At 44.0% G+C, this 60,000-nt stretch overlaps 1 protein-coding gene across 1 annotated transcript; it reads left to right on the top strand.

The window, feature by feature from the left end:
• The first annotated feature begins 17,150 nt into the window (after positions 1-17,150).
• On the top strand, positions 17,151-49,482 carry LOC130316826 (uncharacterized). Its single transcript, XM_056552819.1, has 2 exons — positions 17,151-17,168; positions 46,627-49,482. Exon 2 carries the CDS (start codon positions 46,765-46,767, stop codon positions 47,773-47,775), a length of 1,011 nt encoding a protein of 336 aa, XP_056408794.1. The 5' UTR covers positions 17,151-17,168; positions 46,627-46,764; the 3' UTR covers positions 47,776-49,482.
• Positions 49,483-60,000: the final 10,518 nt, after the last annotated feature.

Here is a 60,000-nt window from a genome sequence, read left to right on the forward strand (position 1 = left end):
CGTCCTTATGTCCCAACCTCATATCCCTTCCTCATATCCCAACCTCATATCCTGATCTCATATCCCATCCTCTTATCCTGTTCTTATAACCCGACCTCATATCACGTCCTCATATCCTGTCCTCATATCCCGACCTTATATCTCGTCCTCATATTGCAACCTCATATCCCGTCCTTATAACCCGACCTCATATCACGTCCTCATATCCTGTCCTCATATCCCGACCTTATATCTCGTCCTCATATTGCAACCTCATATCCCGTCCTTATTTCCCATACTCATATCCTGACCTCATATCCTGTCCTCTTATGCTATCCTCATATCCGATCCTCATATGCTGTACTCATATCCCGACCTTATATCCTGACCTTATGTCCCATCCCCATATCCTGACCTAATATCGTGTCCTCATATACTATTCTCATATCCCATCCTCATATTCTGACCTCATATCCTGTCGTCATTTCCTGTCCTCATATGCTATCCTCATATCCCATCCTCATATGCTTTACTCATATCCCGACCTTATATCCTGACCTTATATCCCGTCCTCATATCCCGACCTTAAATCTCATCCTCATATTCCAACCTCATATGCTGTATTCATATTCCGACCTCATATCCTGACCTCATATCCCATCCTCATATCCCGACCTCATATCCTGTCCTCATTTCCTGACCTCATATGCTATCCTCATATCCCATCCTCATTTGCTGTTCTCATATCCTGACCTCATATCCCGTCCTCATGTCTCAACCTAACATCCCGTCCTCATATACCGACCTTATATGCCGTCCTTTTATCCCGTCCTTACATCCCTTCCTCATATCGTCCTCATATCTCCACCTCATATCTTAACCTCCTATCCTTACCTCCTATCCCGACCTATGCTGACCTCGTATCCCGACCTCCTTTCTCGACCTCATATCCCATCCTCCTTTCCCGTGCATATATCACTACCTCCTATCCCGTCCTCCTATCTCCACCTCCTATCCTGTTCATGCCCTGTCCTCATAGCCCAACCCCATATCCCTTCCCCATATCTCGACCACATATTCCGTCCTCATATCCCGTCCTCATATCCCGTCCTCATATCCCATCCTCATATCCCATCCTCATATGCTATCCTCATATCACGTCCCCATATCCCGATCTCATATGCTATCCTCATATCCCGTCCTCATATCATAACCTCATATCCCATCCTCCTATCCAGTTCTTATATCTCGACCTCATATCCCCTCCTACTATCTCAACCTCATATCCCGTCCTCATATCCCGACCTCCTATCCCGTCCTCCTATTTCAACCTAATATCCTGTCCTCATATTCTGTCCTCATATCCTGTCCTCATAGCCTGTCCTCCTATTCCGACCTCATATCCCGTCCTCATATCCTGACCTCCTATCCTGTCCTCCTATCTTGACCTCATATTCTGTCCTCATATCCTGACCTCATATCCATCCTCATATCTCGACCTCCTATCCCGACCTCCTATCTCGACCTCCTATCCCATCCTCATATCCCTTCCTCATATCCCAACCTCATATCCCGTCCTCATATCCGTCCTCTTATCATGACCTAATATCCTGTCCTCACATCCCGACCTCACATCCTGTCCTCACATCTTGTCCTCATATCCCTACCTCATATCCCGACCTTATATCCCATCCTCTTATCCTGTCCTCATATCCCGACCTCACATCCCGTCCTCACATCTTGTCCTCATATCCCTACCCCATATCCCGGCCTTATATCCCATCCTCTTATCTGAACCTCATATGCTATTCTCATATCCCTTCCTCATATGCTGACCCCATATCCCGTCCTTATGTCCCAACCTCATATCCCTTCCTCATATCCCGACTTCATATCCTGTTCTCACATCCCGACCTCATATGCTATCCTCATATCCCATCCTCAAAACCTGTCCTCATATCTCAACCTCCAATCCCGTCCTCATATTCCATTCTCATATTCTGTCCTCATATCTCAACCTCATATGCCATCCTTATATCCTGTCCTCATATTCCCACCTCCTATCTTGACCTCATATCCCATCCTCATATCCCGACCTTATATCCCATCCTCATATCCTATCCTCACATCCCATCTTTATATCCCAACCTTATATACCGTCCTCATATCCCATCCTCATATCCTGTCCTCATATCCCGACCTTATGTCCCATCCTCAAATCCTGTCCTCAGATGGGACTGATTTTTGATGAAGATATTGTATGCTGAAAATAGAAGGGGACATGGCTTTGTGGGACTGGGCGTGATTTGCAAGCCAGACCAATGCACAAAAAGGGTAGATAATATAAGGAGTGGGGCTTAAAATGTGGGCTTGTCTATGTGAGATGGGGTGTGGCTTGCAAGCCGGATTGACACATTCACCAGGAGATGCAGAACTGAGCTTGTGGAGTAAGGTACTGGAAGTCCCATATACTTGCATGGGACTTGAAACAAAAACCCATCTTTTATATAAGGGTGTATGGTGTATGGTGTAAGGTTAATTTAACTATCATATCTTTTTATTTGACATATAAGTAATATGTGTATCAGGTATTATTGAAATATCTCCAGCTGCATGGAAGTTATGTGGGAACATACATTTCCCAATGATTTGCATGGGACTTTAAACAAAAACCCCGACCCTCACAAATGGGGGTAGTTAAGGGTTAAATTAACTATCCCATAGTTTAAGTTATCCTATAAAAGACATTTGACCAAGTATTATCAAAATATCTCCAGCCATTTGGAAAGTTATGCAGTAACATATATTTTCCATAGACTTGTATGGGACTTTAAACAAAAACCCTGACCCTGGTAAATGGGGTTGATTAAGGGTTAAATCATCTATCATATCTTTGTTGTTGACATATAAGTAACATGTATGCCAAGTTTCATGTTAATATCTTTTGCCTTTGCTTTGCATTTGCCCATTAGATTTAGGTGCCATGTATTGGTGTTGAGGTATGCCGTGAAGTTTTGGAATGATTCTATTGAACCTTCCCAGATGAAGAAAAGATCGTCAATGTATCTTTTATACAGGATGATGTTATTTCTCCACTGGTGTGTGCTGTAAATGAGTTGTTCTTCATAGGCTCCCATGTAGAGATTTGCAAAGGATGGGGCAAAACGTGTGCCCATTGCCGTGCCTGTGGTTTGTCTATATATCTTGCCTTCAAACTGGAAGTGGTTGTGTTCTAAAATGAATTTTATGCTGTCGGTAATTAAATTCCTTTGTTCCTGTGGCATTGTTTGGTCTTTTTCTAGGATGGATTTGATTACGTTTTTGATGAGGGATGTTTGAGTACAAAGCTGCCACATCCAGAGTTGCCCATTTGTAATTTGATTCCATTCTTGTTCACCAAGGATCTGAATAAGATTAGGGGTGTCTTTTAGATGTGAGATTGACAATGTATTTTTGTAAAAGGAGATCTACATATTGTGAAAGGTTACTTGTTACTGAGCCAATCCCAGAAATTATGGGTCGGCCGGGAGGATTCTTTTGATCCTTATGGACCTTTGGCAGATGGTAGAACGTGGGGTTTTTTGGGTTTTTGATTTTGAGATGTTCTTTTTCTTTTTTGTTGAGAACCCCACTTTGGAATGCTTCTTCTATCATGTGGGGACATCTTTCTTGGTATTGTTTGATGGGGTCTTCAGGGAGGGCAACATAATAGTCTGAGTCAGAAATTATTCTGAGTGCTTCTGCTATATATGTTGTTCGATCTTGAATGACTACTCCACCTCCCTTGTCAGCACTGCGTATGACTATTCTCCAGTTTTCTGCCAATTATTTTATGGCTGCTGCTTGATCTTGTGTTATGTTTCCTTTTCTTTTATATGTCTCCTTTTTGTTATTGTTTATATTCCGAAATTCGTCAGAGACCAATGTGAAAAATGTTTCCAGAAACGGACCCTTATGATGTGTAGGGTAAAACGTGGACTTGGGCTTTAGATCTGTGTGAATGGGAGGTGGGATCAAACAGATGGCAGTGTTGTTTTCTGAAGGAGGGACTGATGTTTGTTGAGTGATCATGGCAAAATGTCTGGTTAGTGTTAATTTTCTTATATATTTATTCAGATCCACAAAAAGTTTGAATTCATCTATTTTTCCGTTAGGGCAGAAGGAGAGTCCTATGCTTAGGACTTCTCGTTCTGCCTCTTTTAGGTTATGACTAGACAGATTGAATATTTCTAGTAATTTTTCTTGTTCTTTTTCGTGTTTCTGTTGCTGTTTCTTTCTCTTTCCTCGGCATCCTCGTTTTGTTCTTCTTCTGGTGTTTTTCTTTTCATTCGTGCCGGACTGTAGTAGTTCGTTATTAGTTTGGTTACCGGGTCGGCTCGTGCTTGGTGCGTCGGAGTGGGGGTCATTTGAGTGGGAAGTTCCAAAAAATGAGGTGATGACATATTCTCTAATATGTTATCTTCTTGTGGGTTGAAGTTCTGTTGTGAGCCTCCGTAGAATTCTCCTCTCGGAGTATCGTACACGGTAATGCATGATAGATTGAAGGGGGTGTCCGATGGGGTGGTGGGTTGGAATGCCATGTTCTCGTGTGGGGGTTCACTTGGCTCCGGTGATAAATGTAAGAAAGATGTAGGAGGGAGTGCTAGAGAGGTGCATTCTCTAGCTTGTTGTAACAGGGTTTCCAAATCCTTGTCACCTAGTGGTGTTGGATGGTCCAGCTCCTCTGTGGGATGCTTACATCTTCCAGTTTTGGTTAGGTTGGTTGTATGGTTATTCTCACATAATGTTTCTATGTTGTTTGATTCTTTTGGTTTCTTTGATTCCTTCCCTTGAGTTCCATTATATCCATCTTCGGATATATGTGAGGATAAGGGTGGAGGTATTCTTTTTGTGAGTTTTTTGGATAGAAGTGGGAATTCCCCCAAGGTATGGATGTTGCTCTTTGGTTTTCGGGGTATCTCTTTTTGTGGTATCCACATCCTTTCTTTCAAAAGGTTGTGTCCTTTCTCCTGGAGTTGTTTTTTTCTTGTTGTTTTGTGTGTTGGGGCCTTTTTTCCAATGGAATCGTGTGTAGAAAAAAGCCCTTCCGTTATTCGTTCTCGACGGCGAGGTTGGTTTCGGGGTTCTATCTTCTTCTGATTCTTTCTGATGTGCATCATTAGTCTCCTTGTGTACATCATTTTTCTTTTTCCAAAATGTCATGTTTTTTGATTCATAATCATTTTGGTCTCTTTCAAATTTGTTTGTCTTCCTCTCCAAGGTTTCTTTTTCAATGTTCAGGATTCGTATTGTGAGTAATCTATCCATTCTGATGAAATCACGTCCATTTTTGTATGGTTCAAGTTGTGAGATGCTTTCTTTTATTTTGATATCTAGATCTTTACACAGTTCTTCTCTTTTTTCACATAGTGTACTCATCATTTCCATTGAAAAACTGTGTATGAGGGTTTCCCATTTTTCTACAAAGAGGTCGTCATTTTTAAATGCTGCTTCCTGTCTTAGGCGCAGCCCTCTGGGGACTATATTGTTTTGTAGGTAGATTCTCATATATTTGAGGTCAAGGTGATGTTGGACCTCATTCTTCAATAATTTTTCCAAGTCCAAAAATGCGAATGGTAGGTCCAGTTTTGTGTTTGTCACCGTAGTATCATTTGTGGTTTGGTGCTCATCTGATTTTTTTCCTGAGATGGCCGTTGGGATGGATAGCTCCACTAGCCTATCTCTTTCATTTAACCTGTTAGCGCAGTAATCCATATTTCGGTGATGGATGTGGGCACTGTGGTTTTTTTAGGGAATAGTTGATTTCTGTGGATTTGTCTGAACGTTTGTATTATGTACTTGTTGTGGGTGAGTGTGGTTTATTTTGTTTGCATTTAGGTTTTTGCTTTTGTTTTTAGTGTGTAATTTTGGTCGACCTTAATACATCTATCCAAAGGGTGCGCTTGGCTCCCCAGCAGATGCATTATGTGTGTGGACGTGAGAGGTTTGCAACTAGTCACAGAGATTGCATGCAATTTGAGTACATTTGTCACAGTGTGCACGAATAATAATATCAATAATAAAAAAAAAAGTTGAAAACAAATGTAAAAGTTCATATGCTGGTAGAATAGTAGGTATAAGTCTTTGGTGCGCACAATAAATAAAGGGAATAGTGGAAGTTCATATGCTTCTTGAATAGTAGGTAGGAAATTAACTGCCACGTATGGATGCTCAATGTTTAGGGGACCTGCTCCCAAAGGTTTGCGTCTCGGATTGCAGACCGTGACGCTGGTGGGTAGGAAGTCTATTGGTCCATTCGGAATCCACTGGATCTGTGGTCCGATCAGGAAATGGTGGGGCTGTATAGAAAAATACAAAAACAGAGCTTCCTATTGGGCAGTATGTTTGTACAAGGTGGAAGAAATAGGTGGATATGAATGATGATCTCACCTTGCAAGGTTGTGTTGGCACACAACAACCTTTTACACATCTGGTAGATATGATCCCTTTGGATGTTGTTTGCGGTGCAGCTGTCCGGGTTGCTCGAGATGTGTGGCAGCACACTCGATAAGCTGGTAATTCACATATTAGAGAATATGTCATCACCTCATTTTTTGGAACTTCCCACACAAATGACCCCCACTCCGGCGCATCAAGCACGAGCCGACCCGGTAACCAAACTAATAACAAACTACTACAGTCCGGCACGAATGAAAAGAAAAACACCAGAAGAAGAACAAAACGAGGATGCCGAGGAAAAAGAAAGAAACAGCAACAGAAACACAAAAAAGAACAAGAAAAGGTACTAGAAATATTCAATCTGTCTAGTCATAACCTAAAAGAGGCAGAACGAGAAGTCCTAAGCAAAGGACTCTCCTTCTGCCCTAACGGAAAAATAGATGAATTCAAACTTTTTGTGGATCTGAATAAATATAGAAGAAAATTAACACTAACCAGACATTTTGCCATGATCACTCAACAAACACCAGTCCCTCCTTCAGAAAACAACACTGCCATCTGTTTGATCCCACCTCCCATTCACACAGATCTAAAGCCCAAGTCCACATTTTACCCTACACATCATAAGGGTCCGTTTCTGGAAAAAATTTTCACATTGGTCTCTGACGAATTTCGGAATATAAACAATAACAAAAAGGAGACATATAAAAGAAAAGGAAACATAACACAAGATCAAGCAGCAGCCATAAAATCATTGGCAGAAAACAGGAGAATAGTCATATGCAGTGCTGACAAGGGAGGTGGAGAAGTCATTCAAGATCGAACAACATATATAGCAGAAGCACTCAGAATCATTTCTGACTCAGACTATTATGTTGCCCTCCCTGAAGACCCCATCAAACAATACCAAGAAAGATGTCACCGCATGATAGAAGAAGCATTCCAAAGTGGGGTTCTCAACAAAAAAGAAAAAGAACATCTCAAAATCAAAAACCCAAAACCCCCCATGTTCTACCATCTGCCAAAGGTCCATAAGGATCAAAAGAATCGTCCCGGCCGACCCATAATTTCTGGGAATGGCTCAGTAACAAGTAACCTTTCACAATATGTAGATCTCCTTTTACAAAAATACGTTGTCAATCTCACATCACATTTAAAAGACACCCCTGATCTTATTCAGATCCTTGGTGAACAAGAATGGAAATCAAATTACAAATGGGCAACTCTGGATGTGGCAGCTTTCTACTCAAACATCCCTCATCAAAAAGGCATGGACGTAATCAAATCCATCCTAGAAAAAGATCAAACAATGCCACAGGAACAAAGGAATTTCATACCGACAGCATAAAATTCATTTTAGAACACAACCACTTCCAGTTTGAAGGCAAGATATATAGACAAACCACAGGCACGGCAATGGGCACACGTTTTGCCCCATCCTTTGCAAATCTCTACATGGGAGCCTATGAAGAACAACTCATTTACAGCACACACCAGTGGAGAAATAACATCATCCTGTATAAAAGATACATTGACGATCTTCTCTTCATCTGGGAAGGTTCGATAGAATCATTCCAAAACTTCACGGCATACCTCAACACCAATACATGGCACCTAAATCTAACGGGCAAATGCAATGCCACATCCATAGAATATTTGGACCTTGAGCTTACTTCTGAAAAATCAACAATCATCACAAAAACTTATTTCAAAAGCGTGGACTGTAACAGCCTTCTAGAATACAACAGCTGTCATTACCATAAATGGAAAAAAAACATTCCCTTTGGTCAATTTCATAGACTTCATAGAAATTGCACCAAACTTACAGATTTTGTATCACAGAGCAAAATTATAAAAAAAAAAGACTATTGGAAAAAGGCTATCCCAAAAAAATAATTCAAGCAGCCTATGAAAAAACATATACATCCACAAGGACAAGAACAATACAAGTACAACTTTATTACGGATTATACTGCGGACAAACAAAAAAATCAATAACATAATGGAAACACATTGGAAGATTCTATTGCAAGACCCCATTCTCAAAAAAGTACTTCCAAATAAACCAGGATTCACATACAGACGTGCAAAAACCATAAAAAACATGGTAGCTCCCAGTCGCCTTAGAGAAGAACAAACAGATGAAGAATACAACCATGGACCAAAATGGATGCTTCAGATGCGGAGTAAGAAACTGTAAATTATGTATAAACATCAACCACAATGCAAAAACGTTCAAAAGCAACCAAACAGGCGAAACATTCAAAATAAAATCTAGAATAGTCTGCAAATCAACCCATGTCATTAATTTAATAGAATGTGGCTGTGGCCTACAATACGTTGGACGAACCTCACAAACCCTAAGAAATCGTATGAGTGGACACCGTTTCAATGTCACACATAAATTTCCCCAACACAGCGTATCCAGACACGCAACTGAAAAACATAACAACAACTTCAAAGAATTCAGAATCACTGGAATCGAACAGATATCGGACAACTGCAATGATAGATTTGAAAGACTCTGTAGGAGAGAGTCATTTTGGATCTTCAAGATCAACACTTTAACCCCCTTGGGCCTTAATGAAAATATTGACAATATATAATAATTTATACACCCGGAATCCAACACTGGAAAATCTTCAGAAAACCACCAAATGGGAAATCATCCGAAAATCCCTAAATACCAACCATTCCACAACCCCAACACAATACCCAACCCACAACATACTGTCCTCCAATCCAAAACCCAACAAAATACAGCCTATCACCCATTTTTCACAGGCAGCCCATTGAACACCCCCATCCCACATACAAAGCGTACAGCATGTCATACACAACATAATACCAACTACACACACGTCTCTCGCAACCTACCCACAGGCCACTTCCCCCCCCTATTTTTAAGTGCTGCAGTACCATCATTGGAGATCACCGCTGCAGTCACATACAGCATGCCATCCACCAACAATCAATAACACCCATCTACAAGCCCATACATTCTAAAGCGCTGCAGTACCATCTTATGAAACCGCTGCTGTCACATCTATACACACCAGCGCTAACAAAACACCCCTCTCCACAAACTAAGCCATGACAGCACCAGAGCATCCTTTTGCCATCCCCATATCCATATATACCAAAACACACCTACCATACCACACACCTGGTAATAACCAGCACAGCAATCCCCGTCCGATCATCCAGCAATAAGAGACAACTGCATCAAGGACCGAAACCCTCTCTTCTACAAATTAAAATAAAAATAAATAAAAATAGTTACAAACATGGATACGAAATAACCAGCCATGGTACCCACCATCTAGCAGAAAAAAGCGCAACGGCCCGACAAATGACATCTCATGCAGCATCTCTGTCAATAGGACATCTCCACCACCTGGCATCAGACACGCATCATCCAACCATTGCTAAAAACAGAAGTAACACATCTGACATACTCGCATCACCGCATAACACTATACCTCCTCATACAACATGGAACATTTTCGCAATCCTTGCATTTAATGTATGGCCACATTTTACTGCTAAATAAAAGTAATTTTTTTTTTTTTTTACTTTATAAATGAAACACTCCTATGTCATCAGACAGCGCCACTACAACACACCAGAGCGCAGCCTTATGACACTCTTTTTACTCATCCAATTGTACTCTCTGGCGCCCATTTTAGAAACTATAAAAAGCCAGTGATAATGCTTTTATGTATGTATGCCATAATCATTGATAAAGAGGTGCAAGACCTCGAAACGCGTCTGATACGGCAATAAAGAACACTTTTACATAACTGAGACTCACCACATCTTTATTCCATCTACGGTTGGCGCCGAACATCCCGGGAACCTTTTTTCCAGACCCTGCAAAAAAAAATCTGTGCAAAGGAAAAGTTGACCAGCTGCCAATAGCAACCAATCAGATTAATTTAATTTTTCAGATTCAAATTCATTTTGCAGAGGCCTTGTTAAAAATAAAATAAGCAAGCTGATTGGTTGCTATGGGCAACTGGGCAACTTTTCCTCTGCACAGGTTTTGATAAATTGTGAGCTGCTGGAGGGGACTTTTTTTTTGTGCGAACTTGGCGAGTAGTATTGGTTGCCTAGTTTTGGTCACCCCAATGTGAAATCAGTCAAATGCATTCTACACCTCCCCCCTTTTTCTTTATACTCTTTCCCTACAATATCTTTCACCCCCCTGTTATTTGGGGAAATTGGAGAAGGGAGTGCTTACACACATTGGGGGACATGTATCAAAGATTTTAGCCCTGTTTTGTGTTTAATTTTTTTGCGCAAAGTTTTGCGTAAGCTGTTTTTCTGCGTCTTTTTTTGCCCACATTCTGGTGGAGCATTTCCTCCAGATGTGTACGTTTTGGTGTACCTTGGAGTGACATATTTAGTACACACAAATTTATTAACTGCGTACATTTCATTTACCCACAGAAATCTTGCTTGATGACCATATTTTTAACACAAATATAAGCCATCTTGGACTGCACTTAGCAAGATGCTCTAAATCATGCATTTAATTTTCCATTTGGATTGCGGAGATTACTATGCTTCTGTCGCCAGTCAGATTATCTCTGTGATTCTTAAAATCTTTTTCATGTACCTTTTTAAAAAAATGAAATGATTATAGACCACTTATGATCACCCCTTCACCCGCAGTCTAACCTGATTCAACTGGAAAATACATCAGGTTATAGTGCAGGTGAAATACTTCCGGCACAGTTCAGACTTCAAACTGTGTAAAATTCAAACTCCCCAGCTGCTCTTGATGAGTACAGGAGATTGCACCTGTGTAGTGTAGCCATGGTGACCACAGCTAAGAATATACCACTGTATGTGCAGGGGAAGCAGGGAGTGAGAATCGAAGATCCTCGGAAAAACGTGGTGCTCCAAAAGCGCTCCTTTACAAGGTAAGGATAACCATGGGTCTGGTGTTCGATAAAGCAATAGGTTCTTTATTCAGGCACAAAGATGCAGGGATAACGCGTTTCGAGGGGTGGAGACCCCCTCTTCGTCAGATCCAATACTGGGCTGGGATTGGCTCCCTTGCTTATTTATACATAGAAAAACCCGCAAAACATTTGTGGCGGGTGGTGTATCGGACAAATTCAAAATATATACATATAGAAAAGAACTTTTAAAATCAATCATATAACATTCATAAAAAAAGAGATTATGTCTCACAGAATGGATAGGAGAAAAAAATTTAGTAATCATAAGGGAGAGAAATTACAACAATTAAAAGACGGAAAGCTCCTTTAGGGAATTCCTAATCTTATATCTCTTGGTTCAAGAATAGGGAATGATGGCTGGATGCTACACTCTCCAGGATGGGAAAGGAAATGCAACAGACACCGGCAGGTGCCGTCACGGATGGGAGACCAACCGGGATTGAATAGCCGGAGGTCACAGATGCAGTCTTTTGTTAGGTGCCTGTGAGCAGATGATTTGGAATGCCCAGATAGGACAGATGTGATTTTCCGTCTTTGGTGCTTAATACAGGTAAAGACAGATAGGCTGAGTGGGGTTACAGCAGCATTTTGAGACACCAGATAGGCAAAACAGGGTGTGGAAAACTGGTGGGTCTTAAAAGCCAGATGTATGGTCACATAAATTTGATGTAAATATACAGTGTATCTCAGGAGACTAAAATAAATGCAAACTGACCCGATGGGTGGAATCAGACGATGTCCACCGCTACCTGAAATCCGGATCATTCGTATATTAAGAGTCTGTGGTAGAACTCTCGAAGAGAGAATATACTTATTGACTGGAATAAATGTATTGGTATTTCTTAAGATGAAATGACAGAATAGAGGTCGGTTCTGACCTACTATATTAATTGAAAAATTGTGAGAGAGGATGATGATTTTCAGTTTTACGAAGATTTTCAGCACATATAAAATCTTCTGATTAATATATTTGTCTATATTTGGACAGCGTATTTTTAATCATATTTATTGTATGGGACATATCTCTGGAAAAACACTTGTTAGTTCAAGCTACTCGTATTTTTTATGTCCAAGCTGTTCAGGTTAAGAACCAGTATTTTTCATAATGCGTTAATGGATTGGTGAAACCATTAGGTTGCAACAACCCCGGAATTGAGGGTGCCCCCCCATGGTGTGTAGGCTTAGTGGATTAGTTCCACGGCCTCATTCAGTCCTTGGGGCTGTAAAGATTCCAGCCTATACATCCAGAACATCTCTCTTTTCCCCAACTCCTCCAATCTGTTGGTACTATGGTTGGGAATAAAATCGATTGGAGTAATGGAGAATGGATTTTTCGTATCTTTGTGTTTCAGGGTGATGTGTCTTGATAGGCTATGTTTCATATAACCTTTTTTGATATTGCTTCTATGTTGGTTGGTCCTTAGATGCAACTTTTGTGAAGTTCGGCCAACATACTGCATCCCGCGGGGAGAGACAAGAAGATATCGCTGTTAGGTGTGAGTGTGTGTATGTAGCAGAGGCAGGTGTGTAAGTGTGTGTGTATGTAGCAGAGCTGAGTGTGTAAATGAGTGTATGTAACAGAGTTGAGTGTGTGAATGTGTATATGTAGCAGAGCTGAGTGTGTATATATAGCAGAGTTGAGTGTGTGAGTGTATGTATGTAGCAGAGTTGAGTGCGTGTGTGTATGTAGCAGAGTTTAGTGTGTGAATGTGTGTATGTAGCAGAGTTGAGTGTGTCAGTGTGTGTATGTAGCAGAGTTGAGTGTGTATATTTAATAGAGCTGAGTGTGTAAGTGTGTGAATGTAGTAGAGTTAAGTGTGTGTATGTAGCAGAGTTGAGTGTGTGTATGTAGCAGAAATGAGTGTGTAAGAGTGTGAATGTAGCAGAGCTGAGTTTGTGAATGTGTGTATGTAACAAAGCTGAGTGTGTGAATGTGTGTATGTAGCAGAGTTGAGTGTGTGAATGTGTGTATGTAGCAAAGCTGAGTATGTATGTGTAGTAGAGTTGAGTGTGTGAGTGTGTGTGTAGCAGGGCTGAGTGTGTATATGGAGCAGAGTTGAGTGTGAGTGTGTATGTAGAAGAGTTGAATGTGTAAATGTGTGTATGTAGCAGAGCTGAGTGTGTGTATATAGCAAAGTTGAATGTGTGTGTATGTAGCAGATTTTAATGTGTGAATGTGTGTATGTAGCAGAGTTGAGTGTGTAAGTGTGTGTATGTGGCAAAGTTGAGTGTGTGATTGTGTGTATGTGGCAGAACTGAGTGTATATGTGTGTGTATGTAGCAGAGCTAAGTGTGTGTGTGAGTGTGTGTATGTAGCAGAGCTGAGTGTGTAAGTGTGTGTATGTAGCAAAGTTGAGTGTGTGATTGTGTGTATGTAGCAGAGCTGAGTGTGTGAGTGTGTATATGTACCTGAGCTGAGTGTGTGCATGTAGCAGAGCTGAGTGTGTGATTGTGTGTATGTAGCAGAGCTGAGTATGTGAATGTGTGTATGTAGCAGTGCTGAGTGTGTGGTTGTGTGTATGTAGCAGAGTTGAGTGTGTGAGTGTGTATATTAAGCAGAGCTGAGTGTGTGATCAGGTGTATTTTGCAGAGCTGAGTGTGTGATCAGGTGTATGTAACAATGTTGAGTGTGTGTGTGGTCATGCTTACACATAATCACATTCAGCTCTGCTACATACCCATGTTGCACACTAATTTCTGCTAATAGGGTGCCTCCAGCTTTTGCAAAACTTCAACTCCCAGCATGCCAAGTATTGCAACACTTGGAGGCATTCTGGTTGGTAAACACTGATATAGAGTTAAGGGGACAGATTGTTCAGCAAAATAACATATTTTTTAAACCCAGACATTCTGGGGGAGATTCTTAAAAACTACTGTTATTATTCACACCTCCTGACATTTTCAAAGGTCTCTTTTGTTGCTTTGAAAATATGTGAAAATTCATTTTTGTGCCACTTTTGTTTGTTTTTTTGTATAAAATTTTCTTTTTTGCTGCAACCATTAGATTTTTTTTATGCCAAAATTGCCGAGTTTAGTGCCAAAATCAGCAATTTTTGTGCCAACTTTTACATCCAAGAAAATTCTGGTGGAAACATCTCACGAAATATTCCATGGTTACTAGTGCCCAGACAAGCAATAACTGTATAAATAAAACATTTCTGAGCTTAAATGTGTATATATAATTACTTTTTTCATAATTACTTACATAACACCTTTTCCCCAAAAAACAAAGAAAAAAGACCCAAAAACAATAAAACTACAACCATTTCTTTGATTTCTACACTATCAAAAAGCTGGTGTGAAATTTTTGATGTAAACTGGACTCTCACCCCTTTGAAAATATCATATTAAGCAGACAATATACGTGGACACACCCTCTTTTACAAAACTGACATGGACAGTGTAAACCGCAGCACAAAGCTCTTTGAAAATGTGGTCGATACTTTTTGCGCCAAAATAGATTTTTTTTTTACGCAAAATTCTTTGATAATCTTCCCCTCTGTGTACTTGATAAGGAATTATGATTTTACTTTTATGCGAAGTTTTGTTCGGCGCACACTGCTGCTCCAGCACTTCTAGCTATGAGCAGTGAGCAGTGTACCGTGTGAGGTAGAGAAGGATGCACGGTAGAGCGAGGGGGGCCTTTCTTTATTAGCACAAAATTTATCAAAGGACATGCACAACTTTAGTAAATCTTGAGCAAGAGTGTAAATTAGACAAGCAGTGTAAAAGGTAGAACTGTGTCTACAATAGACACCTAATGATATATGTCCCACATTGTCTTGGCTCAACAGGTGTCGTGTCAACTGTGTCCATCTATATATACCAGGCGAGTTCTACTACATAAATGGCATAAGTGACTGTTTGGATGACTTTTGACACGCTGAGAACCAGAGAGGCTATGAGGGCGGGAGGCATGGGTCCCTATACCCAGGCAGGGCGCGCCGTCCTTGGGCACAGGATTGGTGATGCAGACCCCCCGGTGGCGGGGAGTGGAAGAGTCGGGCGATTCAGAATACATCATAGGAGATATATATAAAAAAGAAGAGATTGCGCTCCTAGTGGAGAATCATAAGGTGGGTTGACGTGTGGGCGTGTCTTTTGCACCTTACCGTGTAGCGTTGTGCTGAGGGCACAACACCTTGATGAGCTTGTAGACTCGCTGGGGTTTGTAGTTGAAAATACGGGCGGCAGCCTGGGCGTCCTGCACTGTGACCTCCAGGCCGTGGTGTAGCTTTAGTATGAGGAGAACCGAAAAGATAGGACTTGCTTAGCCCTTGGCGCCTATTCCCCAAGTATCGATTCCAGCCGGTAGTAGTCCATAAAACAACTGGCCTTTATTGGTAATAAAAAGGAGGGTGCAACACATTGGTTTCGAACCCGGGCCGGGTTCTTCATCAGGCAGTGGTTGTTACAAGAGCACATTCCCGCTCGTTTAAATATACACTTGTGGACCGGCATAGAACTGCTGCCGGGTCACCATGTCATTGCAATTAACACATTTTGACAAAAAGTTTTTTTACACATAAGGAAATTAACAAACATGAAAAACTTAAAATATGTAAAGCAGAATTATAGATATGGTATAACACCTCTATATTGGTTAAATTAGAACTAATACCCTCGTCACTCCTAGGAGGCGCTGAGGTCTCCCTTAGAAGGTGCCCACTGCTGTTGGGCTGCGGTCAGGCTGCGAATATTAACAAGATGAGGAACTCTCCGCAGGTTGGTGCGCCAGGTTTGTGATATTCATATTAGGTATTGGAACCTTGTAACTTCTAGGAGGCGCTGAGGTCTCATGTACGAGTGCCCACTGTTGGCAGGCTGCAGACCCGTTTGTCGCCGCATGCGCTGTCCCTGCATGTTGGGGTATTTCTTTGGAGTTACCCCGTAGCACAAGCATAGAGTGGAACACGCCGAAACTGGTATGTAGATTAGTAGTTCGGTCCAGGCCACTGGAAACACCATTAAAGGAGAAAGTAATGGTGTCTTTGTAGGAGCGGTGTGGACTATCTTGATGCAGGTAAGCGGATGGTGAGGTATCCTCTGTTTGGGAGCAAGATAATTGTATCTTGGGTATGTTCCTTGGTTATAGGGGATGGGCATGCCGGTGTGTATATGGATATAACAATTATTAATTATTAATAATTATTTAATAATTATAGCGCTCCCAGCGTGTCTAACCGGACCGAAATTGTAGTCGCCGCGGGTATGAAGCATATGACGCGTGGTCTAATTGAAGGTTATTGGTAGTAGACACTTACTATACCCTGGTTGTCTAGCTAACTTGAGCCATTATATGGACATAAAGGATTATTGGAATTATGATAACGGATTATATAATAGTCTCGACTATTTCATTGAGACCCCTCAGGTTCACTGTGCTCAACTTGAAGATCCAAAAGACCTCTCGTTTTTTTAGGAGTTCAAATCGGTTGGAATTGTGATCAGGAATGTGATCAATGGGAGTGATTTTTATGGGATCCGCACTCTCCGGGTGTACAATTGAACAGTGCCTGGAGACTCCATGGAGCAGAAATTTTTTCTTTATATTTTGTCTATGTTTGTTCATCAAACAGTGCAGGGATTGGGTCGTCCTGCCTATATACTGCAGACCGCACATACAATCCAGTAGGTAGATGACATATTTCGATTGGCATGTCGGTCTGTATTTGAGTTGGAATTTTTCATCTGTTGAATGTGACTTAATCTCATTTACATTGTTTTTGATCTCCTTGCAGCATTTGCAACGGGTGGACCCACATCTGAAGCTTCCTACAGGTAAGGTCATGGTCCCTTTAGTCTGTTTGTGCTGTCGTATCTGGCTGGGGGCCAGCAGGTTCTTCAGAGTGGGGGCTCTGCGGAACGTGATTTGGGGGTGCTCGCTTTGGAGGATGTGCCAGTGTGTTCTCAATATTTGCTTCATCCGAGTAGCGGCGGTGGAGAATGTGGTTATAAAGTTAGTCTTTTGTTTGTTTAATTGTATCGCACAGTCAACTTTTTTCTTTTCTTTGTCCGGGACAAGACACTCTTTTTGTGTTCTGTGTTGTACTTTTCTCAGTGCTTCCTTTATGATTAGACCAGGGTATCTCTTTTCTTTGAATCTTTTTTCCAGGATTTTCGCCTGTGTTTTAAAGGTTCCATTGTCTGTGCAATTCTTTCTCACCCGTTTGAATTGACTGTAGGGGACATTTTTAAGCCATTGCTTGTGATGCCTACTTTCAAAATCCAGATAACTGTTTACATCAACAGTTTTGAAATAAGTTGATGTGATGAAGTTTTCAGAATTATGCCTAACACATAGGTCCAGGAAGTGGATTTCTCTATTACTTGTCTCCATTGTGAACCGGATTCCCCAGTTATTGTTGTTGAGTTCGTCAAGTAGTATGCCGGTGGTTTCTCCTGTCCCATTCCAGATGAAAAACAGATCATCTATATACCTGCCATATAGAATGATATGGGATGATAAGGCCGGGTTAGTAGTGATGTATTTTGACTCGAAGGCGCCCATAAACAGGTTTGCATAAGCCGGTGCGACCTTCGAGCCCATCGCGGTCCCTTTGCACTGTTGGTATGTTTTTTTATTGTAGGTAAAGAAATTGTTGGTTAGTATGAATTCCAATCCTTTAATGATGAACTGTTTCTGTTCAAGTGGCAGTGCATTATCATTTTCCAGATAACTGTAGGCGCTTTTCAGTCCTAGATCATGTGTGATATTAGTGTAGAGTGATGTCACATCGCAGGAGATAAGATGATAATCCAGTTTCCATGGTATTTTGATCAGTGTTTCAATGAGTTGAGTGGAGTCACGCAGATAGCTGGGTAGTTGAATGACATACTTCTGTAAGAACAGGTCTATGTAATGCGAGAGATTACTGTTAAGGGAGTTTGTGTTTGATATGATGGGGCAGCCAGGGGGGGTTATTGATTGTTTTATGAATTTTTGGTAAGAAGTAGAAGTATGGTTTATTGGCATTACTGGTTCTCAGATATTTTTCTTCATCCTTATTCAGGATGTTAAGCTGTGCTCCTTCTTTGATGAGTTGGTGCAAATTCCTAAATTCCTTTCCACCTGTGGGAAGGGATCTTGTTTTATGGACAGATATTATTCTGTATCCAATAGGATCCTATTTGCTTCCTTCTCGTAGTAGTCATAGTCGATGATGACCAGTCCTCTCCCTTAATCCGCACTGCGGATTACGATTGCTGGGTTTTTCTGTAGTTCTCTCATTGCTGTCCTTTCTTTCGCGGTGAGGTTAGATTTTTTTGACTCCATTTGTTTCAACATTTCTTTGGAAACAAGTTCATGAAATACCTCAATGCTGGGCCCTTTGCTTGTACCAGGTAGAATGCTGATGGTAGTTTGACTGGCTGATGTATCATCAGATCATTACTCAATTCCATATCTTTGTCCTCCTGTTTTTGGTGTGTACCATTTGTTTCTTTGATGGCAAAAAATCTCTGTAGTGTGAGCTTCCTGATAAACCTATTGAGGTCTAGGAAAATCTGGAATTCATCCCCTTTGTGTGACGGGCAAAATGAGAGCCCTTTCTCTAATAGGGTAATAGAAACTCTGAGTACCCCAAAATCATTATTTATACAAGCAAGCCATAACCTCTCGAAAAAATACCAAAACCTGAGCAAGGAGGTCCAGGACAGAATCAAACAACAGCGATGTAAACTACAAAGCACTCCACCCAGGTTTGACCTAGGAACACCTGCTAAACCAGAAACCGGGATAGTGAATCTGATAGATCTGGATCTCACTATCCATGAAGCAATAACGCCACCAGAACCTGCAATCATGGAACATCATAATTGTGAAACTGTACAGGGTAATGAAATTACAGTAGTTGACAACACTGACAATCAGAGCTCCCTGGCTCAATACCTCAGAGAAAGGAAGAACCAAACCGCAGATCGCACAGAAAAAGCGGGGCAAAGTGAGAAACCTAATCCCACAGGAATTCCTTTTTTAGAGGTAGGCCCCAGGAACAAACCATCCAACATACCAATGATGTTCCAAAAGAAGAAAAACAAAAGAAAGCTGGAAGATACAGAGGGAAACGAGGAGGAAAAAGAACAGGACGAAAGAAGAGCAAAGAAAGTAGTACCTCCAGCAACAGTGGAGGGACAATAAAAATCTTCAACCTCTCAAAACATTGCCTAAGCCCATATGAGACAACCCTATTGGAGAAAGGGCTCTCATTCTGCCCGTCACACAAAGGGAATGAATTCCAGATTTTCCTAGACCTCAATAGGTTTATCAGGAAGCTCACACTACAGAGATTTTTTGCCATCAAAGAAACAAATGGTACACACCAAAAACAGGAGGACAAAGATATGGAATTGAGTAATGATCTGATGATACATCAGTCAGTCAAACTACCATCAGCATTCTACCCGGTACAAGCAAAAGGGCCCAGCATTGAGGTATTTCATGAACTTGTTTCCAAAGAAATGTTGAAACAAATGGAGTCAAAAAAATCTGACCTCACCGCAAAAGAAAGGACAGCAATGAGAGAACTACAGAAAAACCCAGCAATCGTAATCCGCAGTGCGGATAAAGGGGAAGGACTGGTCATCCTCGACTATGACTACTACGAGAAGGAAGCAAATAGGATCCTATTGGATACAGAATACTATCTGTCCATAAAACAAGATCCCTTCCCACAGGTGGAAAGGAATTTAGGAATTTGCACCAACTCATCAAAGAAGGAGCACAGCTTAACATCCTGAATAAGGATGAAGAAAAATATCTGAGAACCAGTAATGCCAATAAACCATACTTCTACTTCTTACCAAAAATTCATAAAACAAACTCCCTTAACAGTAATCTCTCGCATTACATAGACCTGTTCTTACAGAAGTATGTCATTCAACTACCCAGCTATCTGCGTGACTCCACTCAACTCATTGAAACACTGATCAAAATACCATGGAAACCGGATTATCATCTTATCTCCTGCGATGTGACATCACTCTACACTAATATCACACATGATCTAGGACTGAAAAGCGCCTACAGTTATCTGGAAAATGATACTGCACTGCCACTTGAACAGAAACAGTTCATCATTAAAGGATTGGAATTCATACTAACCAACAATTTCTTTACCTACAATAAAAAAACATACCATCAGTGCAAAGGGACCGCGATGGGCTCGAAGGTCGCACCGGCTTATGCAAACCTGTTTATGGGCGCCTTCGAGTCAAAATACATCACTACTAACCCGGCCTTATCATCCCATATCATTCTATATGGCAGGTATATAGATGATCTGTTTTTCATCTGGAATGGGACAGGAGAAACCACCGACATACTACTTGACGAACTCAACAACAATAACTGGGGAATCCGGTTCACAATGGAGACAAGTAATAGAGAAATCCACTTCCTGGACCTATGTATTAGCCATAATTCTGAAAACTTCATCACATCAACTTATTTCAAAACTGTTGATGTAAACAGTTATCTGGATTTTGAAAGTGGGCATCACAAGCAATGGCTTAAAAATGTCCCCTACAGTCAATTCAAATGGGTGAGAAAGAATTGCACAGACAATGGAACCTTTAAAACACAGGCGAAAATTCTGGAAAAAAGATTCAAAGAAAAGAGATACCCTGGTCTAATCATAAAGGAAGCAATGAGAAAAGTACAACACAGAACACAAAAAGAGTGTCTTGTCCCGGACAAAGAAAAGAAAAAAGTTGACTGTGCGATACAATTAAACATACAAAAGACCAACTTTATAACCACATTCTCCACCGCCGCTACTCGGATGAAGCAGATATTGAGAACACACTGGCACATCCTCCAAAGCGACGTATACCTTAAAGGAAAAATTCCCGAGCACCCCCAAATCACATTCCGCAGAGCCCCCACTCTGAAGAACCTGCTGGCCCCCAGCCAGATACGACAGCACAAACAGACTAAAGGGACCATGAACTTACCTGTAGGAAGCTTCAGATGTGGGTCCACCCGTTGCAAATGCTGCAAGGAGATCAAAAACAATGTAAATGAGATTAAGTCACATTCAACAGATGAAAGATTCCAACTCAAATACAGACTGACATGCCAATCGAATTATGTCATCTACCTACTGGATTGTATGTGCGGTCTGCAGTATATAGGCAGGATGAACAAACATAGACAAAATATAAAGAAAAAATTTCTGCTCCATGGAGTCTCCAGGCACTGTGCAATTGCACACCCGGAGAGTGCGGATCCCATAAAAATCACTCCCATTGATTACATTCCTGATCACAATTCCAACCGATATGAACTCCTAAAAAAACGAAAGGTCTTTTGGATCTTCAAGTTGAGCACAGTGAACCCGAGGGGTCTCAATGAAATAGACGAGACTATTATATAATCAGTTATCATAATTCCAATAATCCTTTATGTCCATATAATGGCTCAAGCTAGCTAGACAACCAGGGTATAGTAAGTGTCTACTACCAATAACGTTCAATTAGACCACCCGTCATATGCTTCATACCCGCGGCGACTACAATTTCGGTCCGGTTAGACACGCTGGGAGCGCTATAATTATTAAAGAATTATTAATAATTAATAATTGTTATATTCAAATGCACACCGGCATGCCCATCCCCTATAACCAAGGAACATACCCAAGATACAATTATCTTGATCCCAAACAGAGGATACCTCACCATCCGCTTACCTGCATCAAGATAGTCCACACCTCTCCCACAAAGAAACCATTACGTTCTCCTTTAATGGTGTTTCCAGCGGCCTGGACCGAACTACTAATCTACATACCAGTTTCGGCGTGTTCCACTCTATGCTTGTGCTACGGGGTAACTCCAAAGAAATACCCCCAACATTCAGGGACAGCGCATGCGGCGACAAACGGGTCCGCAGCCTGCCAACAGTGGGCACTCGTACATGAGACCTCAGCGCCTCCTAGAAGTTACAAGGTTCCAATACCTAATATGAATATCACAAACCTGGCGCACCAACCTGCGGAGAGTTCCTCATCTTGTTAATATTCGCAGCCTGACCGCAGCCCAACAGCAGTGGGCACCTTCTAAGGGAGACCTCAGCTCCTTCTAGGAGTGACGAGGGTATAAGTGCTAATTTAACCAATATAAAGGTGTTATACCATATCTATAATTCTGCTTTACATATTTTAAGTTTTTCATGTTTGTTAATTTCCTTATGTGTAAAAAAGCTTTTTTGCCAAAATGTGATAATTGCAATGACCCGGTGACCCGGCAGCAGTTCTATGCCGGTCCACAGGTGTATATTTAAACGAGCGGGAATGTGCTCTTGTAACAACCACTGCCTGATGAAGAACCCGGCCCGGGTTTGAAACTAATGTGTTGCACCCTTCTTTTTTACCAATAAAGGCCAGTTGTTTTATGGACTACTACCGGCTGGAATCGATACTTGGGGAATAGGCGCCAGGGGCTAAGCAAGTCCTATCTTTTCGGTTCTCCTCATACTAAAGAATACATCATAGGGCGGTCTGCCGAGGAGGTTCGTCCCCAGGGAAGCCTGCACTCTCACAGGGTACGCCAGGAAGGAGTGCGGGCTCCCCTGGGGACGAACCTTCCGGTTTCTCCCTTGGTATTTTCCAGAGGGATTGGGCTGGTTCACGTACCCAACCCTGGGCTGGGCGGTCCCCGGGCAAAGCCTCCGTAACGGTCTCCTGACAGGCTTCCATGCCTGTAGACTTTGACACGCAGAGAACAAGAGAGGCTAGAAGGGCGGGAGGTGCGGGTCCCTGTACCCAGGAAGGGCGCGCCGTTCTTAGGCACAGGATCAGTGACTTGGACCGCCCTCGGCAGCGGAGAGCAGAAGCATCGGGGGAGTAAGAATACATCGGCGGGCGGTCCATCGAGGAGGTGCATCACCAGGGGAGCCCGTACTCAGCCGCTCTCTCAGGGTAGGCCAGGGCCGAGCGCGGGCTCCCCTGGAGACGAACCTTCCGGTTTCTCCCTTGGTATTTTCCAGGGGGAATGGGCTGGTTCATGTACCCGACCAGGGGCAGGGCGGTCCCTGGGCGAAGCCTCTCTAACAGTCCCCTGACAGGCTTCCATGCCTATAGACCTTTGACACGTAGAGAACCAGAGAGGCTATAAGGGCGGGAGGTGCGGGTCCCTGTACCCAGGCCGGGCGCGCCGTCCTTGGGCATAGGATCGGTGACGCGAGCACCCAGCAGCGGGGAGCAGAAGCGTCAGGCGAGTCAACAAACATCTGCGTGCGGTCCACTGAGGCGCCTCGGCCCTCCAGAGGCAAAATGAAAAATGACAAAGTCCAGGTTGTCGGCCAGCAGGAGGAGATGTGAGTTCCTATGCCCAGGATGGTCAACCTAACATAGCAAGGCCCCTGGAAGGATCTTCCATGCCTGTAGACTTTTGACATGCAGAGAACAAGAGAGGCTATAAGGGCGGGAGACGCGGGTCCCTGTACCCAGACAGGGCATGCCGTCATTGGGCACAGGATCGGTGATGCGGACACCCCAGCGTCGGGGAGCAGAAGCGTCGCCCGAGTCGGCAAACATTGGTGGGCGGTCCGCCGAGGAAGTCCATCACCAGGGGAGCCAGTACTCAGCCGCTCTCTCAGGGTACGCCAGGGCCGAGCACGAGCTCCCCTGGGGACGAACCTTCCAGTTTCTACCTTGTTATTTTCCAGGGGGATTGAGCTGTTTCATGTACCCAACCCGCCAACCCGGAGCTGGGCGGTCCCCGGGCAAAGCCTCCGTAACGATCCCCTGACAGGCTTCCATGTCTGTAGACCTTTGACACACAGAGAACCAGAGAGGTTATAAGGGCGGGAGGCGTGGGTCCCTGTACCCACGCAGGGTGCGCCGTCCTTGGGCACAGGATCGGTGATGTGGACCCCCGGCAGCGGGGAGCGGAAGCATCGGGCGAGTAAGAATAAATCGGCGTGTGGTCCACCGAGGAGGTTCATCCCCAGGGGAGCCTGTACTCAGCCACTCTCTCAGCGTACACGAGGGCCGAGCGCGGGCTCCCCTGGGGACGAACTTTCCGGTTTCTCCCTTGGTATTTTCCAGGAGGAATGGGCTGGTTCATGTACCCGACCCGTGGCTGGGCGGTCCCCGGGCGAAGCCTCTGAAACAGTCCCCTGACAGGCTTCCATGCCTGTAGACCTTTGACACTTAGAGAACCAGTGCAGCTATAAGGGCGGGAGGTGCGGGTCCCTGTACCCAGGCAGGGCGCGCCGTCCTTGGGCACAGGATCGGTGACGCAGACACCCCGGCAGCGGACAACAAATATCGGCGGGCGGTCTGCCGAGGAGGTTCATCCCCAGGGGAGCCCGTACTCAGCCGCTTTCTCAGGGTACGCCAGGGCTGAGTGCGGGCTTCCCTGGGGACGAACCTTCAGGTTTCTCCCTTGGTATTTTCCAGGGGGAATGGGCTGGTTCACGTACCCAACCCTGGGCTGGGCGGTCCCCGGGTGAAGCCTCCGGAACAGTCCCTGACAGGCTTCCATGCCTGTAGACCTTTGACACACAGAGAACCAGAGAGGTTATAAGGGCGGGAGGCGTGGGTCCCTGTACCCACGCAGGGTGCGCCGTCCTTGGGCACAGGATCGGTGATGTGGACCCCCGGGGAGCGGAAGCATCGGGCGAGTAAGAATACATCGTCGGGCGGTCCACCGAGGAGGTTCGTCAACAGGGGAGCCGTACTCAGCTGCTCTCTCAAGGTATGCCAGGGCCGAGCGCGGGCTCCCCTGGGGATGAACCTTCAGGTTTCTCCCTTGGAATTTTCCAGGGGGAATGGGCAGGTTTACGTACACGACCCAGGGCTGGGCGGTCCCCGGACGAAGCCTCCGGAACGGTCCCCTGACAGGCTTCCATGCCTGTAGACCTTTGACAGACAGAGAACCAGAGAGGCTATAAGGGCGGGAGGCACGGATCCATGTACCCAGGAAGGGCGCGCCGTCCTTAGGCACAGGATCAGTGACATGGACCCCCCCGGCAGTGGAGAGCAGAAGCATCGGGGGAGTAAGAATACATCGGCGGGCGGTCCATTGAGGAGGTTCGTTCCCAGGGGAGCCCAAACTCAGCCGCTCTCTCAAGGTAGGCCAGGGCCGAGCGCTGGCTCTCCTGGGGACGGACTTTCTGGTTTCTCCCTTGGTATTTTCCAGGGGGATTGGGCTAGTTCATGTACCCGACCATGGGCCGGGCGGTCCCCGGGCGAAGCTTCTGAAACAGTTCCCTGACAGGCTTCCATGCCTGTAGACCTTTGACACGTAGAAAACCAGATAGGCTATAAGCGCGGGAGGCGCGGGTCCCTGCACCTAGGCAGGGTGCGCCGTCCTTGGGCACAGGATCGGTGACGTGGACCGCCCGGCCGCCGGGAGCGGAAGCATCGGGCGAGTAAGAAAACATTGTTGGGCGGTACGCTGAGGAGGTTCCTCCCCAGGGGAGCCCGTACTCAACCGCTCTCTCAGGGTATGCCAGGGCCTAGCGTGGGCTCCCCTGGGGACAAACTTTCCAGTTTCTCCCTTGGTATTTTCCAGGGGGATTGGGCTGGTTCATGTACCCGACACGGGGCTGGGCGGTCCCCGGGCGAAGCCTCTGAAACAATCCCCTGACAGGCTTCCATGCCTGGTGCGCCTTCCTTGGGCACAGGATCGGTGATGTGGACCCCCGACAGCGGGGAGCGAAAGCATCGGGCGAGTAAGAATACATCGGCGTGCGGTCCACCGAGGAGGTTCGTCCCCAAGGGAGCCCGTACTCAGCCGCTCTCTCAGGGTACGCGAGGGCCGAGAGTGTGCCCCCTGGGGACGAACTTTCCGGTTTCTCCCTTGGTATTTTTCACGGGGATTGGACTGGTTCATGTACCCGACCCCGGGCTGGGCGGTCCCCGGGCGAAGCCTCTGAAACAGTCCACTGACAGGCTTCCATGCCTGTAGACCTTTGACACGTATAGAATCAGTGAGGCTATAAGGGCGGGAGGCGCGGGTCCCTGTGCCAAGGCAGGGCGCGCCGTCCTTGGGCATAGGAGCGGTGACACGGACATCCCGGCAGCAGGGAGCAGAAGCGTCGGGTGAGTCAACAAACACCGGCGTGCGGTCCGCTGAGGCGCCTCGGTCCTCCAGAGGCGAAATTAAATATTACAAAGTCAAGGTTGTTGGCCAGGGGGAGATGCGAGTCCCTATGCCCAGGATGGTCAACCGAACATGGCAAGGTCTCTGGAAGGATCTTCCATGCCTGTAGACTTTTGACACGCAGAGAACAAGAGAGGCTATAAGGGCGGGTCCCTGTACCCAGACAGGGCGCGCCGTCCTTGGGCACAAGATCGGAGATGCGGACCCCTCAGCATCCGGGAGCAGAAGCCTTCCGGTTTCTCCCTTGGTATTTTCCAGGGGGAATAGGCTGGTTCATGTACCCGACCCGGGGCCGGGCGGTCCCCTGGCGAAGCCTCTTAAACAGTCCCCTGACAGGCTTCCATGCCTAGAGACCTTTGACACGCAGAGAACCATAGAGGCTATAAGGGTGGGAGGCGCAGGTCCCTTTACCCAGGCAGGGCACACCGTCCTTGGGCACAGGATCGGTGACGCGGACACCCCGGCAGCGGTCAACAAACATCGGTGTGCGGTCCGCTGAGGCGCCTCGGCTCCCCCGGAGGGTAAATGAAAAATGACAAAGTCTAGGTTGTCGGCCAGGGGGAGATGCGAGTCTCTATGCCCAGGATGGTCAACCGAACATGGCAAGGCTTCTGGAAGGTTCTTCCATGCATGTAGACTTTTGACATGCAGAGAACCAGAGAGGCTTTAAGGGCGGGAGGTGCGGGTTCCTGCACCCAGGAAGGGCGCAATGTCCTTGGGCACAGGATCAGTGATGCGGACCCCCCCCCCCCCCGGCCGCGAGGAGCAGAAGCGTCGGGCGAGTAAGAATACATCAGAGGGCGGTCTGCTGAGGAGGTTCGCCCCCCAGGGGGGCCCACACTCGGCCTCTCTCACATGGTACGCTAGGGCCGAGCGCTAGCTCCCCCGGTGAAGAACCTTCCGGTTTCTCCCTTGGTTTTTTCCAGGGTAGGCCAGGGCCGAGCGCGGGCTCTCCTGCGAACGGACTTTCCGGTTTCTCCCTTGGTATTTTCCAGGTAGATTGGGCTGGTTCATGTACCCCACCCGGGGTTGGGCGGTCCCCGGGCGAAGCCTCTGAAACAGTCCCCTGACAGGCTTCCATGCCTGTAGACCTTTAACACGTATAGCACCAGAGAGGATATACGGGCGTGAGGCGCGGGTCCCTGTACCCAGGCAGGGCACTTCGTCCTTGGGCACAGGATCGGTGACGCGGACATCCCAGCAGGAGGAAGCAGAAGCATCGGGCGAGTCAACAAACATCGGCGTGCGGTCCGCTGAGGCACCTCGGCCCTCCAGAGGCGAAATGAAAAATTACGAAGTCCAGATTGTCGGCCAGGGGGAGATGCGAGTCCCTATGCCCAGGATGGTCAACCGGACATGGCAAGGCCTCTGGAAGGATCTTCCATGCCTGTAGACTTTTGGCATGCAGATAACAAGAGAGGCTATAAGGGCGGGAGGCACGGGTCCCTGTATCCAGGCAGGGCGCGCAGTCCTTGGGCACAGGATCAGTAACGTGGACCACCTGGCGGTGGGGAGCAGAAGCGTTGGGCAAATCAACAAACATCGGCGGGCGGTCCGATGAGGCGCCCCGGCCCTACAGAGGAGAAATGAAATATTTCAAAGTCCAGGATGTCGGCCAGGACGAGGTGCGTGTCCCTATGCCCAGGAGGGTCAACCGGACACGTAAAGCCCTTTGGAAGGGTTTTCCATGCCTGTAACTTTTGACATGCAGAGAACCAGAGAAGCTATAAGTGCGGGAGGTGTAAGTCCCTGTACCCAGGAAGGGCACGCCGTCCTTGGGCACAGGATCGGTGATGCGGACCCCTGGCAGCGGGGAGCAGAAGTGTCGGCGAGTCGGCAAACATCGGCGGGCGGTCCGCTGAGGCGCCCCGGGCCTCCGGAGGCGAAATTAAAAAACGATCATGGGCAAGACTTCTGGAAGGGTCTTCCATGCCTGTAGACTTTTGAAATGTAGAGAACCAGAGACGCTATAAGGGCGGGAGGCGCGGGTCCCTGTATCAAGGCAGGGCGTGCCGTCCTTGGGCACAGGATTGGTGACGCGGACCCCCCGGCGGCGGTTGCAAAAGCGTCGGGCGAGTCGGCAAACATTGGTGGGGCGATTTGGCTAGGCGCCCCGGACCTCTGGAGGAGAAATTAAAAATATCAAAGTCCCGGTTGTTGGCCAGGTGGATGTACGGGTCCCTTTGCCCAGGAGGATCACTTGAGGTGACTCACTGTAACAAACCACCTCCTCATATATTCTCCCTACTACTGTGGGGACACACTGTAACAAACCTGTTTCTCATGTAATCTCCTTACTACTTGAGTGACAAACTGTAAGGAACTCATGTAATCTCCTTACTACTGGGGTGACACACTTTAACAAACCCCATCCTCATGTTATTAATTTATTGCTGGGGTGACATACTGTAACAAACCTCCTCCTCATGTAATCTTCTTACTACTGGGGTGACACACAGTAACAAACCTCCTTTCTAATGTAATCTCATTACTTCTGGGGTGACCCACTGTAACAAACCACCTCCTCATATAATCTCCTTACTACTGGGGTGACACACTGTAACAAATCTCCTCTTCATGTGATCTCCTTACTACTGGGGTGACACACTGTAACAAACCCCCTACTCTTGTAATCTCCTTACTACTTGGGTTAAAGACTGAAACATACCTCCTCCTCATGTAATCTCCTTACTACTGGGGTGAAACACTGTAATAAACCTCCTCCTCCTCATGTTATTAACTTACTAATGGGGTGACACACTGTAACAAACCTCCTTTCCATTTAATCTCTTTACTACTGGGGTGACACACTGTAACAAACCTCCTGCTCACATAATCTCCTTACTACTGGGTTGACACAATGTAACAAACCGCCTCCTCATGTAATCTCTTTACTACTGGGATGACACACTGTTAAAAAAAAAAAAAAAAACATCCTCATATTATTAACTTACTACTTGGGTGACACACTGTAATAAACCTCCTCATGTTATTAACTTACTAATGGGGTGACACACTGTAACAAACCTCCTGCTCTTGTAATCTCCTTACTACTGGGGTGACACAATGTAACAAACCGCCTCCTCATGTAATCTCCTTACTACTGGGGTGACACACTGTAACAACCCCCCTACTCGTGTAATCTCCTCACTTCTGGGGTGACACCCTATAACAAACCTCCTCCTCGTGTGATCTCCTTAATACTAAGGTGACACACTGTAACAAACCTCCTCCTTATGTAATCTTACTACTGGGGTGACACACTGTAACAAACCTCCCCATGTATTCTCCTTAGTACTGGGGTGACACAATGCAACAAACCCCATCCTCATGTTACGAACTTGCTACTGGGGTGGCACACTGCATCAAACCTCTTCCTCATGTAATCTCCTTACTATTGGGGTGAAAAACTGTAGCAAACCTCCTCCCCATGTATTATCCTTACTACTGTGGTGACACACTGTAACAAATCTCCTCCTCGTGTAATGTCCTTACTACGTGGTGACACACTGTAACAAACCCCTCCTCAAGTAATCTTCTTACTACTGGGATGACACACTGTAACAAACCCCCTCCTCATGTAATCTCCTTACTACTGGGGAAACAAAATGTAACAAACCTCCTCCTCAAGTAATCTCCTTACTACTGGGATGACACACTGTAACAAACCTCCTCCTCATGTAATCTCCTTACTACTGGGGAAACAAAATGTAACAAACCTCCTCCTCAAGTAATCTCCTTACTACTGGGATGACACACTGTAACAAACCCCCTCCTCATGTAATCTCCTTACTACTGGGGAAACAAAATGTAACAAACCTCCTCCTCAAGTAATCTCCTTACTACTGGGATGACACACTGTAACAAACCCCCTCCTCATGTAATCTCCTTACTACTGTGGTGACACACTGTAACAAACCTCCTCCTCATGAAATTTTCTTACTACTGGGGTGACACACTGTAACAAACCTCCTCATCATGTAATCTCTTTACTACTGGGGTGACACAATGTAACACACCTACTCCTTGTGTAATCCTTGTGACACCCTGTAACAAACTCATCTAATTTCCTTACTACTGGGTTGACACACTTTAACAAACCCCATCCTCAAGTTATTAATTTACTGCTGGGGTGACACGCTGTAACAAACCTCCTCCACATGTAATCTTCTTACTACTTGGGAGACACACTGTAAAAAATAAACCCTCCTCATGTAATCTTCTTACAACTGGGGTGACACACTGTAACAAACCTCCTCCTCATGAAATCTTCTTACTACTGAGATGACACACTGTAACAAACCCCCTCCTCATGTAATCTCCTTACTACTGGGGTGACACACTGTAACAAACCTTCTCCTCATGTAAACTCCTTACTACTGGGGTGACAAACTGTAACAAACATTCTCCTCATGTAATATCCATTCTAATATGGTGACACACTGTAACGAATCTCATCCTCATGTAATCTTCATACTACTTGGCTGACACACTGTAACAAACCTCCTCCACATGTTATTGACTTACTACTGGGGTGACACACTGTAACAAACCTCCTCATAATGTAATCTTCTTACTACTGGGGTGACACACTGTAACAAACCTTCTCCCCATGAAATATCCTTACTATTATGGTGACACACTGTAACAAACCTCCTCATCATGTAATCTCCTTACTACTGGGGTGACACAATGTAACACACCTACTCCTTGTGTAATCCTTGTGACACCCTGTAACAAACTCATCTAATCTCCTTACTACTGGGTTGACACACTTTAACATACCCCATCCTCAAGTTATTAATTTACTGCTGGGGTGACACGCTGTAACAAACCTCCTCCACATGTAATCTTCTTACTACTTGGGAGACACACTGTAAAAAATAAACCCTCCTCATGTAATCTTCTTACAACTGGGGTGACACACTGTAACAAACCTCCTCCTCATGAAATCTTCTTACTACTGGGGTGACACACTGTAACAAACCCCATCCTCATGTAATCTTCTTACAACTGGGGTGACACAATGTAAGAAACCTCCTCATCATGTAATCTACTCACTACTGGGGTGACACACTGTAACAAACCCCCTCCTCCTGTAATATTCTTACGACTGGGGTGACACACTGTAACAAACCCCATCATCATGTAATCTTCTTACTACTAGGGTGACACACTGTAACAAACCTCCTCCTAATGTAATATCTTGACTACTGGGGTGACACGCTGTAACAAACCCCCTCCTCATGTAATCTCCTTACTACTGAGATGACACACTGTAACAAACCCCCTCCTCATGTAATCTCCTTACTACTGGGGTGACACACTGTAACAAACCTTCTCCTCATGTAAACTCCTTACTACTGGGGTGACAAACTGTAACAAACCTTCTCCTCATGTAATATCCATTCTAATATGGTGGAGAACCTGTATGGGGAGAAAAAAAGAGAGACCAGAGAGGGCGCCTCGTGTGATACCGTTGGGTGGTTGAGGGAAAAGGAAGGGAAGTAGGTGCGGGGCTTGCAGGCCCCTTAGGTAGTAACTGCTCACCTTAGAGCAAGTATTAAACTTGCATATCAACCCAATGCACGGGTTACAAAATAGCCGGAGCCGCTGCTGAGCCTGAGGTTACAGGTGAGGTAAAAACCGTCTCCTGGAGAGAGTAGGTGATCATAAAAGAGCAAAAAAGACCTCGCAAATGGCGCTGTTGGTTCCGTGGAGATGTAGGAATAAACCAAAATCCAAGTTGGAATATTGTAAAAGCTTGTGGATTTTATTGCAAATGAATAAAACCAATAAAAGCAATAGCAATAAAAGAGTGATACAGGTTAAGATTACGCGTTTCGGGGGAGCCACCCCCTTCTTCAGATCAGTATGCAGACTATACAAACAGAGATTCTATAAATACTGGAAAAAAGGGCGCCAGGTACATTAGGGGGCGGAGTTATGCAAATTACATACATGTGAAACAATAGGAAAAATTAGGAAAAACCACAGAAACCAAATGTAATCAAAGAATGTACATCTTATATAGGTAACAGTGGGGACCAAATGTTATTAAGACAGGGAATTCAGTGTGTGGCTCAAAGATGAGGCTGCCGATGTCTGGCAGTATCAGGCCACACATCCGGACCTCAGATGAAAACATCCGGGGTCCAGATGTGAGCCAGAACAGCTCTGACAGCGGCCGTGATGTGTAATGCGAGGGCGCGCGTCAGGGGGGAGTTGCCACGGACGCGTTGCTAAGGTGCGTGCGTCACGTGGCTAGTGCGGCCAATCAGGAAGCAGTGATCCCGGAGAGCTGTCAGTGGTATGCTGACAGCTCCGTGCGCTGCATCTAACAGTGTGTAGCTCTGTGTAAGCTGGCGAGAACTGCAGGGGGATGGAAGAGGATATCCAGAAATGATTAAATTGATTTAAATAAGAATGAAGTGTGTTATTTAGGGGAGAGTGATGCATGATACAGGGGGATGGGGGGATACGGAGCATGAGAGGACTAAAAAAGAAAATAGGAGAATGTGATAACAAATATTGGGAAGATGGGCTAGTAGTCATACCTGGGTACTGTGGACATGGGGTGGAGGTACATTGCATGTACATAATGGGTGACAGCTACTGGAGTGGGGGTCCTAGTTCAGGTAGCCTAAATACATATATATATATATATATATATATATATATATATACATATATATATACATATATATATACACATGCACACATATACATTGGGGGGGGGGCACGAGATCCAGCCGAGGAGATGTAGAGTGGGTAAGGAATTATATGTGTATATACATGAGCATACGGGTAGTAATGCACATGTGTCACGAAAGACATGTGTCGGCATATGTTTGGCAGCCATATAGCAGGACAGCTGTACTTAATAGTTGTATAATAACACATATGAGTGACAATGCACATGCATCGCAAGAGATGCATGTGAGCATATGCATATGTGTGGAGCTGGACCAATGTACTACTGTGCATGTATGTGAGTGAAACCATACACATTTGAGTAGCAGTGTACATGTGAGAGTGTGTTCATGTGCATAAGGGTGATAATGCACATTTACCACAACATGCATGTGAATATGTAGAATGGAATGAAATGAATGGTATATTGGGGTTTGTGTAGAATTTTTGGTGGATGGGGTGATTAAAGTAAAATTAGTGGTAAATACAGGCGGATCAGGGTTGATTAATCTGATGGATGCGTTCAAGGGTTAAAGGTTACATTCAATCATTTCATTGAGACCCCCTGGTGAGATGGTGCCCAGGGTATGAATCCAAAAGTTCTCACGTCTTCTGAGGGTGTTGTATCGTTGGTTGACATCCTTATTGATGTGTTCTATGGGGGTAGCCTTAATATTGCTGAAATCACCCTGGTGGTGCTCAGTGAGGTGACGCGAAACACTGTGGAGTAGGAAGCCGCGTGTGGTGTTGCTGCGGTGCTTATTCAGGCGTTCCCTAAAGCACCTTATGGTCCTACCCACGTATTGCTGTTTGCAGGAGCACTGTAAGAGGTAAATGACATACCGGGAGCCACAGTTGAGGAATGATTTGATGTTAAAGGTTTCTTTGGTAACGGAGGAGGAAAATGATTGGCAGTTGTGTGCAATGTGTGAACAGCACTTGCATCGTGGAAGACCACACTTGAAGCTTCCTGTTAACGTGGGAAAAATGGAAGGGTTATTGCGCAGTATCGTGGTTTTGAGTTTACTGGGAGCGATGATATTCCGTAGTGTCCGGGCTCTACGGAAGGTAAGCGGAGGTTTGGATGGAAGATTGCTTCTTAGGTAGGGATCCTGCAGTAGGACTGGCCAGTGTTTGGTGAGGATTTTCCTGATAGCATAATGTTCTTGGCTGTATGTGGTGATAAAGTTGGAAGTACGTTCCGTGGTAGTATTTATTGGTTCAGGTTTGGGGAGTAAGCAGGAATTTTGACTGAGGGAGAGAGCCCTATTATAGGAGGACTGCACCAACGATCTGGGATAGCCCTTTGCCTTGAACCGGGCCTTTAGAATGTTACTTTGTGATATAAAGTCACTGTCTTTTGTGCAGTTCCTTCTGATCCTCTTAAACTGTCCATATGGTACATTAGTGAGCCATTTCTTAAAATGGCCACTATCAAAGCCAAGATAGCTGTTGCTATCTACTGGTTTGAAGAAGGTCTTGGTGTAAAGTGAATGACCATCGTGGGAAACCAGTACATCCAGGAATTCTGCATTATTGCTGTAAACGGATTGGGTGAAGTGGAGTGACCAGTCATTGGAATTTAGATGAGTGATGAAGTTGTTTAGACTAGATCTGTCTCCTTTCCAGATAATAAAAATATCGTCTATGTAGCGCCTATAAAAGATGCAATTAGAGAAAAGATGATGAGGGTACACAAAGATTTCCTCGAAGAGTCCCACGAACAGATTCGCGAAACTGGGTGCTACTTTGGACCCCATAGCGGTCCCGGTGTGCTGTATGTATAGCTGACCCAAAAACTCAAAGTAGTTGTGCGTCAGGATGAAGTGGAGTCCTTGTAGAATGAAGTCCACTTGGGCCGAGGGCATGGATGGGTCTTTGGAGATGAAATGGGAGACTGCCTTAATTCCTGCTTCATGTTTGATAACGGTGTATAATGAAGTGATGTCCAGGGTAACAAGCAGATATTCCGGTTTCCATTCAATTTCCAGGATTGATTTAATGAAGTCTGTGGTGTCTTTCAGATGAGATTTGAGGGTGGTAACATGGCTCTGCAGGAGTAAGTCTATATAGTGAGAAAGGTTCGATGAAATGGAATTAATGCCAGAGATGATTGGTCGACCAGGTGGGTTAGTGATGTTTTTATGAATTTTTGGGAGGTAATAGAACAGCGGAAGAGCAGGTTCTGTGATGAGAATATAATCCCTTTCGGATTTTGTTAATACTCCTCGCGATAGGCCTGAATTGACCAGAGTGGTGAGTTCCTCCTGGAAGGCCTTGGTCGGATTGTGTGATATGGGAGAATAGTAGGCAGTATCGGATAGTAGTCTGGTGGCCTCGACAATGTAGTCATCTCTGTCAAGGAGTACTATTCCTCCGCCTTTATCGGCTGGACGAATGGTGATGTGTTGGTTATCTGACAGGGATTTAATGGCGGATCTTTCTGCTGCTGTCAGATTGTATTTGGAGTTACGGTTGTACTGTGTAGACTTCTTAGTGAGGTTGTCAAAGTCCGATTGTACCAGGGAAGAGAATGCATCTATGAAGCTCCCTTTTGCATGGAGAGGATAAAAGTTAGATTTAGGACGCAAGCCCGTGGTGATGGAAGGTGGTACAAGAACGGGAGGTTCAGAGACGCCTATATTAGTGGTGGGGGAGACCCCACTCGAGTCTTTGAGGCTAAAAAACCTTTTAATTGTGAGTTTTCGTATGAAAGAATTAAGATCAAGAAAGAGGTCAAAGTTATTGGATTTGGACGTGGGGCAAAAAGATAATCCTTTAGCCAGAACGCTCTGTTCAACATCATTGGGTGTGTATTTGGAGAGGTTGAAGATTTTTACTGTGTTGAGTTCTTTGGTTTTACCTTGAAGTATTCTTTTATTAGTTTCCTTTCTTTCCTTGGTACTGGACCCTCCTCTGCATCCCCTCTTTCTTGGTTTTTTCTTTTTGTGCCCAGGGGTGGTGCTAGATGAACCTGCTCCAAGGGGGGAAAATCTATCTGGTTCACAAGTAACGGAGGGGTTTTGATTAGGGTAGGAAGCCCTAAAAAAATCGTGGTGTTGTTGGTGATGGAGGAGTCCAAGGTTGGTGAGTTCTGTCTAATTGGTATCTTCGATTCCATGTGGAGTGCTGACAGGGGTAAAAAACTGATGTACAGAAAGGCGTCTATATGGGGTAAGTGGGGTGGTAGCTACAGTAAGGGAATCTTCAAATAAATTATCCGAGTCTGTACGGAATCTACCAGAGGGAAGGGTGGGTGGTGGGTCAGATATGTGCTCCAAGAGGTCAAGTAGGTCTTGTGTTGGAATATCCTGCGTGGAAACAGGATGAGAAGAGATGGCTGTTGGTAAAGGCTGAAGGGATATTGACGTCTTTGAGACTCTGCTATCAGCATTGTTGTTGCCTGGTGACTTGGGTGAAGAAATGATCGAGACTGAGGGGGCAGGGGGGATGGGCCGTGTGCAATTGACCGGTGTTATGGTGGTAGTGTAATGCGTATTCAGTCTGGTTGGGGGGATAGTGCTGATGGTGGTAGCAGAATGGGCAATCCGTTTTGAGAGACGATTGCGTGGAGTGTGGATTTGTGTGGTGGTAGAAGGCTGCGGTTTGGACTTATTTTTATGGTGATTGGAAGCATTGAATGTTCTTGGATGTTGATAATGTCTATTGTTATTGGGACAGGGTTGGTGTACCCTATTGGGAGGATGCCTATGAGTGGCGTCCTTGTGGGGTTGATCAGGAACCATGGGTTGTGTAGACCCAGCATTCTGGGGGTGCGATGTGTGAGGGTCTTGGCGAAGGTTCTTAGATTGTGTTGGGTTTTTTACCCAGTATTTGATATTTTCATTCTGGTAATCGGTGCGATCCCTGGAAAGTTTATGGATCTTTTTGGAAATGACATCCCTCTCCAACTTGTGCACCTTATTGTTGAGAGAGGTGTGCCATTCCCTGTATTCAGGAAAGTGATTGTATTTGTTGAGAGAGTTAATGCATGTGTCTATTCTTTCTGAAATGTCATTAACCAGGGAGTTACGTTTACCCCATAATAATTTCAGTAATGTGTTAGAACAAATTTTTTGTGCATTTTCCCAGTCATTACAGAAAGCATTATCATTGGTGAAGGAGGGTAGGGGGTGCAATCTGAGTCCTCTTGGAATAATGTCCTCCTTAAGGTACATATCCAGAAAAGCACCATCCAATTGGTGTTGTGTCTCTTCAAAAGAAAGTCTTTCTAGTTCAAAGAAGAGGGACTTCATGTCCTCGAAGTCAGTAGCTGAGACAGTACCTTTGTTAGAGGAATCCTGAAGGTCTCTAGTAGGTTCTGTATTGTCCGTGGTGACGAGAGTCTTGAAGAGGTGGGCTCTTCTGTGAAGCCTTGATGTCTTGAAATCCATTGATGATGATGATAAAACACGGTCGCCTAGGTCGCCTAGGGACTCTTCGAGGAAATCTTTGTGTACCCTCATCATCTTTTCTCTAATTGCATCTTTTATAGGCGCTACATAGACGATATTTTTATTATCTGGAAAGGAGACAGATCTAGTCTAAACAACTTCATCACTCATCTAAATTCCAATGACTGGTCACTCCACTTCACCCAATCCGTTTACAGCAATAATGCAGAATTCCTGGATGTACTGGTTTCCCACGATGGTCATTCACTTTACACCAAGACCTTCTTCAAACCAGTAGATAGCAACAGCTATCTTGGCTTTGATAGTGGCCATTTTAAGAAATGGCTCACTAATGTACCATATGGACAGTTTAAGAGGATCAGAAGGAACTGCACAAAAGACAGTGACTTTATATCACAAAGTAACATTCTAAAGGCCCGGTTCAAGGCAAAGGGCTATCCCAGATCGTTGGTGCAGTCCTCCTATAATAGGGCTCTCTCCCTCAGTCAAAATTCCTGCTTACTCCCCAAACCTGAACCAATAAATACTACCACGGAACGTACTTCCAACTTTATCACCACATACAGCCAAGAACATTATGCTATCAGGAAAATCCTCACCAAACACTGGCCAGTCCTACTGCAGGATCCCTACCTAAGAAGCAATCTTCCATCCAAACCTCCGCTTACCTTCCGTAGAGCCCGGACACTACGGAATATCATCGCTCCCAGTAAACTCAAAACCACGATACTGCGCAATAACCCTTCCATTTTTCCCACGTTAACAGGAAGCTTCAAGTGTGGTCTTCCACGATGCAAGTGCTGTTCACACATTGCACACAACTGCCAATCATTTTCCTCCTCCGTTACCAAAGAAACCTTTAACATCAAATCATTCCTCAACTGTGGCTCCCGGTATGTCATTTACCTCTTACAGTGCTCCTGCAAACAGCAATACGTGGGTAGGACCATAAGGTGCTTTAGGGAACGCCTGAATAAGCACCGCAGCAACACCACACGCGGCTTCCTACTCCACAGTGTTTCGCGTCACCTCACTGAGCACCACCAGGGTGATTTCAGCAATATTAAGGCTACCCCCATAGAACACATCAATAAGGATGTCAACCAACGATACAACACCCTCAGAAGACGTGAGAACTTTTGGATTCATACCCTGGGCACCATCTCACCAGGGGGTTTCAATGAAATGATTGAATGTAACCTTTAACCCTTGAACGCATCCATCAGATTAATCAACCCTGATCCGCCTGTATTTACCACTAATTTTACTTTAATCACCCCATCCACCAAAAATTCTACACAAACCCCAATATACCATTCATTTCATTCCATTCTACATATTCACATGCATGTTGTGGTAAATGTGCATTATCACCCTTATGCACATGAACACACTCTCACATGTACACTGCTACTCAAATGTGTATGGTTTCACTCACATACATGCACAGTAGTACATTGGTCCAGCTCCACACATATGCATATGCTCACATGCATCTCTTGCGATGCATGTGCATTGTCACTCATATGTGTTATTATACAACTATTAAGTACAGCTGTCCTGCTATATGGCTGCCAAACATATGCCGACACATGTCTTTCGTGACACATGTGCATTACTACCCGTATGCTCATGTATATACACATATAATTCCTTACCCACTCTACATCTCCTCGGCTGGATCTCGTGCCCCCCCCCCCAATGTATATGTGTGCATGTGTATATATATATGTATATATATATGTATATATATATATATATATATATGTATTTAGGCTACCTGAACTAGGACCCCCACTCCAGTAGCTGTCACCCATTATGTACATGCAATGTACCTCCACCCCATGTCCACAGTACCCAGGTATGACTACTAGCCCATCTTCCCAATATTTGTTATCACATTCTCCTATTTTCTTTTTTAGTCCTCTCATGCTCCGTATCCCCCCATCCCCCTGTATCATGCATCACTCTCCCCTAAATAACACACTTCATTCTTATTTAAATCAATTTAATCATTTCTGGATATCCTCTTCCATCCCCCTGCAGTTCTCGCCAGCTTACACAGAGCTACACACTGTTAGATGCAGCGCACGGAGCTGTCAGCATACCACTGACAGCTCTCCGGGATCACTGCTTCCTGATTGGCCGCACTAGCCACGTGACGCACGCACCTTAGCAACGCGTCCGTGGCAACTCCCCCCTGACGCGCGCCCTCGCATTACACATCACGGCCGCTGTCAGAGCTGTTCTGGCTCACATCTGGACCCCGGATGTTTTCATCTGAGGTCCGGATGTGTGGCCTGATACTGCCAGACATCGGCAGCCTCATCTTTGAGCCACACACTGAATTCCCTGTCTTAATAACATTTGGTCCCCACTGTTACCTATATAAGATGTACATTCTTTGATTACATTCGGTTTCTGTGGTTTTTCCTAATTTTTCCTATTGTTTCACATGTATGTAATTTGCATAACTCCGCCCCCTAATGTACCTGGCGCCCTTTTTTCCAGTATTTATAGAATCTCTGTTTGTATAGTCTGCATACTGATCTGAAGAAGGGGGTGGCTCCCCCGAAACGCGTAATCTTAACCTGTATCACTCTTTTATTGCTATTGCTTTTATTGGTTTTATTCATTTGCAATAAAATCCACAAGCTTTTACAATATTCCAACTTGGATTTTGGTTTATTCCTACATCTCCACGGAACCAGCAGCGCCATTTGCGAGGTCTTTTTTGCTCTTTTATGATCACCTATTCTAATATGGTGACACACTGTAACAAATCTCATCCTCATGTAATCTTCATACTACTTGGCTGACACACTGTAACAAACCTCCTCCACATGTTATTGACTTACTACTGGGGTGACACACTGTAACAAACCTCCTCATAATGTAATCTTCTTACTACTGGGGGGACACACTGTAACAAACCTTCTCCCCATGAAATATCCTTACTATTATGGTGACACACTGTAACAAACCTCCTCATCATGTAATCTCCTTACTACTGGGGTGACACAATGTAACACACCTACTCCTTGTGTAATCCTTGTGACACCCTGTAACAAACTCATCTAATCTCCTTACTACTGGGTTGACACACTTTAACAAACCCCATCCTCAAGTTATTAATTTACTGCTGGGGTGACACGCTGTAACAAACCTCCTCCACATGTAATCTTCTTACTACTTGGGAGACACACTGTAAAAAATAAACCCTCCTCATGTAATCTTCTTACTACTGGGGTGACACACTGTAACAAACCTCCTCCTCATGAAATCTTCTTACTACTGGGGTGACACACTGTAACAAACCCCATCCTCATGTAATATTCTTACGACTGGGGTGACACACTGTAACAAACCCCATCATCATGTAATCTTCTTACTACTAGGGTGACACACTGTAACAAACCTCCTCCTACTGTAATCTCTTGACTACTGGGGTGACACGCTGTAACAAACCCCCTCCTCATGTGATCTCCTTACTACTGAGATGACACACTGTAACAAACCCCCTCCTCATGTAATCTCCTTACTACTGGGGTGACACACTGTAACAAACCTTCTCCTCATGTAAACTCCTTACTACTGGGGTGACAAACTGTAACAAACCTTCTTCTCTTGTAATATCCTTTCTAATATGGTGACACACTGTAACAAATCTCATCCTCATGTAATAGACATGTGCATTTCGTTTCGGAACGAATCGCTAAAATAACAAAAAGTGTGATTTTCGTTATTTTCGGATGATGCCGAAAAACGAACATGAAATATCGAATGTTTCCGAAAACACCCCATTAACGAATGCTAATCTGACGATATTCGTAAGGTGCCAAACATAAAATATCGGGTCTTTACGAAAACGCCGTATTAACGAATGCCAATCTGACGATATTCGTTAAGATCCGAATGCCGATTAACATATGCATTCGATAACTACGAATGTTGACTCTTGTTAACAAACAATGCAGTCTGTAAATAACGTACGCATTCGTTACTCACGAATGCATTCGCTACTCACGAATGCATTCGTTATGTACAAATGCATTAGTTATGTACGAATGCATTCGTTAATTACGAATGCATTCGTTTTTTTTTTTATTATTATAAATTTAATACGTACAAAGTCCATTAATGCTTACATCATTATCACAAAGCAAACAAACAAAACTCCTCCCCCTCCCTTTTCCCTCCCTCCCCTTAAGAAAGCCTGCCCGAAATCCATTGACTTCCTTCCTTTCCCTACTCCTCTCTTACTCTTTACTCCTTTTCACTATCTACTTTCTCCTTTCTCCCAGGGTAGCCATTTATTCTCGATTTTTTTTATTTCTTTCACTGTCCTTGAACCACAACAACTCATAAGTTCTAACCTTATTTATACCTCCTAACCATTCTTCCCTTGATGGAACCGCTGGGGCCAACCATTTCCTAAGAATCAAATTCTTTGCCACTCCTAATACTCCAAGTATAAGATCAGTATGCTTCGTTCCCATTGTTCCTAGTCCATAAATTGCAACCTTAGGTTCAAAGAGCAATATCACGCCTATTCTAGCTTTAATAGTTTCAAACACTACACTCCAAAATTTTAGCAACTTCGTGCAATTCCATACCATATGTAACCAATTACTTCCCTCAAACCCACACTTGGGGCATTGTGCATTTTCCCTAACATTAATTTTATACAAAAATTGCGGTGAGTACTGTGCCCGATATACTAACATCAAAAAAGACACCCTATTATTTGCATTGATCGTTGTTCTTCAAATATTCTTTAACACCAATTTCCACTCTTCTTCTGAAATTCCACCTATATCCAGTGCCTGTCCTAACCGTTTGACTACGTCATCCCAACCCTTCTGACCTAACATTTTATATAAAGTACTCATTATTTTCCTTCCCCCCCCCCCCCCTGTGCACTTTAAATATATTCTGTAATGTGATAACACCCTACCTTTAATTTCCCTTTCGGTTCTTCCTGTCCCAAGGCGTCTTTTAACTGTACATAACCAAAGTAATTAGTATTTTTTAGATTAAAGCGTTCACTCAAACATTCCCAATCTATTATTTCCCCATTTGTGCAAACCTGCTCTAACAACCTAATTCCTTTATCTTCCCAATTCACATATTCTGCAATTTTCTTTATTTCTGGGAAGTTCTCATTTTCCCATAAGGGGGTACACCACACACACTACTCATTATCCCTGTTGCTGACTTCATACTATCCCATACTTGTAGCAATAAATCTTTAGCTACGTTCTCCTCTTCTACACCCTTCTTCAAACTCCCACTCTCCAACCACTCCCATATGGACCCAGATTTCTTACACCCCCTTTTCAAATAATCCAACAGTGTTTGTTGCTCTTGAATAACCAATGTTAGTTGGGATGCTATGAAATATTGCTGAAAATTAGGGAGACCCAGCCCTCCTTCCTCTAAGGGATGGTACAAATATTGACTCTTGATCCTGACTCTTTTTTCACCCCATATAAGATTGTTTAATATACTTTCCAATTTTTTAAACCAAATATTTTTTATCCATATGGGAGAAGCTCTCAAATAATGTGTTATCATGGGGAGTAATACCATTCTCAGCAGTCCTATTCTATCTGCCATTCCCAATCTCATTTTCCTCCATGTATTTACCTTTCCCCTTACCTTCCCCAACAGAGGTCCAAATTTAATCTCTCAAAATCCAAGACAGCGCTAGAGATCTTAACACCCAGATATTCCAAACTATCATTAAGTCTTAGTACTTTTACAGGGCCAATAGGGACCTCAATTTCTTCATCCAAAGGCATGAGACCGGACTTCTGCCAATTAATTTTCATTCCTGAGAAATATCCAAATTTTTCCACTAACCTAATCACTTCCTGTACTTTCTCTACCAGATTCCTAACAAACAAAAGCACATCATTGGCATATAATAACATTCTTTCTCTATCCCCTTGTACCCCAAACCCTTGAAAGACTTCTGTGTTCCTAACTATAGCTGCTAGTGGCTCTATAAAGAGTGCAAATAATAAAGGTGATAACGGACATGCCTGTCTTGAACCTCTTTTTTTTTTAAACGTATTCGTAAATTTCCCATTAATACTAATTTTTGCTATAGGAGCTGAATAAACCATTTTTATAGCTTTTAAGAATAAAGTGCCCAAACTAAATCTTTCCACCACCCCAAAGAGGAAACCCCACTCCACCCTGTCGAACGCTTTGTTGGCGTCCAACGACAGGATGGAGCGGGGATCCCCTCCACGTGTTTGAATGTTAAGGAATGTCCTGTGTATATTGGAAAACATATTCCTACCTACCATAAAACCCCTTTGTTCTTGCCCTATCATCTCACCCAAAACCTTTTTTAATCTTCCTGCCCATAATTTTGCAAAAATTTTGTAATCCGTATTCAATAGTGATATAGGACGGTAATTCTCCATCTTTTCCCTGTTGCCCCCCTTCTTGGGGATCAATATTATCACTGCTTCAGACATTGAAGGGGTCATAGCCCCTCTTTCCAAGGATTCATTAATAATCTCCATCAAGCAGGGCAACAGAGACCCATGAAATCTTTTATAAAAATCAAATGAGAACCCATCAGACCCTGGGGCGGAATTCCCCGCACATGTTCTCAATACTTCTTGGACTTCCCCCAGGCTAATCCCCTCATTCATTTTCCTCTTCCCCTCCTCATTTAAACTTGGCAGAACTAAATTTTGTAAGAATGTTTTAATCTCCGATTCTGATTTTACCCCTTCAGATTCATATAATGTTTGATAATACTCCATCGCTATCTTCCTTATCTCCTCTTGATCTGTTACTATTAATCCCTGCTTATTTTCTAAATTAGTAATTTCCGTATTTTCCCTTTGATTTTTTATTATACCAGAGAGCCACTTATTGGATTTCCCCCCTTCCGCATAGCGTTTTTGTCCCCAGAAAAAAATACTATGTTGTGCCTTCTCAAGCATTAACTCTTTATATTCTTTTTGCGCTTGTTCCAGTTTTCCCCAGTTCTCATCTCTTGCATCAGTTGCATAAACTTCCTCCAATTTTTTAATCTGATCTACCAAGTTATCTTCTTTCTTCCTTACTTTCCTCCTAAACTGGGTTATATTTCGGGACAAAATCCCTCTCAAATATGCTTTCATAGCATCCCAAACCATAAATATATCGGCCGAACCTTTGTTTGTAGCCCAAAACCATTTAATCTCCTCCTCTATACCCTTTGTCACGTCTTCCACCTCAAACCAATGCGGATTAATATTTCTATTCATATTCTGGGGGGGGACCCGATCTTCACCACCGAAACTACAGACCACCATGGAGTGATCAGACAAGCCCTTGGGCTCATAAACAATTTTTCTAATACCCCTTGCTCCACTATCATTGGCCAGAATCAAATCGATACGTGATGCAGTTTTATGGCTCAAATTAAAACAGGAAAAATTTTCTCGCAAAGGATTCAGGTTTCTCCATACATCTCTCCATCCTACTTCTTTACAAAAATCTGCCAGGACATTCCTCCCCTCCCTCATTACTCCTCCTCTCCGGTCCCTTTTGTTATCTATTACTGAGTTAAAATCCCCCATAATATATAAATCTTTGTAATTTTTATCACTTAAAAAATTCACCAGATTAACCAATACCTCTGTTTTGAAAGGGGGAGGAATATAAACAAAAGCAAGAATAACTTGTACCATATTCCACTCTACGTGGAGAAAAACAAATCTCCCTCTATCATCACAGCGAGCATTTTTAACCTGCATATTCATTTTACCGTGAATCAACACCGAGACTCCCGATGAGTAGTTTGTTCCAAACGAGTGGAATTCCTGAACAGACCATTTCTTTTTCATTAGATGGACAGATATTCTTTTGTTAAATGTGTTTCTAACAAACATACCACTGCAGGTAGATAATTTTTTAACCCTATCCATAATAGCTACTCTTTTCTTCCTCTCCTTAATACCTTTAATATTCCATACTAACATTTTACCTCCTTGGCTACCCTGGGTCCCCATACTCTTTTACTCCGTCATCTCTACTTCTAACCGATTTCCAGGCTGTAAAATTCCTCCACATAAGGTAATCAGCTTATATAACCAGTCCTCGGACTACCGATCATGTTCACATATACTCTTAACAACATTATCCATATAGAGGAGGGGTAGCTGGAGGATTATAAGGGGTATAGAGGTATAGGGAGGGGGGGAAGTCACTTTATAGTTCCAAAACTGTGATAGCTCCGACACACCTCTGCCCCCCCTCCACCACTTTCAGTACAGTAGCTCATCCAGATTTCTTGATCTCACATGCTTATCCTATCATCTGTAACCAGGGTGAGGAAGTATACCCCACCAGACTCTCATAGACTGCCATTGCCAGCCTGCATTTCAGAAAAGCTTTCCTACAACGGACTTCAGTTAAAAGGAATAGATTCAAGCTCACCACGCTGATCCTGGCCTCTGTTACCCGAGCTGATTGCAGGGCTCCCGGAGCGGCCGGCGTGTTCCGTCGCACGCCGAGCCCGCTCACGTGGTCCCCCCAGCTGCTTTGCACCACTCGTGCTTGCGCTCCGTCTCCTTCCTCTTCTTCCTGCCGGATCTCTTTTCTGCTGACTGTGCGCCTCTCAGCCCGTTCACCTCCACCACTACTGTCCACTGTAGCGAGGCCGCCACACCCCCTTCCACACCGGACACCTCCATCTCCATACCACAGCGGGGAGCAGATACGTCCGTCAGGTGGTTTCCTTTTTTCTCTCTTTCCTCTTTTTCTTTCTTTTTTCGCCCTAATCAGGGACGTTCGTCCCAGGGTCAGCATCATGCCTCCTGGGGGGGGGGGGAGAGGAGGGAGAGAGCCCTGGAGCGGGCGGAGCTGACGAGATCACATCCTCTCGTCACGTGACCCTTGTCCCAGAATAAACAAGGACTTGATTAGTTAATTACGGAATGCATTCGTTATTAGTTGACGAAATCGAAACTAAGGAATAATTTTCTCTATTTATTTGATTGGTCACTTTACAGAGTTTGTTATCACATGACATTAGTCAGCCAATCGGGGTGTCCTTCTACATCCTGTGTTTTTCACAGACATTGAGGAACTTTTCTTTATTCCTGTGAAAGTTTTACTGGTGTTAACAGTGACTCACAGTGCTTGTAGAGATGGACAGCTCCCCTGAGGAAGACTTCCCCAGTGACACAGAGACAGCTAGAGGACAAGATGTTACCAAGAAGCCAAAGGTAACAGCTGCCATTTTTTACAAGAGGACATCAGCAAGGCCTGCTGCCAAGTCATCCAGTGGCCAAACTTCTAGGCAACCAATCAGAGACATCTGCCATTTGGAGACGGAGACTCTAGCAGAAAATGAGACAGCCATTACTGATGCTGAGGTGGCCCTAAATGTCCATCAAGAAGGCTCTGACACAGAAATAGACAACATCATGCATGTCAGTCCAGCCCTTGCAGATATGAACATTGGCATTGTAGAAGAGGAGGTACCATGGTCCAGTATTGCACCAGATAAACCTTTTTCGCCACTACTATTCGTACATGACATTGATGATGACTATCAAGAATCTCAATCACCACCATCCTCCTCTGGCTCCATAGTTGTGGATACACCCTCCCATGCAAAGACTGCCACTGTCACCAGTACAAGGACTTTAGCTACTGCTTCCAAGAGCACTCCCCTTCCAGAAAAACCTTCCCCATCAGCAAAACCCAGTGTCAGTGGTAACCGCAAATCTAAGGTATGGGAGCATTTTATAACAGTTGGGGATGGTCGCTTGGCCAAATGTAAGCTATGTGGCAAGGAAGTAAGTTGTGGCAAAGTCTTGGGGCATCTCACCAATGCAGGAATGGATAACCATCTGAGGACACACCACAAGGCAGTGTTGATGATAGAAGAAAGTGGTTTGGCAGCTCCACCAAGTAAAAGAAAGGGAAGTAGTAGTGCTAGTTCCAGTGCTACTATGAGTTCAGCCTCAGATAACCTGGAAAAGGGGCAAGGGGCTGAAGCTGTTGTTCATCCCAGTAAAGGAAACCAGTCCACCATAGAACAGTTTACTGGTTTTCATCCCAGGGGGATTTCCCGCCAACAGTCCCGCAAGATTACCCGCCTTATAGGTGAGCATTTAACATGGTGGAAGGGGAACCTTTTAAACGCCTTCTAAAGGCACTTGCACCCCAATATATTGTACCATCACGTACCACATTCAGCAGAAGTATAGTACCTGCTTTGTATAAATCGTGTGTGGATCTGCTAAAAGAGGAGCTGGGAAAAGCTGCTGGACAGTCTGTACATCTAACCACTGACCTGTGGAGTGCTCCCAGTGGCCAGCATGCTTTCCTATCATTGACCGCACACTGGTGGCAGCCCATTGTCACTGAACTTGCCCAAACCAAATCAGGCCCAAGAAGCACAGGGGCTGGTGTTGAGAATACAAATCAGGGCCACCGCTCATTCCTCCTCCATGCAGAGGTATTGGATGAGCAGCACAGCTCACAAAACATAACCAGAGCACTTTAAAAAATGGTGGAAGAATGGCTTGGGGAACACGGAGATACACATCCGAAGATGGGTTTCGTGGTGACTGACGGTGCAGCCAACATGATAAAGGCATTGCGTGATGGCAACTTTGTATGTGTGCGATGCTCTGCACATGTCCTCCATCTTGTGGTGAAGGCCGGTTTGGAAGACACCTCAGAGAGCAACACAAAGCTCACAGGAGTTCTGGATTCATGTAGAAAAATTGCAGGGCATTTTCACCGGAGTGTTAAAGACAGCCACTTACTCAGACGGGAGCAGAGTAAGGCAGGTGTTCCTCAACACAGACTGAAATAGGATGTTAGCACCCGGTGGAATTCCACACTAGAAATGCTGGAAAGAATCCTAGAGCAGCAGAAACCCATGAAAATTATATTGGCATCACCAGAGCATTTGGCAGGGAGGAGTGGACCTTAGTTGCTCAGGTGGTGGCTGTACTTAGCCCCTTTCGTGCGGTCACGGAAAACTTAAGCCAGGAGAAGGCAAGTTTGGCGCAAGTCATCCCTCTCTTTACTCATCTGTTAACCAAAATGGATGCCTTCCTGAATAACAGAGAGAAGTGGACTGGAGGCTATATAGTTGGTGATGTTGCCACACTGGTAAGGAGACTCCAGGTCCTACTACAGTGTAGGATTAAAGAGCTGACAGACACTTGCCCTGATCTAATGCTAGCCACCATGTGTGACCCCCGGATTAAGGGCAAAATGGCTCTCCAAGCAAATGCCCTAACAAGCTGGAGGGACAAATTAATCATCAAGGTGTGTGACAGACAGAGACTATTAGATGTGGGACAAGAGAGGCATGATGAGTAGTGATGAGCGGCATAGGCCATATTCGAATTCGCGAATATTCGCGAATATATGGACGAATATTCGTCATATATTCGCGAATATTCGCATATTCGTAATATCCTCGTTTTATTTTCGCATACGCGAAACTTCGCGTATGCGAAAATTACCATATGCGAAAATTACCATATACCAAATTTGCATAAGCGAAAATTCACATATGCGAAAATTCGCACACCAGTTTCACACAGTAGTATTAGAGCCTTCTTTACACCACACAAGATGGAAGCAGAGAGGGGTGATCACTGTGATGTGTACTGTGAAAAAAAAAACAAAAAAAAAAAAAAACGAATATTCGTAATTACGAATATATAGTGCTATATTCGCGAATATTCGCGAATTTGCGAATATGCGATATTCGCGAATAAAATTCGCATTGCGAATATTCGCGAGCAACACTAATGATGAGGAGGAAGAAGCAGAGGAAGATGAGCCTGCAGAAATCTCAGCAACCATCAGCAACACTGCTACAACCTCCTCAAGAGCTGCAGACTTTTGGGCAGATACATTGCAAAGCCTGTTTGGACAAACCTGACAACCCTCTCGGATACCAAGAGACAAGGTGACAGACATGGTCAAAATTTATGTGTCTGAACCAAATATATTTCCCACTGCCGATGCCATGAAATATTGGGACGAAAAGAGGGCTATTTGGCCTGCTCTAAGCATGGTGGCCCAGGAGCTCCTATCCTGCCCCCCAACCTCTGTGCAAAGTGAGCAGGTATTTTCTGTCACCGGGAACATTCTATGCCCACAGCGTTCTCAACTGTCCCCTCAGCTCATGGAGCAGATGACTTTTTTAAAAGTCAATTTGCCAAAGTTAGGGTACCCAGCCCTAAACTTTGAAACAAGTTAAAAAGTTGAAGTTACTTCTTCAGTTAAAGTTGAGCACTGCAGTTACCGTTGAGTTCAAGTTTCGTTAACAAGTTGGAATGTTTTCCCGTTACTACCAGTTGTTTAAAAGTGAAGCAAGTGACAAGCTTAACAGTCCCTTCAAACAGGTGAGTGGTCTGTCAATCATCCCCTTCCCTCCTAATATCCCATTATTAATTTTAGTTTAATTTATACCTTTCCATCTTTCTTTCAGGATTTAGGAATCCTATTGCTGGACCTTGAAGTGGGTGAAAAAATGAAGTTTCTTTCAGCAAATCACTGGTGAGTAACTTAAAATTCCATCAATTTTTTTTTATAACAGTTGTGCTTTACAGTGCCTCTGCCACTAGAGGGACCCCTAGTAAATGAATGGAGCAAATATTCCAGAGGCATGATGGTCTATTCACACGTACATTATTTTTTGCAGATATTGAAATCTGCAGCATAATATGCAGTGCATCAAATCTGCGCAGAATAATGTACGTGCCAATAGAAAATATAAGTCAGTGTATTATTTTTTTATTTATTTCTCTCCAGTCTGTCCACAGGGCTCTCTCTGCTGACACCTCTGTACATGTCAACCAGGAACTGTCCAGATTAGAATAACATTTTCATAGCAAAGTTCCTGCTGCTCTAGACAGTTCCTAATACAGACAAAGGTGTCAGCAGAGAGCACTGTGGACAAGGGGGCAGATTTATCAAAACCTGCCAAGAGGAAAAGTTGCCCATAGCAACCAGTCAGATCAGTTCTTTCATTTAGCACAGGCCTTGTTAAAAAATTAAAGAAGCGAGCTGATTGGTTGCTATGGGCAACTTCTCCTCTGGACAGGTTTTGATAAATCTCCCCCAAGATGTGGACAACACAAAAAAAAAAAAAAAAAAGTGGAAATAAAAATAATGTAATGTTAGTAATAATTTAGACACCACACAGGATAAAGAAAAAAATGTTTGTTTTTTCTTGAATGGCCAAGGCCTTCAATGCTGCTGTAGTAATAATAACATATCTTAAACAGAACAACAACTGAAACATATCAACAAGGCGAAATAATTTAGTCCCGTATATTTCAGTTTTTTTTGGGGGTATTGCTGCTGCTGCTTATGGGGCATAACGTCCACCCTCAAATCATGCATCGCCTGCATCTGTTGTTGGCTATGGTGGGACAACATGGCCTGAAATTCTCCCATTTGTTTGGCCAACAGGGCTTGGAACTCTTGTTTTTGTGATCGGTGGAGTTCAACCATGGTGCGATTCATCCGGCGCAATTCGCGCGACATGTTCCTGTTCTCCTTGGCCAGCCTTTGGATTTCTTTAGCAAGCTGCAGGCAAGTATTCCTTGGGACAGAGCCAGGAGCTAGGGTTGGGGAGAGTGGTTGGTGTTGTTCACCTGGGGACACCTCCTCCTCCTCATCTATCTCAGCCGGTGCTGAGGACAGGACAGGTGATTGGGGCAAGTTTTGATGGCGGACCATCCTCCCTGCAGATGGACCTGGTTGATCTGAAAAAAAAAAAAAATAATAATAATAATAATTAATTAGTAATGTTTTGACTGAAACAGTAAGAAAGTTTACATTACAGTGTGTCTCATTACTTTGATTAGCTGCCATCATACATTGTTAAAGCTTAAATAAATAAATAAACTACAATATGGTGAAAAAATGATGAGTTTATTTCATCATAGGTAAAGAAGAAGATACTGAAATATTATATTGTTAACCTCTGAGGAAATAAACTCATCACTATTTCAGCATTTTGGAGTGTTGTGGGTCTGGAGATGCTGCATTCTCTTGATTGTTCGATATCTATTTATGTATGCATGTGTGTACACACACACACAAATATATATATATGTGTGTGTGTATAAACTGTATATGTATGTATCTATAGATATATATACATATATATATATATATATATATATATATGAATATTTTATTTATATCTATCTACCTGGCCTACAGGTGCATGCTACTAGGCTAGATATACAGCAACAGAAGAATGCAGCAGAACACTGCCAGCACAAGGATATAGGTGAAACATGAATATGCAGTTAAAACATGGAGAGCTATACAGCTATGGTGTAATAGATGCAAATGTGAAACTATGAAATAGTGAGGCACTTAGCTCGCAAATTTGTCACCGCCGGCGGTAAAATAGCTTGGACTGTCCCACCGCGATAAGGTGGCCTCCTTGGGACGGACCCTACACTGTGAATATGCCTCTGTGTGAACAGTTCAGTAAGCATGGCAGGGTCTGGAACATCCAAGACACCTTATATACACACCTGATAGAGGTGGGTGGGGTGCAAGGCCAACATGGAGGTAGCCACTCCCCCGTATGTGCAATACAGACAAAGAATAAGTCAGCCAGCACTTTAGTTGATACCAAACTATTATATCGACCTTGCCTACAGGTGCACGCTACTAGGCTAGATATACAGCAACAGAAGAATGCAGCAGCACACTGCCAGCACAAGGATATAGGTGAAACATGAATATGCAGTTAAAACATGGAGAGCTATACAGCTATGGTGTAGGCCAGGTCCATATAATAGTTTGGTATCAACTAAAGTGCTGGCTGACTTATTCTTTGTCTGTGTGTATATATATATATATATATATATATATATATATATATATATATATATACATATACACATATATATACCGTATTCATCGGCGTATAACACGCACTTTTTAGGCTAACATTTTTAGCCTAAAGTCTGTGTGCGTGTTATACGCCGATACACCCCCAGGAAAGGCAGGGGGAGAGAGGCCGTCGCTGCCCGCTTCTCTCCCCCTGCCTTTCCTGGGGTCTAGAGCGCTGCTGTCGGCCCTTTTCACCCCCTGGTTATCGGCGCCGCTGCCCGTTCTGTCCCCCTGACTATCGGTGCCGGCGCCGATAGCCAGGGAGAGAGAAGCAGCGCCGACAGCCAGGGGGAGAGAAGGGGCAGCGGTACCCATTGCCGGTGCCGCTGCCCCGTTGCCTCCCCCCATCCCCGGTGGCATAATTACCTGAGTCGGGTCCGCGCTGCTCCAGGCCTCCGTCGTGCGTCCCCGGCGTCGTTGCTATGCGCTGAACGGCGCGGCGCATGACGTCAGAGCGCCGCGCCGTGCATAGCAATGACGCTGGGGACGCACGACGGAGGCCTGGAGCAGCGCGGACCCGACTCAGGTATTTATGCCACCGGGGATGGGGGGAGGCAACGGGGCAGCGGCGCCGGCAATGGGTGCCGCTGCCCCTTCTCTCCCCCTGGCTGTCGGCGCCGCTTCTCTCTCCCTGGCTATCGGCGCCGGCACCGATAGTCAGGGGGACAGAACGGGCAGCGGCGCCGATAACCAGGGGGTGAAAAGGGCCGACAGCAGCGCTCTAGACCCCAGGAAAGGCAGGGGGAGAGAAGCGGGCAGCGACGGCCTCTCTCCCCCTGCCTTTCCTGGGGGTATATCGGGGAATACACGCGCACACACGCACCGTCATTTTACCATGGATATTTGGGTAAAAAACGTTTTTTACCCAAATATCCTTGGTAAAATGAGGGTGCGTGTTATAGGCCGGTGCGTGGTATACCCCAATAAATACGATATATATATATATATATATATATATATATATATACACATATATGTATATATATATATATATATATATAGAAAACGAACGGCAACCGCACTCCCATATGTTGCAAAAAAAGTGGTCTTTATTCACACAAACGTGAAAATGGCGACGTTTCGGCTAGCTTACGTAGCCATATATATATGTGGGTGTGTGTATGTTTGGGATTAGTATGATTGTTTTATATTTTTTGAACAAGTAATTATTAATAATAATAATTTATTTTTATTTTTTTACTCACTGCCAGCACTCTCGGATTCAGGCGACATATGAGGACCACCAAGGCCTGTCTCACTCCGACCCTCTGGCAGGAGATGGTTCCGGAACTCCTGCTCCCACTTCCTGAATTCCTTGTTTTTTTTTTATTTTACGCAGGACGGTTGCTTTACAGTCATAATACCTGCATGAGATAAAGTTTATTAAAGAGTTTATCATACATTTAAAATCAATAAAAAGTTTTGTTGACAAATGTTACAACTGTTTGATTTTACTTATATGCACAATTGCATATAAGCAACAGATATAGCCAGTGTTACCAAAATGTCTGGTATGTTAACCCCTTAAGGACTAGGGGTTTTTCCATTTTTGCATTTTCGTTTTTTGCTCCTTGCCTTTAAAAAATCACAACTCTTTCAATTTTGCACCTAAAAATCCATATGATGGCTTATTTTTTGTGCCACCAATTCTACTGTGTAATGACGTCAGTCATTTTGCCCAAAAATCAACGGTGAAACGGGGAAAAAAATCATTGTGAGACAAAAATGAAAAAAAAAACGCCATTTTGTAACTTTTGGGGGCTTTCGTTTCTACGTAGTAAATTTTTCGGTAAAAATGACACCTGATATTTATTCTGTAGGTCCATATGGTTAAAAGATACCCTACTTATATAGGTTTGATTTTGTCGTACTTCTGGAAAAAATCCTAACTTCATACAGGAAAATTAATACATTTAAAATTGTCATATTCTGACCCCTATAACTTTTTTATTTTTCCGTGTATGGGGCGATATGAGGGCTCTTTTATTGCGCCGTGATCTGAAGTTTTTAACGGTACCATTTTTGCATTGATAGGACTTATTGGACTTTGGAATTTTTTTGCACGCACACCTTTGACCGTGGGTTTAATTAACAATATATTTTTATAATTTGGACATTTCCGCACGCGGCGATACCATATATGTTTATTTATATTTACACTGTGGTTTTTTTTATGGGAAAAGGGGGGTGATTCAAACTTTTAATAGGGAAGGGGTTAAATGATATTAATTCACTTTTTTTTCACTTTTTTTTGTAGTGTTATAGCTCCCATAGAGACCTATAACACTGTACACACTGATCTCTTATACTGATCATTGTTATCCCATAGGGACCTATAACACTGTACACACTGATCTCTTATACTGATCATTGTTATCCCATAGGGACCTATAACACTGCACACACTGATCATTGTTATCCCATAGGGACCTATAACACTGCACACACTGATCTTTATCATTGATCACTGGTTTCTCATAAGAAACCAGTGATCGATGATTCTGCCGCTTGACTGCTCATGCCTGGATCTCAGGCATTGAGCAGTCATTCGGTGATCGGACAGAGAGGAGGCAGGTAGGGACCCTCCTGCTGTCCTGTAAGCTGTTTGGGATGCCGCGATTTCGCCGCGGCTATCCCGAACAGCCCACTGAGCTAACCGGCATGGTTTCAGTTTCACTTTAGACGCGGCATTCAACTTTGATCAACCTTAATAGCGTGCGGCACAGCGATCAATGTCGCGCGCTATTAGCCACGGGTCCCGGCCGTTGTTAGACCCGCCGTGGCCCCGCGTTATAGATCGGGAGCGGACACATGACGTTCCAGTACGTCATGTGTCCTTAAGGGGTTAAAGGGGTATTCCATTATTTTCAATAATGCACTTAATTATACTGTCTGTACCTCTGTGTGGTTTTAATTTTTCCATCTGTGATTAATTACTTATTTAGTAGAATATACATCATTACAAGTGCCACACACAGTGTAATAATATATAAATTCCCCATAGACTACTCTTACATTAAAGGGGTACTCTAGTGAAAGGCAGTAAGGAAAAATATTAACTAAACTCTCCAGGGCATGGTTATACAAACTAATATGTTTTCTCTCTATGGTATACTACCCCTTTAACCCATAAAGGACAGTAGGACACAGTCCATGTGATCATATATGAAATTTAAATTGCCTAACTGCTGCAGATGTCATGATCTGTATTGAATGATCATGGCATCTGGTACCCAGAATGAATGCCCAATTGCAGCAACGGGTTAAACCCTCAGTGAAGGACGGGTTTAACCCCTTGCTGCAACTGGACATTAATTCTGCATTTGAAGCTCCTGAGATATGATGCACGCTCACCACTCAGTAGGTGGGTACTTTCTGCCTGGTACTTTTCTGTTTAGTTTCTGTTTAATTTCCTTGCACCAGTTGATTTTAAATAAAAAAGGTTTTCACCAGAGTACCCCTTTAACTCCTCTGCTGCATGCTTGAGATCCTGGATGGAGCAACAGAGCATAGATAACACTGATCAATATGCTATGCTACCTAAGTTATCACCCTTTTCACATTAGGTGGAATTAAATATAATTATATATATGTAATAAATCCAGCTGTTGAAAAACTACAACTCCAAGCATGCCAACGGCTGTCTCCGGGCATGCTGGGACATCTGGAGGCACCCTGGTTGGGAAACACACACACATATTTATTATTTTTATATATATATATATATATATATATATATATATATATACACATATAACATTTACATATAGTACTCACCTTTTGCGGATACATTCGACTGATCGGTCCTTTGCTCCAACATGGACCACAGCGTCTCTGACCCTCTTCCAGGCCGCAAATTTCTCCTCACTGCCCACGGTGGTGGTGAACAGTGTGGCTTTATGTCTGGTGACAGCCGCCACCAGAGCTCGATTTTCATCTGTGGTGAACCTGGGGCCACGATTCTTTTTGGCAACAGGTGCCGACTCCTCCCCTCCACTTTCCGAACTTGGTGATGGGGACACTGACCACCCAAGTCCGTGTTGTCTACTAGTGGTGCCACTGGCAGTGCCACTGCTAATGCCGCCCTGATAAAGGCGCCTCCTTCTCCTCTCTCCTCTTCCACCAACATTCACACTGACACCTGCACTCTCACTCACTCTCATACTCTCACCTTCCTCTCTCCCAGCCACACTTTCATGCTCTCCTCCAGACATTTTTATTCACTCAGTATCACAGTATCACAGCTCACAACAACCAACACAATACTGCATGCAGCTCAGCCCAGGTGGAAGTGGAAGTTGCTGGAACGAATTCGATTTTTTTTGTAATTTCAATAAACTTTATTGACAAAATTGCGGATGTATTCATTATGCAATAACGAATGTATCCGAATAACGAATGTAGCCGAATAACGCATGTAGCAGAATAACGAATGTATCCGAATAACGAATGTATCCGAATAACGAATGTATAACGACTGCAGCCAACTAACGAATGTATCCGAATAACAAAAGCACCCGATAACAAAAGAGATGACGAATATATCAGAATACCGAACAAATGATAATGAATCCTATAATGAAAGTCCATTATAACGAATGCCTATGAAAACTAATGTTTCTGTTGACGAATGAATCCGATAACAAATGCGTTCGAAAATTTTGACCGCCATTTTAGATAATAACGAATCTGTCCGAAAATGTCATCCGAAAATGGCTGCCGAACCGAAAACATATGAATATAGGTGTAAAAAGAAACGAAAAGAAACGAAAATTTTTGATGTGCACATGTCTATCATGTAATCTTCATACTACTTAGCTGACACACTGTAACAAACCTCCTCCACATGTTATTGACTTACTACTGGGGTGACACACTGTAACAAACCTCCTCATAATGTAATCTTCTTACTACTGGGGTGACACACTGTAGCAAACCTCCTCCTCATGGTATTAACTTACTACTGGGGTGACACACTGTAACAAACCTCCTCATCATGTAATCTCCTTTCTATCGGGGTGACAATCTGTAATAAACCTCCTCCTCTTGGATTCTCCTAACTGTTGGGGTGACAAACTGTAACAAACCTTCTCCCCATGAAATATCCTTACTACTATGGTGACACACTGTAAAAAAAACCTCCTCCTCATGTAATCTCCCTTACCACTGGGGTTACACACTGTAGCAAACCTCCTCCTCATGGTATTAACTTACTACTGGGGTGACACACTGTAACAAACCTCCTCATCATGTAATCTCCTTTCTATCGGGGTGACAATCTGTAATAAACCTCCTCCTCTTGGATTCTCCTAACTGTTGGGGTGACAAACTGTAACAAACCTCCTCATTAGTTCTCCTAACTACTGGGGTGACACACTGTAACAAACCTCCTCATCATCTAATCTCCCTACTACTGGGGTGACACACTGTAACAAACCTCATCCTCATGTTATTAACTTACTACTGTGGTGACACACTGTAACAAACCACATCCTCATGTAATCTGCTTTCTACTGGGGTGAAACACTGTAATAAAACCCATCCTCATATTATTAACTTACAACTGGGGTGACACACTGTAACAAACCCCCTACCTATGTAATCTTCTTACTACTGGGGTGACACACTGTAACAAACCTCCTCATCATGTAATCTCCTCACTACTGGGGTGACACACTGTAACAAACCCCCTCGCATGTAATCTCGCTACGACTGGGGTGACACACTGTAACAAACCTTCTCTTCATGTAATCTCCTTACTACTGGGGTGACACACGGCAACAAACCTTCTCCTCATGTAATCTCCTTACTAATGGGGTGACACACTGTAAAAAACCTCATCCTTATGTAATCTTCTTACTACTGGGCTGACACACTGTGACAAACCCCCTCCACATGTTATTGACTTACTACTGGGGTGACACACTGCAACAAACCTCCTCCCCATGTAATCTTCTTACTACTCGGGTGACACACTGTAACAAACCTCCTCCACATGTTATTAACTTACTACTGGGGTGACACACTGTAACAAACCTTTTCCTCATGTAATCTCCTTTCTACTGGGGTGACACACTGTAACAAACCTCCTCATGTTATTAACTTATTACTGGGGTGACGCGCTGTAACAAACCTCCTCATCATGTAATCTCCTTACTACTGGGTTTACACACTGTAACAAACCTCCTACTCATGTCATCTCCTTACTACTGGGGGTGACACACTGCAACAAAACTTCTCCCCATGTAATCTCATTTCTTCTGGGGTGACCCACTGTAACAAACCCCATCTTCATGTTATTAACTTAATACTGGGGTGACACACAGTAACAAACTTGCTCACCATGTAATCTCCTTACTACTGGGGTGACACGCTGTAACAAACCTCCCCCTCATTTTTTCTTCTAACTACTGGGGTGACACACTCTAACAAACCTCATCCTCATGTAATCTCCCTTACTACTGGGGTGACACACTGTAACAAACCTCGTCCTCATATAATCTCCTTATTACTGGGGTGACACACTGTAACAAACCCCCTCCTTATGTAATTCCCTTACTCCTGGGGTGACACACTTTAACAAACCCCATCCTCATGTTATTAATTTACTGCTGGGGTGACACACAGTAACAAACCTCCTCCTCATGTAATCTTCTTACTACTGGGGTGACACACTGTAAAAAACCTCCAGCTCATGAAATCTTCTTGCTACTGGGGTGACACACTGTAAAAAACCTCCCCCCCCCCATGTAATCTCCTTACTACTGGGGTGACACACTGTAATTCACCTTCTCCTGATGTAATCTCCTTTCTACTGGGGTGACACACTGTAAAAAACATTTTCATCATGTAATCTCATTATTACTGGGGTGACACACTGTAACAAACCTCCTCATCATGTAATCTCCTTTCTACTGGGGTGACTCACTGTAGCAAACCTCCTCCTCATGTAATCTAATTACTACTGGGGTGACACACCATAACAAACCACATCCTCATGTAATCTCCTTATTACTGGGATGACACACTGTAACAAACCTTCTCCTCATATAATCTCCTTTCTACTGGGGTGACACACTGTAACAAACTTCTCATGTAATCTCCTTGGTACTGGGATGACACACTGTAACAAACCACATCCTCATGTAATCTGGTTTCTACTGGGGGAAACACTGTAACAAACCTCATCCTCATGTAAGCTCCTTATGACTAGGATGACACACTGTAATAAAACCCATCCTCATATTATTAACTTACAACTGGGGTGACACACTGTAACAAACCCCCTACCCATGTAATCTTCTTACTACTGGGGTGACACACTGTAACAAATCTCCTGATCATGTCATCTCCTCACTACTGGGGTGACACACTGTAACAACCCCCCTCCCCATGTAATCTCCTTACGACTGGGGTGACACACTGTAACAAACCTTCTCCTCATGTAATCTCCTTACTACTGGGGTGACACACTGTAACAAACC

The sequence above is a fragment of the Hyla sarda genome, unplaced genomic scaffold, assembly GCF_029499605.1.
Source record: "Hyla sarda isolate aHylSar1 unplaced genomic scaffold, aHylSar1.hap1 scaffold_1966, whole genome shotgun sequence".
NCBI lineage: Eukaryota > Metazoa > Chordata > Amphibia > Anura > Hylidae > Hyla > Hyla sarda.

Bases quoted from the DNA above. Each gene is read 5' to 3' on its own strand.
- LOC130316826 (XM_056552819.1), top strand. From the start codon at position 46,765: ATGGACAGCTCCCCTGAGGAAGACTTCCCCAGTGACACAGAGACAGCT.